Source organism: Ranitomeya variabilis, chromosome 7 (genome assembly GCF_051348905.1).
Source record: "Ranitomeya variabilis isolate aRanVar5 chromosome 7, aRanVar5.hap1, whole genome shotgun sequence".
Classification (NCBI taxonomy): Eukaryota; Metazoa; Chordata; class Amphibia; order Anura; family Dendrobatidae; genus Ranitomeya; species Ranitomeya variabilis.
Genome location: NC_135238.1, coordinates 202,165,449 through 202,237,537, shown reverse-complemented (window position 1 = coordinate 202,237,537; position 72,089 = coordinate 202,165,449). Strand labels below are relative to the sequence as shown.

The window sequence follows — 72,089 nt, the reverse complement described above, 5'->3', positions numbered from 1 at the left end:
CAGACCTTACAAAAAAGTAGGAAACCAATAACCAACGCCATCTATGGCAAGGTTTGGAAAAAAATTTCATCCTGGTGTTTCCTCAAACAATCCCGATCCATTCCATCCCAATATTGCACACATCTTAGAATTTCTCCAGAGGGGACTGGATCTAGGACTCTCACCTAGCACCCTGAAGGTTCAGGTGTCAGCACTTAGTTCCTTCTTTGATCAGGATTTAGTAAGCCACCGCTGGGTTAGACGTTTCATGACATCTGCAACTAGGATTCGCCCTAGGCTCCATTTCCAGACCCCTCCTTGGGATTATAACCTAGTCCTGAATAGTCTGACTGGGGACCCGTTTGAACCTTTATCAACCATCAGCTTAAAAATCCTGACCCTTAAAGACCGTCTTCCTAGTAGCAATCACTACCGCTAGGCGTATAGGAGAGCTGCAGGCCCCGTCAGTACAGGAACCATATTTAACCATCACCATGGATAGCATAATCCTTAAGCTAGACCCTTCCTTTATGCCTAAGGTGGTCTCGGATTTTGCACAGAAGTCAGGATATCGTTTTACCCTCATTCTGTCCAAATCCCTCTAATCCGAAGGAAGAAGCCTTTCACACCCTGGATGTCCGCAGGGTGGTTCTTTTCCACCTCCAACAGACTGAAAATTGGAGGATAGACCAAAACCTATTCGTCCAGTAGACAGGATGAAATAAAGGCAAAAAGGCAGCTAAAAGTACAATCGTTAACTGGATCAAACAGGCCATTTGTCTAGCGTATTTATCCCAGAAGCTTGCACCCCCGACATCGCCACTCCACCCGTTCAGTCTCGATTTCCTGGGCAGAGAGAGGGAACGCATCATCTGAGCTGATATGCAGAGCCGCCACCTGGTCATCAGTCCATACATTCACCAGGCACTACAGACTAAATTTCAATAGGGACCTATCGTTTGGCAGACGCGTTCTGCAGGCAGTTGTCCCTCCCTAAGAAATTAGTTGTTGGCATTACTCCGATACTGCTGTCGTGGAAGGTGACTGGAGATAATAGAATTAGCCTTACCGGTAATTGGATGATTCCTGCACTTAAGTGGTAACTATACATGCTACGGTGTCCAGAAAAAAAACACTGGTGGTTGCAGGAAGGGGAGGTATATTTAACCTCTGTTTCCTGTCCCCTATTAGGGAAGGGAGACATCCTCCGATACTGCTGTCGTGGAAGGATCGTAGAAACCAAAATTACCGGTAAGACTAATTCTATTTTTTGCCTAGTGGCATTAGATCATTGTATGATTTTTGGAGGTGCTGTCCATCCCCCTTTTTTCAGCATATTGCATGATCTGTCTTTTGTCTTTGGATGTGCACTCCTCCCATTTGTCACAGGTGATTTTAATCAGCAGGACACTGAAAAGGGGTCTAGCCCATCTTTGTTCTCCCTGAAGAGCTTGATGGAGGCGAGTTTCATTGCTCCTTACATTTGGTGTTGGTGCGGCGGCATTGTTGCTGTGGTTTTGTGCTGGTGGGGGGCAGCACGGTCTGGAGTCCTGGGGACTCTGTCTTGCAGCATGGGTGCTGAGACACAAGGCCGTCCGCCCTGCCGCTGTGGTCCGCGTGCGGCTCCGCTCCATGGGGAACTTCTTTCATTTGGTGTTGGTGCTGTGTGGCATCCATTGCTGTGGTTTTGTACTGGTGGGGTGGCACGGTCTGAAGACACCGGGCCGTCTGCCCTGCCTGTGCATTGCCGCTGTGGCAGTGTTCAGCGTGCGGCTCTGCTCCGTTAAAGACCCACTACAAGGGTTGCAGTGACGTGGTAGTGGGCTTCATACAGTCTGATCAGAATATTAAACTAAGAACCTCATGTTCAGTTATCTTTGCCTAGCAGCATTAGATCATTGTATGATTTTTGGAGGTGCTGTCAATCCCCTTTTTCCCAGCAAAAAAAATTAAAATGTTACGGGTCTCAGAAATTGACGACACAATCCAAATACTTTTTATTTTGCAAACTCCTGTTTTTTTTTTTTTTTTTTAGTGGTGGAAAAAACAAACAATCAACAACTTGACATGTTGGACATCACTGTAATCGTATTGAGGAGAATCATATTGCAAGATAATTTTTACTAAACATTGTGCATCATGAAAACAGATCCCAAAAAACAACGTCAGAACTGCAGGGCTTTTTTTTTTTTTTCCTTCACAAATTGTCCACACTTGCCTTTTTGTTTTTTCCATTTTTCCAGTACACAATGTGGTTAAACAAATGGTGCCATTCAAAAGTACAGTAATACTTATCTCGCAAAAAACAAGCTCTCATTAAGTGGACAGAAAAATAAAAGTTAGAACAAAAACCTAAAGAGATGCACTTGGAAAATAAATGGGCATGCATGCAACATGTAGGCACATGTTCAGACTGATCACTAAACAGACAAAGCACAAATGAAACATAAGGTAAAAATAAAATGAGCAAATACCCTGCATTAAATAAATAGCAACAGTGCATAAAAAAAAAACAACCAGTACTTAAAGCACCTTCACACTAAACAACTTTCCAACGAGAACGACAACGATCCGTGACGTTGCAGCGTCCTGGATAGCGATCTCGTTGTGTTTGACACGCAGCAGCGATCTGGATCCCGCTGTGATATCGCTGGTCAGAGCTAGAAGTCCAGAACTTTATTTGGTCGTCAGATCGGCGTGTATCGTCGTGTTTTGACAGCAAAAGCAACGATGCCTGCAATGTTTCTTCATGGAGCGAACAACCAGCGAGAACGATAAGTACGTCACTGGATCGCTCCTGCTTCGTTCTGCTGTTGCCGGTGTCTGACGTCTCCTAGCGACCTAAACAGCGACGCTGCAGCGATCGGCTCGTTGTCTATATCGCTGCAGCGTCGCTTAATGTGACGGTACCTTTAGTTAATATAATGTTGACCAAAAAAAAAAGCCATTCCACTGCTTGACGGTCACCCTTTTTGGGACAGTCCTAATCTCTAGTATTAAATCCTTACCATATGTCAAATGACGTAAATGTGAACAAGAGCCCCATGGTGGGTGTCTATTAGTCAGGGTCCCAGTCTTGATCGGCCTTTATTTTCATATATTCACCATTAGACATAAGGTAAGGTTTTAATACTAGAGGTTAGGACCATCCCAAATAGGGTCAACCATGACCAGGTGGGATGGCTTTTACTTTTTTTTTTTAATCAAAACTTCTTTTCATGCACTACTGCTATTTATTTACTGCACGGTATTTGCTCATTTTATTTTTATCTTCGGTTTTGAGAAGCTGGAACTGGAGAAGATTTGGACATGCTATACATGATTTCAGCTTCATTTTTATTTATAAAAGGGTTTAATTTATAAATTTCTGGCTTCCTGCGGCTTCCAATAAAAGGACCAAGGGATCTACAAAGTCAGGTTATGAAATTATTAGCACAAAACTTCTGACCTATTTAGAACATTCAATTTAAAGGGAGGTGGTCTCACGACAAAACTTTACCTTCATAACCTGTCAATTTGGGCAGCAGTTGGGGTTCCAGAGGTCAGATATCCACTGTTCTTACTTTTATAAACCAGTTTGATTGACAAGCTATGAAAGTACAGAACAGGTTGCTGCAGGACAACCCTTTTAAGTTTTATAGAAAACTGTACAACCTCTTCCTTTACTCTCCAACATTATCAAAAAGTGAGCAGATCAGAAGAGTCTTTTTGACAAATCCAGTGATGTGTTTAAAGAGTACCTGTCACCATAGACCACTCATATATTAGGGTATGCGGAGATGCGCAACTAAAGACAGTGCATAGATTAACCCTTTCACCGAAAAGCATAAGGGAGAAAAGCAGAAAAAAGTCCTACGTAATCCCTAAAAGTATGCAGTAAATCAACAAGATGTCAGAAGGCAAATGTTATGGACCATCTTGTTGAACATCTCAAAGACATGCATTTCATATCACAAATATTAATTTTCTTAAAGGACATGAGAGCTCCAGGTGCAATATTTGTATTTTTGGCTTAAAATGGAACAGTCATTCTAGTTTTCTTTTCATGGATAGTACACATAAAAATAAGCAACTTTGTAATATATCTTACCAGAGGAAACCACTTTTCTGCCAGGACTGATTATTATAAAAATTCACAGGAACAGCAACTGCCAACTCCCTCTCAGGGTATGTGCACACGTCCGGATTTCTTGCAGAAATTTCCTGAAGAAAACCGGAAATTTTCTGCAAGAAATCCGCATTTTTTTTTTGCGTTTTTTTTAGCATTCTGCAAGCGTAATTAGCTTGCAGAATGCTAAAGTTTTCCAAGCGATCTGGAGCATCGCTTGGAAAACTGACTGACAGGTTGGTCACACTTGTCAAACATAGCGTTTGACAAGTGTGACCAACTTTTTACTATAGATGCTGCTTTTGCAGCATCTATAGTAAAAGATAGAATGTTTAAAGAAAATAAAAAAAATAAAAAAAAATGCTTATACTCACCCGCAGACAGCTGATCTCCTCACCGGCGTCTGTTCCGCATAGATGGTGTGTGCGCGCAGGACCTTCCATGACGTCGCGGTCACATGACCGGTCTCGACCAATCACAAGACGGCGACGTCATCGGCAGGTCCTTCACCGCACACCAGCTACAGGAACCGAAGCGACAGAATGCAGTGGAGAGGCGGGAAGACATCGAAGGTGAGTATAGGACTATTTTTTATTTTAATTCTTTTTTTTTTGACCAATTATATGGTGCCCAGTGCATGGAGGAGAGCGAAAAAAACGCGAAAAATACTGAACGTGTGCACATGGCCTTAGTATCAAAAAAAAAAAAAAAATCCATTTGCACCAACTATAGATTTTATCCGTGAACTGAGAATTTTTTTTTTTTTTTTTAGAATAAATGATCAGTTCTGGTCAAGGAAAAACGCATATTTCTCTGATAAGATATATTACAATTTTGCTTATTTTCATGTGTACTACTACGGTAATTTAACAAAAAAGGTTTTAAAAATAAAATAGTTACCCTTGAAAATTACTTTTGCACTTTGGTTTCATAAAAAAAAATTCAGAATGATTTAACCAAGAAACTGTCAGTGAACTCGTTCTGTGAGGAGATCTTATGACTCTTATGGCCACATGAAAAATTATCAGAACTTTGTGGTCATGAGTCCAACATAAGACTTAAAATACCCCTTTGAAACAAGCTCCCCGACTGATTCTCCGTTTGTACCCTACAACAAACAGTACAATACACAGGGCCCGATTCTTCAAAGCTTTCACTCCAAAATTGTGGTGTAAAAACTTTGAAAAGTCACCAAATTTTGAAGCAACTTAAGTTGCACCAAAACTTTGCAACTTCTGGCGTTTTCAAAGCTAGTTTCTCCAAGGTCTGCCTAAATGGGCAGAGCGAGACGCTACAGCTCGTTTACTTCATGGTGAAGTGTGGTGTCCCATACGCCAGAAATCTCAACTCTAGTCTCTCTGACTGTTGTAAGATTTCTGACGTGGTGCACAACACTTGCCAGCTGCTCCTGATTCATGAAGAAGCCTGGACCCCATCAAGCATTGCGAGCATCTGACTCCAGCTGGCCCCCCCTCATCAAAACCAGCATGAATAATTCCAGTCTTGATGAATTGGGCCCTCAGTCTTTAGCAGGCAAATGGTGCAAAATTTAATTGAATATATTTTTAGTCAAACACATACGGAAAAACATACAAAAAATTACCCCCCCCCCCCCCAAAAAAATAAAAAAAAATAAATCGCACCTCTCCCCCCGCCAAAGGTCCATATTTTTTTAACCCCTTAGTGACGGAGCCAGTTTTTTGAAATCTGACCAGTGTCACTTTATGTGGTAATAACTCTGCAACGCTTCAACAAATCCCAGTGATTTTGAGACTGTTTTTTCATGACACATTATACTTTATGATAATAGTAAATCTAGGTCAATATGTTTTGTGTTTATTTATAAAAAGTATCAAAAATGTTAGTAAAATGTTAAAAAATTTGCACTTTTCTAAATTTGAATGATTATCTCTTTAATCCAGATGGTCACACCACAGCGAACCATTAATAAATAACATTTCCCAAGTGTCGGCTTTATATCAGCACCATTTGTAAAATGTTATTTTGTTTTGTTAGCATTTTATGAGGTTTAAAAATGTAGCATCAATTTTTCATATTTTCAAGGAAATTTACACAATTTCTTTTTTTAAGGACTTATCCATGTTTGAAGTGACTTTAGGGGTCCTATATATTAGAAAAACCCCCAAAGTGATACCATTTTAAAAACAGCACCCCCTGACATATTGAAAACTGCAGTCAGTTAGTTTGTTAACCATTCAGGTGCTTTACAGGAATTAATGCAGAGTGGCATGACAGAAATGAAAATGTGTATTTTTACCACCTAAATGCCTCTAACTTCTGAACAGATTACTACAGCTGTCAGACTGTAAGGCAGCTATTTGGTCATGAATTGCCATGGCAAACATCAGGACCACACAATCATGATCTGAGGGCACCAGTTTGGATAAAGAGGAAGCCCCCACACTCTGTTAACCATTTATAATGATGTAGTCACTACTGACAGCAGCATCTAAGGGGTTAAACAGATTTGGAAGGTGCAAACACTGATCATGGCTGATACAGCAAGTTGTCAGCTATAGTGCACAACCAACAGATGCTGAATTGTCACCTGTATGGGGAGGCTATTCTCTTATATCTCAGGTCAGTTAAAAGACGTATTGGCGGTCATTAAGGGGTTAAACTTTGTTCTATGTCAATCACTTTTGTGAACGCAACCATGTTGTGAGTTGAAGTTGTCAGTTGTTTTCATGGCAACCAGGGCTGTGCAGTTAGAGTCGTGGAGTCGGAGCCCATTTTGTCATGTCGGTGTCATGGACATTGAGGAGTTGAAGGTTTGGCTTACCGACTCCACAGCCCTGATGGCAACTACCTCGCTTAAGGATATATTAGCGAGTCATTTGGAGATAATTTTCGTGTTAATACATTTTCTTACCTTTCTTGGAGGATTTCAAATGTCTGTTGTCAAGTTGTGTAGACATATTTTAAAAGCACTAAGGAATTTATATATAATATATATATTTATATTGAAACCACTAAAAGCAGAGAAGTTACATTACTTCCGTATAATCTATACAAAATAAAATCGGACCTAAGAAACCAATATCACTCGTTCTTTGTTTTGTTTGAAAAGGCAGTCTTCCTGCTGACAATCATCTTGAAAGTCGCCATACACATTGGATGAACTTCCACAATTACGTGTTCCAGCCACCCCTCAAACACTTGTTGAACCTACATGACAGATCCATTTGTCTTAAGAGACGATAAGCCACTGTAAGGTGTCTGGCAGCAATATACTATCACCCTCTCATTTACTTTTTAATCTTCTGGTAGGCTTTTCTAGAATTAAAAGTACTAAAAAAAAAAAATTTGGTGCCCTGCTACCATTACTAAAAATTATTTTTTCTATGCAAATTAGCTCTCTCCTCCAAGAACAAAACTGGGTCTCTAGTGGTAGCTACTTAAGCTAGCCAGTGTGCATACTTATAACAACCCTTGCCCAAAAGACATTCATCTGTTTCAGGGTGCTTGCACATTAATGCTGGGTTTACATGGGCCAACTCCGTTGGGCTACTGCAGTGTTTAGACAGGCAACTACAAGTCTATGTGCACAGAATGATGGGCCTCAAGATACTGGGTGGGTTTGGGGCCTTTGAGGATGTTCTAGAAGGGTAAACTTTCTTTCTATGGAGACTGCCACATACATGACACTAGATGACTTCTTGGAGAAGAGAAAATGTGTTATACCCTTTGCTGGGAGCAAAAACTGGTTGATAAGTCTCCTTAAGACTGCAGACATTCTCCAAAAGGAAAAGACAGTATCTCCTAGAAAATAACTCTACTTGATTTGTTTATTGTAAAATAGTTACAGAAGTTTTGGCATATGCCAAATAACCTTACACAACCCTTACATTTGCAATACAAGTGAATGATGCACTTGAATACACAATTTTTCACTTTGTATAAGAGTGAACAAAGTGGAGAAGAAAACAGGAACATTTAAAGAAGCTGTCCACCACTTGGACAACTTCTCATACCCCTCGCTGGGCCCTCATAAAATAATAAAGATTATATTCACCTCCTGTGCTGGCGCCGATCGGGGGTGTCAGCACTTGGTCACCTGTGCAGTTGTGACACGTGACCCCAGCACCCAATCAGCACTGGTGTCACTAACCCCACCTATATTCAAATTGAGCAGAAAGGAAGTCAGATCATCTGCAGCCCAGACTTCCTCTTCATGTTTGATTTGTCAAAAGGAGGAAACAGTGACACCAGCACTGATTGGGCACCGACGTCACGTGTCATAACCGCACGAGAGCCCAGGGACCGCGAGTGCCAACACGGGAGGAGAGTACAGGCTTTATTATTTTATGGGGGGTAAACATTTTGATCAAGAAGGTTGTCCTAGTAGTGGACAACCCCTTTAACGAAGATTTTGTCTGAGCTGTGGAAGGTATATATTCCATGGATTAAGTGACTTTTCAAACCGAAAACACGCAACGCTAAAAATCAGAAAAGACACCATAAATTTAATGAAAACTCAAAGGCTGATGTAAAGTAAAACGTTTACAGATTTACAGATTTGTACTTTATTTTTTTTTCTTTAAATCTACCTATGCAGCAAAATTCCACCTACATGCATATTACAGAAATATACCATAACGAAACACATAGGAGCAAGTATAAAAATGCATTATGTTTTAAACAAAGACATAAATCTTAAACTATTTAATGGCAGAAGACAAAAAAAAATAATGAGTATAATTTTAAAACAAGAAAGAAACACATGGAAATAAAAAAAAGGAAAAAGAAAAAAAAAACTTTAGAGGGGAAAAAAAAAGTCGCCAGATTCTGAGTGTACAAGACACAATTTAACATCATATACAACTTTATAAAAAGGTTGTTACAGCTTAATTGGGTGAGCATTTCTGATTGCAAAAAAGTGCTGACAAAAAAAAATTTATGACAGTTCACAGTTCAATATTAAAGTGTATATATAATCAAATTAATGAAAAAAACTGTATAAAGGTTGGGCTTCATCTGGGGCTTGCAGTAGAATTTAATTAAAACATTAACGTAAAGAAATACTAATATTAAGCTATATTATATTGGAGCGGGAAGGACACTGGGGGAATGTTTAGTTTCAGAAGCAGGACACAAACAGCTACAACAGATCACAGGCCATCATCTCGACATACTGAAAAGGCTTTTGGTTTTCTTCTTATTTTAACCAAACAAATTTTGCGTCAATTTATTTTTCACGAGTTTGAATGTACATTTTTTGGATTATATGTACATGCCCACAATAAAAACAAGCCACGACTTCTATCCACCAGGCAGAACAACTCAATTCATTAGGATGATTGGGCCTATCATAAGATCACAATCATGCAGTACTTTAAAAAGGGAACTTGACTGAAGATTCATGCTGCCAGATCCAAACGCAGCATGACTCAGACACTGGCTGTTGTATTGGAGCAATTTATGTTTAAAGCTGGAGTTACCCTGGTTACCAATGTAAAAGTTAAAAAAAAAAACCAAACAGTACATACCCACATTCTGGTGTCTGTCACGTCCTCCGGCGTCCACAGGGTTAAAACGGCTTTCGCCAGGAGCGCTGTTAATGCACGCGCTGCTGCCGAGAGCTTCCTGCACTGAATGTGTCAGCGCCGGCAGTAACAGCGGTGACGTCACCCCTGTGCTCTGCTTTACGGCCGGTGCTGACACAGTCAGTGCAGGGAAGCTCTCGGCAGCAGCACGTGCATTAACAGCGCTCCTGCCGAAAGCAGTTTTAACCCTGTAGACGCCGGAGGACGTGACAGACATCAGAATGTGAGTATGTACTGTTATTTTTTTTAAAAAACTTTACAATGGTAACCAGGGTAAATATCGGGTTACCAAGCGCGGCCCTGCGCTTAGTAACCCGATATTTACCCTGGTTACAAGTGAACACATCGCTGGATCGGCGTCACACATGACAGCGGGTGATCAGCGACCAAAGAATGGTCCTGATCATTCCCATCGACCAACGATCTCCCAGCAGGGGCCTGATCGTTGGTCGCTGCCACACATAACGAGATCGTTAGCTGGATCGTTGCTACGTCACCAAAAGCGTGACGTTGCAACGATATCGTTAACGATATCGTTATGTGTGACTCAGCCTTAAGGCTATGGTTACAGAGTGACAAGTGTTGCAAGACACTGAAATTGCAGTGCCGTATTGCAACATTGCATCTAATGACTTCCTATGGCGTCACGTTGCGACCTACTGCAACAAGTCGCATAGATTTCCAAATGTGTTGGATATTCTGCTGTGGGTCGCAAAACGCATGCGACTCACTTACCGTAGGCTTCACTGCAAGTCGCATGTGATTGTGACTTTCTTGCAGTTTGGACATTTTAGTGTTTCTTTACAGCAACATCACAGCTCTAAAATAGTCGCAGACAAGTTTTTTGGTCACACGCCTTGTGTGAGAATTGCCGTTGTGTCAGCCTTGCTCCACATCATTTAAGAGAAAGCATACTTTGAGGAATCAGGGCTATTGCCTCTGGTCGGTTTTTCTACGTGTTTACGCCAATCTGGTATAAAGCATTTTGTAAAATTGCATTTTTTTTAGTGGCTTTTGGTATTTCAAGGCCAGTTACATCTAGCTCCTCCAAAATGGGCAAAGTTGGTGTGGGACCAGAGCATGGCGATGCCTACTCATAGAAAACAAAATAAGTTGTGGTGTACCTTATTCCACAAATATTATGCATCCTGATTGGCATAAACAAATCCAGTCTTGACGAATTGGGGCGAACATACTTTAGTTTACTAATCAGAAGCTAGTCCCTTGTGGTCTATGTTGCACCACAACCCATGACTGAGTGGTCTTACACGCACACATACAGTGAGATCCATAGAGTCTCGCAAAGCAAGGCGGACCAGTCGGAATCAGTCTCTTGGACAAGTCCGAGTCCCATTGTTTCCAGCCACCTTTTCTCTACCACCATTTCAGAGTAAAACATGCAATACGAAATTCCACAGCCACTGTCTGAAACATGTTACCTTGGGTTGGGCACCATAAATCTTCTTGTCAGGTTCCCTTAAACGTGAAGTTATATAATAAATATAAATCGAGTTGCTTAGCAGTTTACCAAATGATTACCCTTAATTTGAGATGTGAACAATTATGGGGATTTCTAGCAGGTTATCTGACATATTGAGGAGATCTTGAATAAAGTCAGGCAAGTCGCTACGACAGATCAATGGAGGCTCCTTATGCCCTATCTGTACTCATCTGACTTACAAAAGTAAATCCTTTATAACTAAAAATTGAATTTAGGAATTCTGAACTGTCTACTTAAAAAAAATAAAATAAAAAAAAATACATTTTGTAAAGGGCCGAAGGGGTTGGAAAGTTTGAGCATACTTCAGTTAAGGGGTGTGGGGATATATATATATATATATATATATAGAAAAAAAAAAACACCTTACCATAAAATGTAAAGCAAATCTAAACGTGTGATCTGTTATTTGTTCTTATTATACATACATTCAGTGATTTAAAGGCAGTTTAACTTCGCCAACTGTGCTGAAGCCAACGTGAGAATAGGATATAACGCTAGATGACTATATATTTGGAACGGACAAATATATTCCATGAGTATGAAAACAGCAAAGTCAAAAGAAAGAAAATAGTGTTTTATTAAACTACCACACTGATATAATACACTTTTAAACATACACTTTTTTTTGTTTTTTTAAGGGTAGCTTTTTTTTTTTTTTCTTCTTCTTTTAAATGTGAAGGTGGTCAGAACAATAAGAAATAGACCCAAAATGAAGCCGGGAAATAGGTGAACTGTTGTAGGTGCTGCAGTTTTTATTCTTTTCTTTTTTTTGTCTTTTCATTACACCAAGTCTTTAGAAAAAAATGGTATAGACCATACATACCTGCAATGTAACTTTGTATTTGTACACGTTCTATTGTTGGAAATATAAACAATTATTAAAAAAGAAAACGAAAATACAGCAACAAAAAAAAAAAACATATACATATTTATCAGGTACATGTATTAGATACATACAATTTTAATGGGTAGAAGCAAATAGGTTGTTTAAATGCTGATTCACCAACTAAGTAAAAAAAAAATATATATATATAATAAAAAAAAAAAAACCCCACCCTTATATTTCCCCTTTAACCCATGACTAGTATTTGTATGCCTCATATTGTCACTATGGAAAAGGACTCCAATCATGTTTGCATATGCTAGACTACTTCATTTACAATGTTTTGATGTCCGAGTACTCAAAATTGATAGATGTGCTGTTGAATGACAGTTCGCTATTTTTTGGTCCAACGGTATATTCGATAACATGGGTGCTTAATAAAAAAAAAAAATTGCGTCAGCCTGCAAACTCTTTCTACATTGGTTATATTGCCTCCATGACTTCAACAAGATTTGGTTTGGCAAATTAACGCGTGCACATGGCTTTTTCTTTCTTTTTTAGACAGACAATCCAGACAGTGGCGGCTGTCAGGTTAAAAACCTTTTTGTACATTTTTATTTTTTTTTTACAAGAGAAACTTTAATTTTATTTTTTTAAAACTGTGTACATTGGTTCACCTAGTTAAAACAAATTGGTTGTTAATTTGGTAAGTTGGTGAGCCGTGGTGAAACCCAAGCTAAGTTATCATATGTGCTGGGAAACGTGATTTGTCAGTTATGCATAATAAAAATTCCAGTTGAGAAAATTACAAAATTTCATACCATAACATAATTTCTATTACCCATCAACTTTGTTATCTTACAATAGATAAATACCAACATGTTCTCAATTTTTTCTTGTTTTTGATTTTTTTTTCTTTTTTACACTAAACCACACAGGACTGATGCATTTGGTAAGACTACCATATCCATCAATATTATTTATACTTGTGTCATGGTAAAATTTCGTCAATTCTAGATTCCAAAAGTACCTACAAAAGCCATGCAATTTTACCAATTCTTCATACTTATGGAATAGCATACAAAGTAAGGCATTTCAGTGTCATGTATAACCAAGTTACTGTCAATCCAAAAAAGTTTGCACATCAATAAAAAGATATCTAAGAACTCAAGAACAAGGTTTCTGTTTTTTTTTCCCCTCACTACTGTATAAAAATAACCACAATTAATAGGTGTCGTGATATTTACTCAATTGTCTCATTTCCAGAAACTGTGACAAGCTGTAGGGGAATCTCTGAATTGGAGAGGAGATCTTGACCGCCGGTGCCTGTAGTTACAGTCCCTATGCCGGATACAGACCCCTGTTGAATGTTTGCAAGGATAAGGGTGGTACCTTCGGCAGTTATCAATGTATCCTCAGGCTTAGCTTCTATGGATGCCAACACAGCGCTGCTGGCGTGAATGCCTTTCTTGTTTTGATGGGTTTTAATGTGTTTGGCAAGGTGATCACTTCTCATAAATCGTTTGGAGCACTCTGGACAGACAAACTTCTTTTCACCTGTTGATGGAAAGAGAAAATTATTTCAAATACAATTGTTACATGATAAAAAAGGGGGTCTGATGCCGTAATCTCCAATTGATCGCTAGAATGAAGGAGAGGCTATAGCGTTGTTTCAATTTCCATGTACTTTCAATTCCGAACATTTAACTTCTATTCAGTGACCTGAAAGCATTGCTTCTGAGCATGGTCACAGACTACGATAGATCATACATGACTAACCTACATTTCGAACAAAATTCTCATTAACTGTTTGCAGGGTGATAAATTCTTAAAACGTGTGGCTAAGGTACATGCTTCTGCAATGACATTTTAAGATCATAAAGTCAAGCAGCTTCAGAGCTTGTGCAGCTGCAGGAGTGAGGAACCTGCTGTCACATAGTTGGACTTCCCCAGAGAGAAGACAGCAATGGTTTGTTACCTTCTCTGCCTTCCTAATTGTTTAAATAAGCACTGCGGGTACAGTTTATGAAGAACAAACAGTGCTCCTACTTAAAATCCTAGTGATTCCCAGACCTAAAGGTACCTTCACATTAAGCGACGCTGCAGCGATACAGACAACGATGCCGATCGCTGCAGCGTCGCTGTGTGGTCGCTGGAGAGCTGTCACACAGACCGCTCTCCAGCGACCAACTATGCGAAGTCCCCTGGTAACCAGGGTAAACATCGGGTTACTAAGCGCAGGGCCGCGCTTAGTAACCCGATGTTTACCCTGGTTACCAGCGTGAACGTATGAAAAAAACCCAAACACTACATACTTACATTCCGGTGTCTGTCCCCCGGCGCTGTGCTTCTCTGCACTGTGTAAGCGCCAGCCGGAAAGCACAGCGGTGACGTCACCGCTGTGCTCTGCTTTCCGGCCGGCCGGCGCTTACACAGTGCAGAGAAGCACAGCGCCGGGGGACAGACACCGGAATGTAAGTATGTAGTGTTTGGGGGTTTTTTTACGTTTACGCTGGCAACCACGGTAAACATCGGGTTACTAAGCGCGGCCCTGCGCTTAGTAACCCGATGTTTACCCTGGTTACCAGTGAAGACATCGCTGAATCGGCGTCACACACGCCAATTCAGCGATGTCTACGGGAGATCCAGCGACGAAATAAAGTTCCGGCCTTTCTGCTCCGACCAACAATGGTACAGCAGGATCCTGATCGCTGCTGCCTGTCAAACTCAACGATATCGCTATTCAGGACGCTGCAACGTCACGGATCGCTAGCGATATCGTTCAGTGTGAAGGTACCTTTAGCAGACCTATGCAAAATGCATAAAAAATAATTGTTACAGAAAAGGGATGAGGGGGCCCATGCAGACCAGGAAAGGGAAGAGGGGGGCCCATGCAGACCAGGAAAGGAATGAGGGGGGGGGGGGGGGGGAGACATGCAGACCAGGATAGGAATGAGGGGGGGCCCATGCAGACCAGGATAGGAATGAGGGGGGGCCCCATGCAGACCAGGATAGGGATGATGAGCCACGCACACAAGAATAGGGATAAGGGGGCCCATGCAGACAAGGATAGGGATGAGGGGGCCCATACAGACCAGGATAGGGATGATGAGCCATGCAAAACAGGATAGGAATGAGGGGACAATGCATACCTGGCTTATACACGAGTCAGTAAGTTTTCACAGTTTTTTTGTGGTAATGTAGGGGTGCACGCATGTGGGGGTACACGCAAGCATCCCAGAAGCAAAGCGTCACGAAGATAAGCGTCGTGATACAGAAGTTATTCCATGGCAGTTAGTCAGGGCAGGAGTCAGGTAACTCACACTCTGCTTTCCCTTCTATCCATGTGCTTTATTCCTATCCTCCTGTGTTCGCTTGCAATCCACTTTCACCGCCCAATCCCCTCTCCATCAAGACTTCTATACATCAGCTCCTCACTCCTTCCCTCTCCCATGTACAGCTTCCATGCACTTCTCACCTTCTTGAAAAACCTCAGTCCATCTTGCCCAAACACACTGCACAAAAAATACTTCATACAATTCCAAAAACTACTGCTCTTTATCTTCTTACTCCTACTGATTTCAGGGGAGATCTCCCTCAACCCCGGTCCACCATCCACCAACCTCAACTCCTTCCCTACCTCACATCGAAACCTTAATAATCTTACAAATATTAATTGCACTCCTTCATCTCCTTTTAATTGTGCCCTTTGGAATCCACAGTCTGTATGCAACAAGCTTCCTTTCCTACACAATTACTTTCTGAAAAACTCTGAATCTGTTGGCCCTCACGGAAACCTGGATTCAGGATTCTGACACCGTCTCTCCTGCTGCCATTTCCCATGGTGGCGTAGGCTAGGTTCCCATTGCGTTAATGGGTGAGCGCTAACGGATAGCGTTGCACGGCGAAATTAACGCCGTGCACCGCGTCCGTTAGCGCTCCCATTGCCCGCAATGTTAAAGCGCATTGCTAGCGCGTGTCATTTTCGGCACGCGCTAGCGATGTGCCGGTCTTTTGTAGCGCACCTCGGACGCTGCTTGCTGCGTCCGCGGCACGCCCGAGGTCCGTTCCCCGCTCTCACAGATCGGGGATCTGCGCTAGCGGGGATGTTTAACGCGACCCCTTAAAAAACATTGCGTTAGCGCAATCCACTAGCGCTTAGCGCTAAACGGATTGCTCTAACGCAATCTGAACCTAGCCTTAGGCTACTTTCACACTTGGACCAGTACCGACGCGTCGCTATGCGTCGGGCCGACGTACGTTGTGAAATTTGTGCCCGACGTGGGCAGCGGATGCTCATTCTGAAGTCCGGGGAGGAGGAGGCGGAGATTCGGCCGCACATGACGGTCCGCCAAAACATGACGGATCCGTTGCACGACGGATGCGACGTGTGGCCATCCGTCGCTAATACAAGTCTATGGGCAAGAAAACGGATCCTGCGGGCACATTTGCAGGATCCTTTTTTTCCCAAAACGACGGATTGCGATGGATGCCAAACGACGCAAGTGTGAAAGAGGCCTTACAGTTCTCCCATTCCCCAAGACCCACAAACATACCTGGTGGTGGAGTCGGCATACTCCTGTCCCCACAATGCACTTTCCAGGTCATCCCCCCAGTTCCATCACTCTCATTCCCTTCTTTTGAAGTCCACACCATCAGGCTCTTTCGTCCCCTCTCCCTCAGAGTAGCGGTCATATACCGGCCCCCAGGCTCACCCACTCACTTCCTGGACCATTTCTCAGCCTCGCTGCCGCACTTCATGTCCTCAGAACTACCAACCGTTATCCTGGGAGACTTCAACATCCCCATTAACAGCCCCACTTCCTCATCTGCATTCGAGCTTCTATCACTAACCACTTCTCTAGGCCTCTTACAGCTGTGACCAGCTGACCTCTGAAACACACAGAAGGTAACACCCTGGACCAGGTTTTCGCCCGGCTCTGCTCAATCTCATACCTAGATAACTCACGGCTTCCACTCTCTGACCAAAACATTCTCTCCTTCACACACACAAATCCTAGCTCACCCCAGCACCCTTCTACCTACCATTCAGTCAGAAGTCTACAAGCCATTAACCTTCATACACTTTCAGACTCCCTACACATCATTGTCCCCAATCTCTTTTTCCTGTCCTGATCTGGCGGTACATCACTACAATGACACTCTTAGAAGCACCCTTGACCAAGTAACTCACTCCACCCTCAGAACCTCCAAAACACAGAGTGAAACAGCCCTGGCTCACATCGCAAACCCGATTTCTCCAGCGATGCTCTAGGTGTGCTGAACGCTTATGGAGAAAAACACGCACACCAGAAGACTTCATACACTTCAAATTTATGTTAAGGACCTATAACTCTGCCCTTCACCTCGCCAAAAAGACCTACTTCACCACCCTGATCTCCTCACTATCCAACAACCCGAAGAAACTTTTTGACACCTTTCACTCCCTCAGGCCAAAAGCACAAGCCCCTATCACAGACATGCTGATCACCTGGCCTCCCACTTTATAGAGAAAATAGAAAATATCCGTCAGGAAATCCGCTCCCAATCACCAAGTTCAGAGACTCCCATCCCTCCCTTCATTTCCCCTGGCTCACTCTCCACATTCGATCCGATCACAGAGGAAGAAGTCTCCAGGCTCCTCTCCTCGTCCGACTACATGCACTACTGATCCCATTCCCTCACACCTCCTCCAGTCTCTCTCTCCAGTCGTCATAACTCACCTAACTACAATCTTTAATCTCTCCCTCTCCTCTAGCATTTTCCCCTCTTCCTTCAAACACTATCATTACTCCATTACTAAAGAAACCCACCCTCGACCCATCCTGCACAAACAACTACAGACCGGTCTCCAATCTCCCCTTCATCTCTAAACTCTTGGAGCGCCTGATATACTCCCGCCTTACCCATTACCTCTCCACTCACTCCCTCCTAGACCCTTCACAGTCCGGTTTCCGCCCCCTACACTCGACAGAAACTGCACTCAAAGTGACCAATGACCTTCTGACAGCAAAACGTAACGGTGACCACTCTCTGCTCATTCTTCTCGACCTTTCTGCAGCTTTCGACACTGTTGACCACCCTCTCCTACTCTCTCGGCTCCAGTCACTAGGCATTAAGGACACTGCTCTCTCCTGGTTCTCCTCCTATCTTTCTGACCGCTCCTTCAGTGTTCTGTTCTCTGGCTCCACTTAATCTCCTCTTCCTCTCACTGTCAGGGTACCTCAGGGCTCAGTCCTTGGCCCCCTTTCTCTTCTCTCTACACGGCCCCAATTGTACAGACAATCAGCAGATTTGGCTTTCAGTACCATCTTTATGCTGATGACAAACAACTATACACATCATCCCCTGACCTTACCCCCCGTTGTACTACAGAACGCCACTGACTGTCTGCATTCTCCAACATCATGTCCGCTCTCAATCTGAAGCTCAACCTCTCCAAAACTGAACTTCTTCTGCTCCCGCAATCTTCTAACCTCCCTAAATCTGACATTTCCCTCTCCGTGGGTGGCACCATAATAACACCCCAGCAGCAGGCACGCTGTCTGGGTGTTATATTTGACTCCGATCTCTCCTTCACCTCCCATATACAATCTCTTGCCCGCTCATGCCGCTTACACCTAAAGAACATACCTCAATCCGCCCTTTTCTCACCATGGAAACAGAAACCCTCACTGTCGCCCTGATCCACTCCTGCCTGGACTACTGTAACGCTCTATTAATTGGCCTCCCCCTCACTCGACTTTCCCCTCTCCAGTCTATCCTTAATGCAGCAGCCAGGGTCGTCCATCTGGCTAATCGTTACTCGGACACGTCCGCTCTTCGCCAGTCGTTGCACTGGCTGCCCATTCATTACAGGATACAATTCAAAGTACTTGTTCTCACCCACAAAGCTCTCCACAGTGCGGCACCCCTTACATCTCCTCCCTCATTTCGGTCTATCGGCCTAACCGACCTCTGCACTCTGCAAATGACTTTCGACTAACCTCTGCACTAATCCGTACCTCCCACTCCCGACTCCAAGACTTCTCCCATGCTGCGCCAATCCTCTGGAATGCTCTACCCCAAGATATTAGGACCATCCACAATTTGCATAGTTTTAGGCGCTCGCTCAAAACACATTTGTTCAGAGCGGCCTACCACATTCATTAATCAAAGTCAGTGTGTGTGGTGTGTGTGTGTGTGTGTGTGTGTGTGTGTGTGTGTGTGTGTGTGCGCGTATGTGTGTGTAGCCCATTCACTATCTCCATCTATCCCCCACCCCCTGAAGATGGCTGGACCATCATTGTAAATACATCATTGTAAATACACACCTGTACTTTGTATCTCCCCCACCTCATTGTAGATCAGAGGTGTCAAACTGCATTCCTCGAGGGCCGCAAACCATAAGGCTACGTTCACACGGTGCGGTTTTTGGTGCGGATCCGCAGCGGAATTGCAGCTGCGGATCCGCATCCTTTTTCCATGTAGGTTACAGTACAATGTAACCCAATGGAAAACAAAACCCGCTGTGCCGACGATCCTTTTTGCCCCAGGAAAATCCGCGCGGATTTGCCTGCGGAAATAGCCGGATTACTTACGGTAATGCTCTTTTAATGAGTCCATGACAGCACCCACTGGAGAGATAGGGATCCGCCCCAAGGAACAGGAAACCTACAGAGACATGGGGCGGTCCCCCTCTCCTCCTCAGTTTAATTTCAGAGTACCCGGAGGACCGCCAGTGTTAGTCAACCATCACAATGTATCATCAGAATATAAACTTCATAGAAGTAATTACATTGGCTTTTATTAGGGAGGGATGTGACTGGGTGCTGTCATGGACTCATTAAAAAAGCATTACCGTAAGTAATCCGGCTATTTACCCTTCGCCATGACAGCACCCACTGGAGAGATTTCCAGAGACCAACACCTAGGGGGGGACCACCGTGCTGAGGATAGTCCTGCCAAAGTGTAGGTCAGAGTCGGAAGACAGGTCAAGCCTGTAGTGATTATAAAGTGGAAGGAGCCAACCAAGTTGCAGCCTTACATATATCCTCGATTGGCACGTTCCCTTTTTCGGCCCAGGAAGAAGCCATGGCTCTGGTGGAATGTGCTTTGATACCCTCCGGAGGTTCTTCATTTTTCATGGAATAGGCCAACCGGATAGCGTCTCTTATCCACCTGGATAATGTTGCTCTTGTGACTCCATATCCTTTCTTTTTGCCCTGGAAGGATATGAACAGAGCCCTACTCTGCCTCCAACTACTAGTTTTCTCAATATATTGCAAAACTACTCTCCTGACGTCTAGAGTATGAAATTTTTGTTCTTCAGTAGAGGGGTCTTTAACCCCTTAATCCCGTTTGACGTACTATCCCGTCAAGGTGACCTGGGACTTAATTCCGGGTGACGGGATAGTACGTCATACGCGATCGGCCGCGCTCACGGGGGGAGCGCGGCCGATCGCGGCCGGGTGTCAGCTGCCTATCGCAGCTGACATCCGGCACTATGTGCCAGGAGCGGTCACGGACCGCCCCCGGCACATTAACCCCCGGCACACCGCGATCAAACATGATCGCGATGTGCCGGCGGTGCAGGGAAGCATCGCGCAGGGAGGGGGCTCCCTGCGGGCTTCCCTGAGACCCCCGGAGCAACGCGATGTGATCGCGTTGCTGCGAGGGTCTCCTACCTCCTTCCTGGCTGCAGGTCCCGGATCCAAGATGGCCGCGGCATCCGGGTCCTGCAGGGAAGGAGGTGGCTTACCGAGTGTCTGCTCAGTGCAGACACTTGGTAAGCCTGCAGCCCTGCACAGCAGATCGCAGATCTGGCAGAGTGCTGTGCACACTGCCAGATCAATGATCTGTGATGTCCCCCCCTGGGACAAAGTAAAAAAGTAAAAAAAAACATTTTCCACATGTGTAAAAAAAAAAGAAAAAAATTCCTAAATAAATAATAAAAAAAAAATATATATTATTCCCATAAATACATTTCTTTATCTAAATAAAAAAAACAAAACAATAAAAGTACACATATTTAGTATCGCCGCGTCCGTAACGACCCAACCTATAAAACTGCCCCACTAGTTAACCCCTTCAGTAAACACCGTAAGAAAAAAAAAAAAAAAAACGAGGCAAAAAACAACGCTTTATTACCATACCGGCGAACAAAAAGTGGAATAACACGCGATCAAAAAGACTGATATAAATATCCATGGTACCGCTGAAAACGTCATCTTGTCCCGCAAAAAACAAGCCGCCATACAGCATCATCAGCAAAAAAATAAAAAAGTTATAGTCCTGAGAATAAAGCGATACCAAAATAATTATTTTTTCTATAAAATAGTTTTTATCATATAAAAGCGCCAAAACATAAAAAAATGATATAAATGAGGTATCGCTGTAATCGTACTGACCCGTCGAATAAAACCGCTTTATCAATTTTACCAAACGCGGAACGGTATAAACGCCTCTCCCAAAAGAAATTCATGAATAGCAGGTTTTTGGTAATTCTGCCTCACAAAAATCGGAATAAAAAGCGATCAAAAGCTGTCACATGTCCGAAAATGTTACCAATAAAAACGTCAACTCGTCCCGCAAAAAACAAGACCTCACATGACTCTGTGGAGCAAAATGTGGAAAAATTATAGGTCTCAAAATGTGGAGACGCAAAAACTTTTTTGCTATAAAAAGCGTCGCTGGTTTCACACTTGCGTTTGTCTGCAGCGTTTTTTGCACAAAAAAACGCATGCGTTTTTTCCCTATATTTAACATTGAAAACGCATGCGTTTTTTGTACGCGTTTGGTCGCGTTTTCAAACGCATGCGTTTTTTTTCTGCATGCGTTCATTTTCAGAAATACAACCTGCAGTATTTTCTTGCGTTTTTAAGCACATGCGTTTGCGTTAAAAACGCATGCGTTTTTATTGGAAAAAAACAGAAAACACACTGAAAAGCCACCCACCACCATCATTGTGATAAAGGGATCCAAACCCTAACCCTAACTCTACCCCTAACCGTTTAATGAACATTTTCTGACAGTCATAGTGCCACGTATTTAAGTGCCACGTATTTAAGTGCCACGTATTTCAGTACCACGTATTTCAGTGCCACGTATTTCAGTGCCACGTATTTCAGTGCCACGTATCACGTATTTCAGTGCCACGTGTTTCAGTGCCACGTATTTAAGTGCCACGTATCACGTATTTCAGTGCCACGTATCACGTATTTCAGTGCCACGTATCACGTATTTCAGTGTCACATATTTTAGTACCACGTATTTCAGTGCCACGTATTTCAGTGCCACGTATTTCAGTGCCACGTATTTCAGTGCCACGTATCACGTATTTCAGTGCCACGTGTTTCAGTGCCACGTATTTAAGTGCCACGTATCACGTATTTAAGTGCCACGTATTTAAGTGCCACGTATTTCAGTGCCACGTATTTCAGTGCCACGTATCACGTATTTCAGTGCCACGTGTTTCAGTGCCACGTATTTAAGTGCCACGTATTTCAGTGCCACGTATTTCAGTGCCACATATTTCAGTCACGTTTAGGGTTAGGGTTAGGGTTAGGGCTAGGGTTGGAGGTAAAGTTAGGGTTGGGGCTAAAGTTAGGGTTAGGGTTTGGATTACATTTACGGTTTGGATTAGGGTTGGGACTAGAATTATGGGTGTGTCAGGGCTAGGGGTGTGGTTAGGGTTACCGTTGGGATTAGGGTTAGGGGTGTGTTTGGGTTAGGGTTTCAGGTAGAATTGGGGAGTTTCCACTGTCCAGGCACATCAGGGGCTCTCCAAGCGCGACATGGCGTCCAATCTCAATTCCAGCCAATTCTGCGTTGAAAAAGTAAAACAGTGCTCCTTCCCTTCCGAGCTCTCCCGTGCGCCCAAAAAGGGGTTTACCCCAACATATGTGTTATCAGCGTACTCGGGACAAATTGAACAACAACTTCTGGGGTCCAAGTTCTCTTGTTATCCTTAGGAAAATAAAAATTTGGGGGGCTAAAAATCATTTTTGTGGGAAAAAAAAGATGTTTTATTTTCACGGCTCTGCGTTATAAACTGTAGTGAAACACTTGGGGGTTCAAAGTTCTCACAACACATCTAGATAAGTTCCTTGGGAGGTCTAGTTTCCAATATGGGGTCACTTGTGGGGGGTTTGTACTGTTTGGGTACATCAGGGGCTCTGCAAATGCAACGTGACGGCTGCTGACCAATCCATTTAAGTCTGCATTCCAAATGGCGCTCCTTCCCTTCCGAGCTCTGTCATGCGCCCAAACAGTGGTTCCCCCCCACATATGGGGTATCAGCGTACTCAGGACAAATTGAAAAACAAATTTTGGGGTCCAATTTATTCTGTTACCCTTGTAAAAATACAAAGCTGGGGGCTAAAAAATCATTTTTGAGAAAAAAAAAAAAATTATTTTCACGGCTCTGCGTTATAATCTGTAGTGAAACACTTGGGGGTTCAAAGCTCTCAAAACACATCTAGATAAGTTCCTTAGGGGGTCTACTTTCCAAAATGATGTCAATTGTGGGGGGTTTCAATGTTTAGGCACATCAGGGGCTCTCCAAACGCAACATGGCGTCCCATCTCAATTCCAGTCAATTTTGCATTGAAAAGTCAAATGGCGCTCCTTCCCTTCCAAGCTCTGCCATGCGCCCAAACAATGGTTTACACCCACATATGGGGTATCAGCGTACTCAGGACAAATTGCACAACATTTTTTGATGTCCAATTTCTTCTCTTACCCTTGGGAAAATAAAAAATTGGGGGCAAAAAGATCATTTTTGTGAAAAAATATGATTTTTTTATTTTTACGGCTCTGCATTATAAACTTCTGTGAAGCACTTGGTGGGTCAAAGTGCTCACCACACATCTAGATAAGTTCCTTAGGGGGTCTACTTTCCAAAATGGTGTCACTTGTAGGGAGTTTCAATGTTTAGGCACATCAGGGGCTCTCCAAACGCAACATGGCGTCCCATCTCAATTCCAGTCAATTTTGCATTGAAAAGTCAAATGGCGCTCCTTCCCTTCCAAGCTCTGCCATGCGCCCAAACAATGGTTTACACCCATATATGGGGTATCAGCGTACTCAGGACAAATTGCACAACATTTTTTGGGGTCCAATTTCTTCTCTTACCCTTGGGAAAATAAAAAATTGGGGGCGAAAAGATCATTTTTGTGAAAAAATATGATTTTTTATTTTTACGGCTCTGCATTATAAACTTCTGTGAAGCACTTGGTGGGTCAAAGTGCTCACCACACATCAAGATAAGTTCCTTAGGGGGTCTACTTTCCAAAATGGTGTCACTTGTAGGGGGTTTCAGTGTTTAGGCACATCAGGGGCTCTCCAAACGCAACATGGCGTCCCATCTCAATTCCAGTCAATTTTGCATTGAAAAGTCAAATGGCGCTCCTTTCCTTCCGAGCTCTGCCATACGCCTAAACAGTGGTTTACCCCCACATATGGGGTATCAGCGTACTCAGGACAAATTGCACAACATTTTTTGCGGTCCAATTTCTTCTCTTACCCTTGGGAAAATAAAAAATTGGGGGCGAAAAGATCATTTTTGTGAAAAAATATGATTTTTTATTTTTACGGCTCTGCATTATAAACTTCTGTGAAGCACTTGGTGGGTCAAAGTGCTCACCACACATCAAGATAAGTTCCTTAGGGGGTCTACTTTCCAAAATGGTGTCACTTGTAGGGGGTTTCAGTGTTTAGGCACATCAGGGGCTCTCCAAACGCAACATGGCGTCCCATCTCAATTCCAGTCAATTTTGCATTGAAAAGTCAAATGGCGCTCCTTTCCTTCCGAGCTCTGCCATACGCCCAAACAGTGGTTTACCCCCACATATGGGGTATCAGCGTACTCAGGACAAATTGTACAACAACTTTGGGGGTCCATTTTCTCCTGTTACCCTTGGTAAAATAAAACAAATTGGAGCTGAAATAAATTTTGTGTGAAAAAAAGTTAAATGTTCATTTTTATTTAAACATTCCAAAAATTCCTGTGAAACACCTGAAGGGTTAATAAACTTCTTGAATGTGGTTTTGAGCACCTTGAGGGGTGCAGTTTTTAGAATGGTGTCACACTTGGGTATTTTCTATCATATAGACCCCTCAAAATGACTTCAAATAAGATGTGGTCCCTAAAAAAAAATGGTGTTGTAAAAATGAGAAATTGCTGGTCAACTTTTAACCCTTATAACTCCGTCACAAAAAAAAATTTTGGTTCCAAAATTGTACTGATGTAAAGTAGACATGTGGGAAATGTTACTTATTAAGTATTTTGCATGACATATGTCTGTGATTTAAGGGCATAAAAATTCAAAGTTGGAAAATTGCAAAATTTTCAAAATTTTCGCCAAATTTCCATTTTTTTCACAAATAAACGCAAGTTATATCGAATAAATTTTACGACTAACATGAAGTACAATATGTCACGAGAAAACAATGTCAGAATCGCCAAGATCCGTCAAAGCGTTCCAGAGTTATAGCCTCATAAAGGGACAGTGGTCAGAATTGTAAAAATTGGCCCGGTCATTAACGTGCAAACCACCCTCGGGGCTTAAGGGGTTAAAGAAAGTAGGAAGATGTATCTCTTGTGACCTGTGGAACTTCCCTGCTACCTTAGGAAGGTATAAGGGGTCCGGTTTTAAGATTAGTCTGTCATGAAATGTGAGAAGGTAAGGTTGATCTATCGACAAGGCCTGAATGTCGCTGACTCTTCTAGCCGATGTTAAGGCTACTAAGAAGGCTGTTTTTACCGACAAGTGTTTCAAAGATGCTGTGTCTATAGGCTCAAACGGAGATTCTGTTAGAGAGTCTAAGACTAGATTTAGATCCCAAGGAGCTACCCTAGGTATGTGGACAGGAGTAACTCGTTCACAGGCCGTGATGAAGCGGGATACCCATTTATTACCAGCAATATTATGGCCATAGAGGGCACCCAGAGCGGACACCTGGACCTTTAGTGTGTTAACTGACAGACCTAACTCTTTCCCTTTCTGTAGAAATTCTAGTATAGATTTTATTGGGACTTCAGAGGGGTTTGAACTAGTATGGAACTGAAGAAACTTCTTCCATACTTTGGTGTAAATTTTTGTTGTAGATGGTTTCCTGCTAAGCAGGAGTGTATCAATTAGGCTTTTTGAAAACCCCCTGGAATTTAATATCTGCCTTTCAAATTCCAGGCCGTCAGGTGGAGGCTGTCCACCTGAGGGTGAAAGAAAGGTCCCTGAGAGAGAAGGTTTGGGATTGAGGGAAGGATCCGTCACCGACATTGACCGCAGGCACGAGAACCATGGTCTCTTGGGCCAGAATGGTGCTATCAGTATTATCCTGGCCTGCTCTTCCCTGATCTTCCGTATTACTTGTGGAAGCAGAATTATCGGAGGGAAAGCATACGCTAGCTTGAATTGCCAGGGTGTTTGAAGAGCATCTAGAATGTCCGGGTGATCTGCACGGGACCGAGATGCGAATTTCTGGACTTGTTTGTTTTGTTTTGTAGCGAACAGGTCTATTTGGGGCTTGCCCCATAACAATGTTATTTTGTGGAAAATGTGAGGATTGAGACACCATTCTCCTTGATGAAGAGTGTGTCGACTTAGAAAGTCCGCTTGTTGATTGTCCTCTCCTTTGATGTGGACTGCCGAGAGGGACAACAGATGCTTTTCGGCCAGGATTAAGGTACTGTTTGCGGAAGACATTAGAGCGTCTGATCTTGTGCCGCCTTGTTTGTTTAAATACGCCACTGTCGTAGTGTTGTCTGAACAGATTCTGATGTGGCTTCCTCGTAGCTGTGGGAGAAATTGACGCAGTGCATAGTTTACCGCATTCAATTCTTTCAGGTTTGATGAATATAAATCCTCATTCTTATCCCAGGTTCCCTGGCAGAATCTATCTCCCATGTGTGCGCCCCACCCGTGGGGACTAGCGTCCGTAGTTATCGTGTGGGATGGTGATATTACCCAAGGGACACCCCCCGCTAGGTTGTCTTTATCTAGCCACCACTCTAAGGAAGATAAGACTTTCTCGGATAAAGTTATTTTTGATTTAAGGTGCCCCAGAAATTTTCTCTGTTCCCGAAGTATCTGATGTTGTAATGTTCGGGTATGAAGTTGTGCCCACTGAACGGCTGGAGTACAGGAGGAGAGGGATCCTAGCAAGGACATTCCTGCTCTAAGGGACATTTGAGGTTTGTGAATGGCCGCCACTACTTTACCCTCTATAAGAGATATTTTTTCTTGGGGAAGTAGACATTTTTGCTTTATGGAATCTAGATTGAACCCCAAAAATGTCTGAAGAGAGAGTGGGATGAGTCTGGATTTTTTATAGTTGACGATCCAGCCCAGGCTTTCTAAGGACGAGACAGTGTCAGCTAATCGTTCCGCACACTGAAGGGACGAATTTCCTACAACTAAAAAATCATCTAAGTAGGGAATGATTAATGTGTCTCTCTGGCGAAGGTAGGCCATTACTTCTAACATTACCTTCGTGAAGATCCTGGGTGCCGTGGAGAGACCGAAGGGCATGGCTGTATACTGGAAATGATGAATCTCCCCCTCAAGAGTTACTGCCACTCTTAAGTATTTTTGATACCTACTATGGATAGGGAGATGGTAGTAGGCATCTTTTAAATCAATGCCGCCCATTCTACAATTTGGGAAAAGGAGCTTAATGGCCGATCTAATAGACTCCATTTTAAACGTATAATTTTTAATAAACGTATTGAGTTTTTTAAGATTTATAATTGTTCGAAATGAACCATCGGGTTTAGGGATTAAAAATAACGGAGAGTAGAACCCTTTACCCTCTTGTCCCTTTGGCACCCTAACTAAAACATTTTTAACTATAAGACTTCTAATTTCCAGTTCAAGGGCCTTCTGTTGCACTGGTGAGGAAAGGGCTGTTAAAATAAAAGAATCATGGGGAATTTGGAGGAATTCTATTTTCATTCCTTCCTTAATAATATTTAGCACCCAGGAACTTGACGTGATTTTTCGCCATTGGGGAAAGAACAATTTTAACCTACCCCCTACTGGGGTGTCTGGTGTTTCAGAATTTATTGTCTCTACGGAAGGGGGGGCCTTTAAACATAGTGCCACCCTGTTTTCCCTCTCTTGTGGCCCATCGTGACGATCTTTCATTTTGTGTTCTTTTCCCGAACGGCCTCTTCCTAAAGGTCTTCCTATAGAAAGGAATTGAGGGGTCAGGGAAGGCTTTTTTCCTCTCTTTTGCTTTTTTGAGGATCTCGTCTAATGCTTTCCCAAACAAAAACTCACCCTCACACGGAATAGCACAGATCTTAGCCTTTGACTGCGTAGCCCCCTTCCAGCTCTTCATCCATAACGCACGTCTGGCATTATTAATCAGACCGGCTGATCTTGCTGCAAGGCGAAGAGAGTCAGCTGAAGCATCGGCCATGAATGCTGCTGCACCTCTAATTAGTGGTATCGCATCCCGCAATTTTTGTCTGGAGACCCCCTGTTCGATCTGTTGATCCAGCTGATCAATCCAAACAAGCATGGATCTAGCAGTGCATGTGCTGGCAATTGATGGTTTAAATATGCCCGTGGAAGCCTCCCATGATCGTTTTAGTGACGATTCTGCCTTCCGATCTAGAGGATCAGAAAGTAGGCCCGCATCCTCGACTGGTAGAGCTGACTGTTTTGAGGTGGGAGGCGACTGCAGCGTCCACCTTAGGGATTTTAGTCCATGAAATTAACTCCTCATCATTAAAGGGGTACTTCCTTTTGGAGGCTGACGGGAGAAAACCTCTCTGGTCCTGTTTCTCCCACTCCCTCTTTATCAGTGCCTTAACCGCAGGAATTACTGGGAATGCTCTTCTCTTCCTCTCTGCCAACCCTGCAAACATGATGTCTTGTGCAGTTTGGTCGTCTTTTGCATCCTCACAACCTATAGTATTCCTGATGGACTTTACTAGGTTGTCTACCCCATCAAGGGGAAAACAAGCTCGACCCTCAATGTCGGATTGTGTTGAGGAAGAGGATGATGCCTGCGAGGAGTCTGAGTGGATAACGCCTTCCTCCTCGGACTCAGAGCTGGATATAGCCTTTTCTTTCCCGGATTTTTTAGGGGGGGTACTGGCTTGTGAGATGGCCTGTAATTCCTCTCTAATTATGGCCCGTATATCTGTGACCGACGTAGATGGACTCTGCATTGTTTCCGCCATACATTGATTGCAGAGTTTTTTGGGGTGGGAATCTGGGAGAGGCTCGTCACATAACGCACACTGTTTGTGCTTAGATTTCTGTCTCCTTTTGGCCTGGGAGAAGAAGACATTTGTGGAAAAGGGTGTCAGCTTTATAGGCAGAGGGGAAATTACACTCACCCAGTGAAGCTGTACGGTACCGAAATAGGAGGCTGCGACTTTCTGGATCTTGAATCCTTGGTCTCGCTCCTGTGGCTGGCATCTGAGGACCTTCTGCTGGCTGGCTCACCTGCTGGGTCCACTGTTTTGCCTGGGGACGACATGTTGCATCGCCTGTGCGTTTGCAACTTCCCCCTTTTTATAGGCCAAGATCCGGTCAGTTTCCCTTTTTTTTTTTTTCCTCTCCACAGCGGTGTACTGCGCATGTGCGAAACCGCGCTTTCCCTCACCGCTGTGTGAGTGACCCGGAAGTGTTCCCATACCTCCGGGTCAGTATGGGGATTCTTACACCGCTCCACGCATGTGCGGCCGCCATCTTATCCCGGCCTGCGCTATGGAGCGGTGTACCGGCTGCCGCTGCAGCTGTGCCGCAGATCCCGGACCGTTTTACCTGCTGGCCCGCATCTGGAGCCTCTTCAAGGCCGCACCTCTGCAGCGTTGCTCTGTGGAATCGGGCGGCGTCTTCCCGGACCCAGCCATCCCACATGCCGGACAGACGAGGGGGGAGCCGTCTAACGGAGTCTCCCCCGACGCTGCTTCTGGACTGCATCCCCTGCCGTTCCCACAGAAACCGCACAGGCGGATGCTCCTAGCCCAGGTATGATCTTCTGTAGTTTTCTCAGAGATCCTGTCCCCTGGGAACAGGAAACCTAAACTGAGGAGGAGAGGGGGACCGCCCCCTTTTATGTCTCTGTAGGTTTCCTGTTCCTTGGGGCGGATCCCTATCTCTCCAGTGGGTGCTGTCATGGCGAAGGGTAAAAAAAGAAGTACCATGTCTATTCTTTCTGCGGATTCCGCTGCGGGTTTCTAGCAGCACCAATAGGAAACTGCAGTTGGAAACCCGCAGTGGAATCCGCAGTAGAAAAAGGATCAAAAACCGCAGTGAAAAGCACTGCGGTTTTCACTGCGGATTTTCCAAAAAAAAGGACCTGAAAAATCCGCAGTGAAAACAGGATCGTGTGAACGTAGCCTGAGTGTTTTCAAGATTTCCTTAGCACTCCACAAAGTGCTAGAATCATTCTGTGCAGGTGATTATATTATCACCTGTGCAATACAAGGAAATCCTGAAAACATGACCTGTTTGCGGCTCTCGAGGAATGCAGTTTGACACCTCTGTTGTAGATTGTAAGCTCTCACGAGCAGGGTCGTCTTATTTTGCTTTAATTATTGTATTGTTAACGTTGTTACTTATGACTGTTGTGTTTGAAACTGTTAAACTGTAAAGCGCTGCGGAATATGTTGGCGCTAGATAAAGATTATTATTATTATGGTAAAATTAGGTGCATCTGCTTATACGCGAGTATATACAGGTAATAAAGAAATATTACATAACATTCCTATTTATTTATTAAGCCTCACTTATTTTGGGGGTGGGGAGGGGGATAATTAGATGACTAACTAAATGAGGAAGTTTAAGAGCTCTTGAATCCCTATGGCCGAAAATTATAAATAAATAAAAAAAAATGAATAAAAAAGGGGTCCAATCATGAACAGAGGGGAAAAAAATTATAGACTAGTTAAAGTGAATCGGTCATGTAAAAAACGCTATTAACCAGAAGATAAATAGAATTTTTTACGTGACAGGTTTCGTTTAAAAAGAGGAAAAACTCAGCATCTTACGCAGGCAACCTAAAGAAATAAGGGTGCAGGTTATTCCAAGAATCGCTTACTATTTTCCATTCATTCAGGAATATTGAATGATAATACATAAAGGATTCACATAAACAATGCAATTTCGGGTAACTAAATAAGTAACAACATCCTAGGACTCCATCATTCCCATAGTTCCACAATTATCAAACATTTGATTGGGAAACAATTTAAAAAAAAAAAAAAAAAAAAAGATCCCCAAGCCTTACCAGTATGTGTCCTCCTGTGTCGTTGTAGTTCATCACTTCGTGTAAACCTTTTACCACAGAACATCCAAGTACAGACAAAGGGACGTTCTCCAGAATGCCAGCGCAAATGAGCTCTCAGATGTGACGTTTTACCATACACTTTACCACACCCTGGGATATGACAGATGTGTTGCTTTTTCTTTCCCAGGTTGGTACCCCTGAAATAGTTTAAAAAGAAATTAGGGACATTATACATTCTGCTATGGATATACTATAATTTTCACATTCTCTTGGCAGGATAAAATAAGTGCTAGTTCATTTACTGTAAAAAAAAAAAAAAAAAGATTCTGGTACAAACCTTCCGGCTCCATCTTTACAGTTGGGACAAGTACAGGCCACTCTTCTGAGTCTCTTTCCTTCTTGATTTGGTTGGTCCATTTCATCAACAACCTGGACCCTCAGGTGGGTTAAATCATTGGTGTTGACAGTCGAATCTCCAGTAAGTTGCCACTCCTCAGGATCAGGTTCCTCTTCCTTAATTCGTATACCTATGGAGAATTAAAAAGGATTAATAAAAAGATCAAAAACATGAAGGTTTGTACGCAAATACCGAGATAATAAAAGCACTTAATAGAAGTAGAAGCTTCCTAAAATACTACAGAACACACTGAGACACAACAGTTTATTAATTTCCTAAAAGGTGACTTTTTGCAGTGTAAGCAACTGATGAGTCTCCAAGAGTGCACCACGCAAAAGTCTGGTTGTAATCTTCAGTACGTATTCTCCATACCAGAGAAGCATTACTTGGAGGGGAGCATACCTCAGTAGTGTGGCATAAGGTGAAGCATGCTTAAATATATGTGTGAATTCTTACAGAATTTGTGAGGAGAAACCACCATGTGAATCTGCATAAATCAGATTCACACAGAGGTCAAGTATATGATTCATAGCAAGAAAAAGGTGACTGATTACAGATCTGTGCTACACAGGGTCCTCTATAGTAATTCAGCCCTTAGGCTATATGCACACGTTGCAGATTTGACTGTGGAATTTTCTGTGCAGATTCTGCATTTCTTGGCTGAAAACGCAGGTCATAATCTGCACCTTTTTTTGGTATGTGCACACATTGCAGATTTTTGTGCGGATTTCTTTTTTTCACCCCTGCAGATTTCTATTATGGAATGGGTGCAGAAACGCAGTAGATCTGCACAAAGAATTGATATGGTCCTTTTTTTTTTTAATCTGCTGCGTTTTCCGTGCAGAATTTTCCGCACCATTTGCACAGCATTTTTTTTTTTTTTGCCATTGATTTACATTGTACTGTAAATCACTTGCAGATCTGCAGCGTTTCTGCACGGAAAAAAAAGCTGCAGTTCTGCAGGAAATCTGCAACGTGTGCACACACCCAATAGTGTTTGGCTGTAGACAGATAGTGCACTAAGTACAAGGATACAAGAAAAATCTGCAACAAAGGACAGCACAAAATACTCCAAACATATGAGAAGAGGGGGAAAAAAATAATCTGCATGGATTTTAGGGGTTGATACAAATCTTCACATTTTCATGATCTTTCTGTCATCGGTCTTAACTGCAGCAATACAAAAGATGACAATCACGTGCATTTTCAGTTTTACGGCAGCTTGCAGAGGGGAGACCTTATTGGGTTTCAATATCTACTACTTGCTTCATTGCTGGAAATGGAAACTGGGTAAAATCCAAATTTCCGGTGTATTCCCATCTGACTTACAGCATATTATATAGGAAAGCAGGCTTACTCAGCTATTTTCCAACCTCCTATATGAATAGAGATAGCCACTCTATTCAGTGGTGATAGATTGGGCCCTGTTCTGGAGACAGAAGGGAATCCCACAGGCGAGACCCGCATCTAACAGACACTAACAGCCACGTGATGAATAACTTACTAGTATATTGGCTTCAACCACTGTACTAAACAAGTTAGATATTTTGTCATTGGCATAAACAATGCTAAAAGATCCATCTTGTATTGGTGTTTGCAGTTTTATGGTTCCGAATAGAAAAAGCACTTTACAATTTTTTTTTTTACTAAAAATATCTCGTTTTGTGTACACAGCTCCTTTGCAGTTTTAGGTCTCTATGGCAACAGTGTAGACAAATGTATTCTGATCCTGCAGTGAACTGACACACCCTTCTGTCGGACCGTGCTTGGCAAGAGAGGACTCAGACGGAAAGGAGTAGCACAGGCTTGTCTGATTTGGGTAACCATAAAGACAAACATCTGCGTAATAGCTGTATACACATACCATGTAATGTCGAAATTCTGCTGCCTGCAGAGCAATAGCTGGGAAGGAGATTTCCCCCCTGCTCGCTAATTATAACAGCTTCTAGTTGTAAATGCAGCAATTTTGATAGCATTTAGCACAGAAAGGTATACCATGTGTTTTGGAAAGCATGTCCTGATGTATCCATCAGCTGCCAGGTACACCACATTGTTTTTATGTTACATAACAGACTATGGTGAAGTGGAAAAACTATCTTCAAGTACAACATACCAGATGTTATGAAGGCTGTTTTGCTTAGGTTCATACCAATTTTATACATATGCAAGGGACACTCAGCGCTGAGATCTCCCACATGGATTATAAGAAGCACCACCATTTTAATAAAAAAGTTTTTTTTCTCCTCAAAATTTGGGGTATGTCTTATAATCCTGTGCTTCTTATAATCCGCAAAATATGGTATTTGTTAATTCCTGGCCAAGTGTTTTAATGCGAGTCACCAAATCTTAAAGAGTCTTCTAAATGATTTTATGGTGTACGCGATTAACAATTCACATCTCAGCTGCTGCAGAACCACTTTTTAAAAGAAAAAGTAATGTAAAAAAAAAAAAAAAAAGAGTACAAAAAGGGAAAGTGACATCTCCAGTAGCTTTAGTGTTTATTAGTGCTGGCCATAATGTGTCCTCAACATAGAGAGCCTGAGATAGTGAGACTGCACTCATGTGAGAAACAAATGGCCTCTCACCAATGTCAGACAGAATGCATCTGTTCGCAAAGCTTCCTTCACCTCTGGTTGTGCCATTTGGTACAGGTTACTATACTGCCATCCCTCACAGTTATAATGTGAATACATTTAATGTATACCCACAGCATGTGCTGTAAAATGTCAGATGCGGGTCTCCCTCTCAGATACACACTGGATCAATCTCCAATATAGTGATTCCCTGATCTCCATCCTGTCAGGTTAGGTAGCCATTGCTTGTATACAGGGAATGAAAGGAAAGGTAGCCGCAGCATACAAGAACAGCTCTCTCCATTCATTTCTGTGGGTGGTAAGGAGACAACAAAGCACGCTTGTGGACAGGTCTTAAACATCCAAAGATGAGAATATCACTTTCTTTGCGAAACTCTAGCAAAAATAAGCATAATTTGCAGGATCCTGGTTGAAAGACAAAATCGGTAGTCCATGGCAGCCAGACTGGAGCCCTGAAAACCTCCTATTACTGCAGCATCCCCAGTGACTTTTCTTTATAGACTGCTGTGACCAAAGCTGAGGAGTCGGTAGACTCAGACTATGTACATAATGTGCAGCACAGATTAATCTCAACTAAAAGCCTAGATCCTTAGATCAGGAACAGAACAGACATTTATAAGACATCTCATAACTTTCTCAAATGCTTATGAAAACATTTACAGCACATCCTGCACTTAACTACTGAACCCAACTTATTATATATTTTAGGAGTCGGAGCCAGTCTATTTTATACCGATTCCACCAAAATGGACACCAACTCCACAGCCCTGGTTGTGACAATTTGCCACGCACGCATGACATCACACTGGCCTAGTAATCAGGGGAGGCGCCAAGGATGCCACATTTAGGAGGTTTGCACAGCTTGTCTGGCACTCACAAACTACCGATTAGTCCAGCAGCTACGGGTGTTGAAATTATTTTTTTTGCTCTACTCTAGAAAGTACCTATTAATGCATGTTATACTACATATTACTCATTCCTAGATAGCAAAAGAAAATTATAAAAAGAGAAGAAAAAAAAATACGACTCAGGTAAGACATTTTCAGGCTTGTTGACTAGCTGGTTCAGATTTGTCTTTTATTTCCTCAATTAAGATAGGAAGAAAAACAAACATACCTGTAGTGCCATCAGTGTGCTCTCCATGCTGCAAATGGATACCTGCAGCATCCACAGAGTTTACTGTAACAGTCTGGAGATTTGGCAACTGACCCGCACTTAGCGCACCTCCGCCAACCTGGCCAAGCGTGAGTGTCTGCACAGGTGTCAATGTTATCTGTTGAGGAGACGAATTCTGAATCTGCAAGTTTTGCAAGTTCTGCACGCCTTGAACTTGAAATGTTTGCCAGGCAATTTGGCCAGAAGGAGTCACCGTTTGGGCTTGAATCAAGAATGTTCCAGGGTTCAGCTGCAACTGAAGGTTTTGCAAAGCTTGCGACGATATGCCTTGTCCTCCAGCCTGAACAGCCTGGATTGCCTGCTGTGCAATGCTTTGCACAAGTTGGGCTTGACAGGTTTGCTGCTGACTATCATGAAGCTGTATTTGCTGTACCATTGGTTGTGATGTGGTGACCTGAATGTTGTGTGACTCATCAGAAATTGAAGCCTGGATGTAGTTTCCCTGAAGATCTGTTTGCACATGCCCAGATGGACTGTCGGCCAAACTGTTTCCACCCTGCTGAAGCATTCCTGTACTGTCTATAGTAACAGGAAGCTGAGATGAAGAGGAGGTTGGCACAAACAAATCTGTTTCCGAGTTTGTTTCACCGACTTCAGGAGAAACATGCTCTTGCTCTGCAGTCCTTTCAGAAGTATCAGAGCCATCTATGGCTTGCCCTGCACTTATCAAGTGTCCATCTGCAGTAATGCCCGTCATGGCTTCTGTGCTACCAGACAGACCCAGCGAATCTAGGTCAACACTATTTATAGGGACAAAAGTGATGTTACCGGGAAGACCAAGCGGGACGTTAGCAACAACTTGGGTCTGTCCTCCATATGTCACTCCTTGAATTTGCTGAAGTTGACCAGCTTGTGTTAATATATTTGGATTGGATGACAAGAGACTAGAATTTCCAGGAATAATCTGAATCTGACCAGATTCTTGATCTAAACCCCCATTATCAGATGTGGCAAAGCCAAGCTGGACCTGTTGACCATCGGATGTCTGAAGCTGTGGTATAACTTGATACTGCACATTGGAAAGCGTGCCATTAGCAGTGTCTGTTCCTTGCGCTACAGAAAAGAGATGCTGATTCTGAAGAGTCTGAATAGGCAGCACATACTGTCCACTGGATGTTACTGTAGCACCACCCGGAAGCTGAACTATGTTTCCAGCTTCATCTTTCAATGCAGCTTGGGCCGGAGTCAAGACTTCCCATCTGTTAGGGCCTCCTGTCAGTTGCACAGTTGTCAAATCCTCGGTCTGTACGGAAAAAGGATAACAATGTCAGACATCAGTAATCTGCAACAGAGATTGTTACAGGAAATTTCAACCTAAATTTAAACACACTACTTCTAGTCACAAGGTTATTTTCCCCCCTTTCATTCCAATTAGAATCTGTGGAATGGAATGTATACCTGACAATCAGTTAAATGATAATTTTAGCTGATAAAGCAAAAAAAGTGGTGACAGGTTCCCTTTCATTCCTCGTTTTTTATGAACATTGAGGTGATGCTGGGTAGTATAGCATTGTCCCATCACAGTATGCAAGTAAACGGAGTGATGTAAACAAAATGATGTAACGCTGCTCCTCAAATAGCTGATGAGTGGGAGTGCATGCGGTGAATATTTTTGCCAAGTAGACCTTTGGTTCGTGTGGGAAATCATTTATTTGCACTGGCTAGGTTTGCATGTGCTGTGCGTGGAGCATACATAGCACACGTCTGTAGAATACACTTGTCTGAGCAAGCCCTAAAACGTTTTTTTTTTTTTATGGACTAGAGAAATTTCTGCTGACTGCATCAGGATTTCCCTCTCTCTAAAGCAAGTGGATAATTGTAACCACGTGCAGACTAGTCTCATCTGCTTCACTCACGCATCTATCTGCAATCACAGAACAACTGCACAACTTCCTCTTGCGCTCAGAAAACATATTTAAAAGGGGTTCATAAACAATTTGCATTTTTGTGCTTTCGATTTCTGGTCTTCCTCCAAGATCCATAACCATCCCACGCAGGGCACACTAACCTGTTATATACCACGTCAATCGCGACAGTGGTTGCAAGGGGGGGGTCACAGTAACCATCGGACCCACGTGATAAGAATCACTAGTCCCGATGGTCACCATGGTACCCTGAAGTCATGTGCTGACCCCAGGGTACGGTGGTCTGAGACACGGACTGCTCTCATGCACTGCTGTACATGACTACCGCAGTGTTTGAGACAAGTGATCAAACTGAAAATTATACAAGTAAAACAAAGTAAAACAAAACATGTAAAAACACAAATAGCGCACACAAATCACTAAGAGCTTGGATAAAACAAAATACACATAATTGATATCGCCGCGTCCATAAAACTGGCACATTATTCCATTTGGCTAGCTCCGTAAAATAAAAAATGAAAAAAATAAAAATGTCGCTTTTTCATCACACTGACTCACAAAAAAAGTGAATAAAAAAGCAGTCAAAAACCATATGTAAAAAAATAAATAAATAAATGAAAACGCCAAACCGTCCGGCAAAAAAAAAAAAAAAAGCAGCTCTAATTTGGCAAAAAAATAAAAAGTTAAAGCCTCAAAATATGATTATGCAAAAACAAAATCATTTTGTAAAATGTTGTTTTTAGTCTGTAAAAAGATCAAAGCTTAAAAAAAACAAAACACAAATCTGGTACCGCTGCAATTGTACTGACCCAACGAACAAATTTGTCTTATGACTTAACGCACGGTGAGCGGCACAAAAAAAAGTGTAAAATAACTGAATTGCTGTTTTTTTCCCCCCATTTTGTGTCTGAAAAAAAAAGAAGGATCACAAAATATTAACCACAAAATATTAACCCCAAAATGGTACGAAAAAAATCTGTAACTAGTCACGCAAAAAATAAGTTAGAGCTCTCAGAATATGGCAGCAAACAAAAAAAAAAAAACAAAAATTAAAAACATTTTTACTGCGTGATGGCATTTTACCTGCGGATTTTTGAGAATCCACGTGGAAAAATCCACAATGGAATCCGCAACGTGTGCACATACCCTAATTGCACCAACCCGAAGAATAAATCTGCCTCATCACTTAGGCCGGGGGCTCTGCACTTCCTCCATTAAGCCCTGCCTACTTCCACATGCGTCCTGCATACCTATCTTTCACATTGGGTGCGCAGGACATGCAGATGCGTCGTTTTGACGCGCCCGCCGTCCGCACAAAACGCAACTTGTTGCATTCCCGTGCGGTCGGCAGGAGCGTCAAAATAACGCATCCGCATGTCCTGTGTACCCAATGTTAAAGATAGGTATGCAGGACGCATGCAGAAGTAGGCAGACCTAAACAGAAGTGCAGAAGTAGGCGGACCTAAGCGGAAGAAGTGAAGTGGGCGGAGCTTCAGGGAGGAAGTATGCAGCCGTCCGCAAAGCCCCGGTACGCAAGTGTCCGCTGCACCCTGCCAGTGCATTTGTTTTGGAGGCCTGAGCAGGTAATCATCTCGGCTTTTTTCTCTGTGACTTTTGTGAACCTAACCTTATACCGCATAGTGAACCGCGCAAAAATAAAAATAAGAACTACTCTTACTGCTGTCTATTTTTTCATTCTACATCCCAAAAATCGGAATAAGGTTCTGCTCACATTTATCCTGTGCTCTCCCACTGAGAAATTACGTCAGGGTTTCAGTGTAAATTCCCCAAAAGTGCAATTCAGACAAAACCCCGACAAAACCACTAACTTTATGAAGCAGATGGAGTCATTTTGGACTGGTCTATGTTCCGGCAGTGTCCCATCAATTCTGAGCATCTTTTAGCGCACAGGTGTGGGCGACAACAGATCTCCGCATGCCTAAAAGATGGATACCACCAGAGCAGATGTCAAACGGAGTATGAAGTGTCTCCATCTGCCTCATTATGGTGGGTGGTTCTGTTGGAGTTACGTCTGAATCGCATTTTTGTGGGATTTACACGGAAACTCCGACGTAAGTGCTCAGCGTAGAACACATGAATGTGATCCCAGCCTTATACTGGAGGCGATCAAAAAAATGTTATGTACCCCAAAATGGTACCAATAAAAACCCTAATTTATCCCGCACAAAACTAGTCCCCCACTCAGGTCCGTCATCTGTTTCTGGAACTATAGGGTTTCCCAAGTTATTGGTAGCGACATGGCTCCCACCCCCATAAACTAAATCCAGTGAATTCTGCCCTCCTAAATCCAAATGCCCCCCTCTTTCTGAGCCCCACTGTAAACCACAGTAAGCGGCCACATGTTTGGAATTATTATAATGGAGAGAGGGCACTTAATGTGCGAGTGCATATAGCCAGAAGCACAAGCTGGTCACAATGTATGAGGGCACTACAAAATATAGGGGCTCTACACTGTATGGGGACACAATGTATGGGCACTAGACTGGCAGATATGCAATTCTCCAGAAAAAAAAGCCTGGAATGGATGTTACAAAATAGTCACTGCAGCTGTAGATGAATTCATTGAGGGGTGCCGTTTCTACAATAGGGTCACTTTTGGGGTTTTCTGCTGTTCTGACATCTTCAGAGTTCCGCAAATGTCGCCTGCAAAGTGCAAACTATTCTAGCAAAATCTGTGCTCCAAAAGTCAAACAACGCTGCAATTGGTGGTTTTGTGCTGTGATTTTCATTGATAACATTTTGAGTTACATGCAGTGTTTTGATCGCTGTGCAGTGCATTTTTGAAGGAGGTGCAATGACCAAAAAGAAAACAAAATTTTGATTGTGGTGTCAAACTTCAGAAAACCCCTTTCAGGTGAGCTGAACAAAATTCCTTTCAAACCTTTAGGATATGTGCACTCTATGCGGAAAACGCTGCGGTTCCGCAGCAGTTTCCCATGAGTTTACATTATAATGTAAACCTATGGGAAACAAAAAACGCTGTGCACATGCTGCGGAAAAAAAATGTGCGGAAACGCAGCGGTTTACATTCCGCAGCATGTCAATTCTTTCTGCGGATTCCGCAGCGGTTTTACAGCTGCTCCTATAGAAAACAACAGTTGTAAAACCGCAGTAAAATCTGCAGAAAAACCGCGGTAAATCTGCAGCAAAAATGCAGCGTTTTTGCCCTGCAGATTTATCAAATCCGCAGTGGAAAAATCCACAGTGGACCATTATACGTGTGCACATAGCCTTAGATATATTAGGGAAGAGTTGGCATTTTTCAGTAAACGGTACATTAAACACAGGGACGAGCTGAGCAGAGCCACCTTGGGACATGTAGTTTTTATTGCTGTAGTACCAACATAGGGCATGTATGAGCCGTTTCTTGTTGCTTTTAGAATCAACATTATTGTATCGCTCTGTACAAAGAGGGTCACTGCTTACATCAGTCTTTGCTCCTATGTTGGCCCACAATCTAATTTCTCAACCTTAAACACATGTAAATGTTACCTATCATTTCATCAACCCAATGATCCAATATTACTGTGTGCTTGCCTAATACTATAAATCCGTCCGTATCACATATCGCTAGCCCATCGATGGAGGGAGCACTAGTAAACATAAAATAGGTTACTTTAGAGAATATTTTATAGGTACGTCTTTAAACAAAGATATCACTGGCAACTAAGCACTAGGTACAGTTATTCTGTTTATTTTTAATTTATTAAAGTATTCGGGTGCAGATCTGTGGAGCCTTTGCCTTGATAGTGCGCGCTGCTTCGGGTTCTCCTGGCCATAGACTCTGATCTCCTCGGCCGTTTAGGACAGCTGACAGACACGTGAGCCGTTACCATGGCGGCGTCTGTTTACCTGTACGTAGACCGAGGGTGATTAGTCACTTCCGGATGGCGGGGGAACGATGCGGCGCGCCGAATATTCTTGGTAAATAAGGATCACATGATCAGTAACTCTGGCAGACGATTGGCTGTAGGGCAGCTTAAGAGACCGGCTTTCCCTCCTCCCCGACACACCCCCTAAAGAAGGTTGTGACGAAACGCGCGTCGGGGTAGAGGGACTGGTGGACTCATCTCACACGGTGTAAGTATAATGCCTTATTTACTGTCCCTGTTTAGGCAACATAGGATGGGGTGCTTTGGATGGCAGGCTATTATGTAAGCCTGAAAGCATTCATGTTGCGGGAATGGTAGTTTTTTCTGAAGCAGATTTAGGTAGCGGCTAACCTGGCTTGATTCTTATATAGTGTGGATTTTGATACCACGTGTATGCTTATACGGTTATGCACATCCTAGTGCTCTGCTTCTGGTAATATCATCGGGTTATAAAATACATTTTGTGTATAATGAGATCAGTACCAAAGCAGTCCCTTACATTTTAGGTATGAGGTTGTATATTTATTATTGTTAAATGTGTATTTTTTAAAAATTTATTCTAAATAAAAAATGATTTACTAGAGAAAAAAAAGTTCTGTGCTTTTTCTGATTCACGGCTATGGGCTAGCAATATGTGATACGGACGGATTTAAAATGTTACCTATCAGTATGTTTTTAGGAATGTGGAAGGAAACGGGAGCACCCAGAGAAAATCCACAGAAACACAAGGAGTGAAAACAAACGCCATGTACACCTTGTACTTAATCAGTAAGCGTTACACAGTAATTTTGTTTGACTGACAGGGAGATCACAATGTCACAAAGCGACTTCGCATAATGAAACAAGGATTCTGACCAAAAATTAGAGTACGTCACAAGCGATTGTGATTTTCTTGCATGCTGTTGGCAAAATATTTTTGCTAATGTAGCACTGTGCCTTTCTGTCTCTGGATTAATGAAAATCCAGAAGGTCAAACCACCACGATCATAAAATGTTGGCATGCTCTAAAGATAGACAGCATTTTAAAGGTTAATAAAAGCAATCTGACATCAGTCCCGATCACTCCTGATATAGGCAGACGCAGGCTGGGTAACACGGCCAAAGGCTGCTGGGCACAGTGCAAGCTAAACTCCTGAGCCTGCACCTGACTTGTGAATACTGCAAAAGGGTTTAGCCCAGAGACATCAAGGAAACAAGGGGGAAAAAAAACAAACAAACAAACAAAAAAAAAAAACAAAAACAGGACAATCTCCTACCGCACCGGCGATGCTCCTCTGTACTCACCGCAGTGCAAGAGAGTTTCTTCCACTCAGATGCAATTGTTAATGTGAGAGCTGCAACATGGCGGCCTTGTAGGATGTCAGTCCCAGGGGATGGATGGAGAATAGGGCTGTGGAGTCTGTAAACCAAACTTCTGACTCCTCAATTTTCCTGACTTTCCATTCCACAGCACTGCCTCACTACTGAGAATGTGCATAAAGTGCAGCACAGACTCATCTCAACTAAAGCCAAGATCCTCAGATCAGGAATAGAACAGACATTTATAGGACATTTTATAGCTTTCCCAAATTATGAAAACATTTACAGCACATCCTGCAGTGTACCACTGAACCCAATTTATTATGGAGTATATTTTACGAGTTACAGCCCTGGTGGAGAACACAATGCTGAGTACAGAGAACCATAGCTCGTTTGGTAGCGGAATTATTTTTTTCCCCACCTCCTAGAGCGCATTAGTAGGAGGTTGTCAAGTAGTGGAGAACACTTAATATACAGTATATTTCAAAAATGATACTGAAATGTATCCGAACATTACTGTAAAGGCAACTAAAATCTTTCTTCCACTAGATCGTGCTGTAGTCTATTTAGCTCTGTTATAATCATGCACCACGGCATCAGGCAACTTATACAATTTATAAGAACTATGTCTTACGTTGCAAAAAAATATTTTTTTATTTCCCTATTTACATTCATCCAACCACATGCTCTATTCTGAAAATCGGACTCTGGATAACCAACTTGTCACCTACAAAGGTAGCAGATCTTCCAGTATTTAACAACATACGGCAGTGATTATTATATAAATAGACGTAAAATATTTATCAACCAAATTGGATCGATCATAGATTATGTTGTTGCAAGTTCCATTTCACTGTTTTGGCAACACCTTCCCATTTAGCCTAAACAGCTGTTCACCCATTCACCTCTATTCCTACATAATCCTCTTCCATTGCTTAGATGCATAAATCAGCCAGTATTACACATGCACACAGATGACTACATTCACATGCCCTTTCTCCACAATTAACATTCAGCAGGTGACTCCTATGAACATCTGGCTCCTGCAGCTCAAGGTTTCCAGCATAAACTACAGAGTACCAGAAATCATACTTTATTTTCTTTTCAATACAATCCTTTACATGGATAATTGAAATATCAAAACTGAGGAAAAACAACAGGAGGATACATGTTGCCATTGATTATTCCTCAATAATAGGGTTAATGGTAAAAGCATGGCAGAAGGAAGACTTCTTCCTGAATCTCATTATTTACTTTTGGAAAAATAATTGGCAAGTCACTGCAGATGATCACATAAACTTTGACATAGCCTGATGACTTTGGTTGGAGTGGCTTGCATTGTTACACTAGTGCTAATTTACTGCCACATTTGCAGGATACTGCAAAACTAATCACCTGCAGCTATCAGGCAAGGTGGAGAAAGGGCCCACACCAAGTATATTTTTGAAAACAATACTCTGCTGTACTCACCATCAGGAGTGTTCATTTAATTGCACAGAGCTGCAAAAGTAATCTCTAGCTTGCACTACAAGTACACAACCTAACGATATATCATTCATACCACAGTGACCCCATATTAATCAAGTGATTCTGTACAGATATTTTACAATTTACCACAATTTAGCCACCCTAAAATGATTTGGGGTATGTGCACACATTCAGTGTTTGCAGCAGATTTGTCTGCTGTAAATACTGGAGTGTTAGCAGGAAAAACCACTGTGTAAAATGCAAGCTTTTTCTCCCCATTCATGTGAATGCGTGAAAAATCAGATTTGTGTGTTACATACAGTATATTTTTTTTCTTTTGTTTTTTTTAAGCTTACTTTTTTCATATCACAATCTTCAATATAGCACCAGTCAGCGGTGAAATAGTTAAAAAAAAAGAAAGAAAAGAAAATTAACATTGACTAATGCACGGTCCCTGTCTATAGTAAAACACTTACCAGCCGCCATATTCTACTGTTTTCAGTAGCGTCCGGACATTTTCTGCTGTTTGTAACCTGCTGGATCACTCCAGTGTTTGCTGGTCTATGAAAGCCAGAAGGAGGCTTTCAGACTTAGGCCGGCGTCACACTAGCGAGTTTTACGGACGTATGAGAGGTGCAGAAAATACGGATTGCATAAGGTACAATGATTCTCTATGTCCCAGCTCCTATCTGCCGTATTTTACTGATCCGTATTATACGGTCTTGTACGGCCGTAGAAAATCGCAGCATGCTGCGTTTGTCACCGTATTGCCCCCCCCCCAAAAAAATCGCCAATGAAAGTCTATGGGGGCGAGAAAAATTCGGATTACACACGGACCAGCAGTGTGACTTGCGAGAAATACGCAGCGGTGTTCTATAGAAAAGCCGGTAATTCAATTGCCGGCTTTTTCTTTCTCCTTCACAAACCCGACATGATATGAGACATGGTTTACATACAGTAAACCATCTCATATTCCTTTTTTTTGCATATTCCACACTACTGTTAGTGTGTATGTGCAAAATTTGGGCGCTGTAGCTTGTAAAATAAAGGGTTAAATCGCAGAAAAAATTTGCCTTGGCTCCCGCGCAATTTTCTCCGCCACAGTGTTAAAGCCAGTGACTGAGGGCAGATACTAATAGCCTACAGAGGGACCATGGTTATTGGCCCCCCCTGGCTAAAAACATCTGCCCCCAGCCACCCCAGAAAAGGCACATCTGGAAGATGCGCCTATTCTGGCACTTGGCCACTCTCTTCCCACTCCCTTGTAGCGGTGGGATATGGGTTAATGAAGGGTTAATGTCACCTTGCTACTGCAAGGTGACATTAAGCCAGATTAATAATGGAGAAGCGTCAATTCTGACACCTATCCATTATTAATCCAATAGTACGAAATGGTTAATAAAACACACACACACACACATTATTTAAAAGTATTTTAATGAAATAAAGACACAGGGTGATGTAATATTTTATTATACTGGTAATCCACCTGAAGACCCTCATCCTGTAAAATAAAAAATCAACAATATCCCATACCTTCCGTCGTTCTGTCAGTCCCACGATGTAAATCCATCTGAAGGGGTTAAATCATTTTACAGCCAGGAGCTGTGCTAATGCAGTCGCTCCTGTCTGTAAAATGTTGTGAATGAATGTAATGCAGGGGAATGTCCTGTAGTTACCTTGAGTCGCGGTGATGCGCCCCCTGCTGGATGTCCTCATATGAACTCGAGCCTGGGAAAACGAAGGCAGGTATGGGATATTGTTGATTTTTGATACTGTTTTATTAACCATTTCGTACTATTGGATTAATAATGGATAGGTGTCAGAATTGACGCCTCTCCATTATTAATCTGGCTTAATGTCACCTTACAATAGCAAGGTGACATTAACCCTTCATTAACCCATATCCCACCGCTACAAGGGAGTGGGAAGAGAGTGGCCAAGTGCCAGAATAGGCGCATCTTCCAGATGTGCCTTTTCTGGGGTGGCTGGGGGCAGATGTTTTTAGCCAGGGGGGGGGGCAATAACGATGGACCCTCTCTAGGCTATTAATATCTGCCCTCAGTCACTGGCTTTACCACTCTGGCGGAGAAAATTGCACGGGAGGCCATGCCAATTATTTCTGCGATTTAACCCTTTATTTTACAAGCTACAGCACCAAAATTTTGCACATACACAGTACTAACATTGGTAAGTGTGGAATATGCAAAAAAAAAAAAAAAAAAAAAGGGATATGAGATGTTTTACTGTATGTAAACCTTGTCTCATATCCTGTCGGGCTTGTGAAGGAGAAAGAAAAAGATGAAAAAATAAAATAAATATAATATATATATATATACACATATACATACACATATACACATACACACACACACACACACACACACACACACACACACACACACACACACACACACACATATATATACACATATATATATATACACACACACACATACAGTGCCTACAAGTAGTATTCAACCCCCTGCAGGTTTAGCAGGTTTACACAATTGGAATTAACTTGGCATTGTGACATTTGGACTGTAGATCAGCCTGGAAGTGTGAAATGCACTGCAGCAAAAAAGAATGTTATTTCTTTGTTTGTTTGTTTTTTAAATTGTGAAAAGTCTTTTCAGAGGGTCATTTATTATTCAACCCCTCAACCCACCAGAATTCTGTTTGGTTCCCCTAAAGTATTAAGAAGTAGTTCAGGCACAAAGAACAATGAGCTTCACATGTTTAGATTAATTATCTCTTTTTCCAGCCTTTTCTGACTATTTAAGACCCTCCCCAAACTTGTGAACAGCACTCATACATGGTAAACATGGGAAAGACAAAGGAGCATTCCAAGGCCATCAGAGACAAGATCGTGGAGGGTCACAAGGCTGGCAAGGGGTACAAAACCCTTTCCAAGGGTTGGGCCTACCTGTCTCCACTGTTGGGAGCATCATCCGGAAGTGGAAGGCTTATGGAACTACTGTTAGCCTTCCATGGCCTGGACAGCCTTTGAAAGTTTCCTCCCGTGCCGAGGCCAGGCTTGTCCGAAGAGTCAAGGCTAACCCAAGGACAACAAGGAAGGAGCTCCGGGAAGATCTCATGGCAGTGGGGACATTGGTTTCAGTCAACACCATAAGTAACGTACTCCACCGCAATGGTCTCCGTTCCAGACGAGCCCGTAAGGTACCTTTACTTTCAAAGCGTCATGTCAAGGCTCGTCTACAGTTTGCTCATGATCACTTGGAGGACTCTGAGACTGACTGGTTCAAGGTTCTCTGGTCTGATGAGACCAAGATCTTTGGTGCCAACCACACACGTGACGTTTGGAGACTGGATGGCACTGCATACGACCCCAAGGATACCATCCCTACAGTCAAGCATGGTGGTGGCAGCATCATGCTGTGGGGCTGTTTCTCAGCCAAGGGGCCTGGCCATCTGGTCCGCATCCATGGGAAGATGGATAGCACGGCCTACCTGGAGATTTTGGCCAAGAACCTCCGCTCCTCCATCAAGGATCTTAAGATGGGTCGTCATTCCATCTTCCAAAAAGACAACGACCCAAAGCACACAGCCAAGAAAACCAAGGCCTGGTTCAAGAGGCAAAAAATCAAGGTGTTGCAGTGGCCTAGTCAATCTCCTGACCTTAACCCAATTGAAAACTTGTGGAAGGAGCTCAAGATTAAAGTCCACATGAGACACCCAAAGAACCTAGATAACTTGGAGAAGATCTGCATGGAGGAGTGGGCCAAGATAACTCCAGAGACCTGTGCCAGCCTGATCAGGTCTTATAAAAGACGATTATTAGCTGTAATTGCAAACAAAGGTTATTCCACAAAATATTAAACCTAGGGGTTGAATAATAATTGACCCACACTTTTATGTTTAAAATTTATAAAAATTTAACTGAGCAACAAAACTTTTTGGTTTGTAAGATTTATGCATCTGTTAATAAATCCTGCTCTTGTTTGAAGGCTCTAACTTATTTGCATCTTATTAAACCTGCTAAATCTGCAGGGGGTTGAATACTACTTTTAGGCACTGTACATACATACATACTGTATATATGTTTTAACGAACACTTGAGCACATAAATCCATTAGATGTCGGTTTTGCAAGCCAGCGAGAAAATATCGCAGTACGGATGCCATACGGATTACATACGGAGGATGCCATGCGCAAAATACGCTGCCACACCATGCCTACGGATGACATATGGATCACTATTTTGGGAACATTGCTGCGTATTACGGCCGTAAAAAACGGACCGTATTTTCACATGCTGAGTGACGCTGGCCTTACACAGAGCTTGTGACCGTTACCCCTGACTTCCTGCCAGTCAGGAATGGAGGTCACAAGGTGGCGGATTGGGACGGGAGTGGCACCGGGAAGAGCAGAAGACTGTGACTGGCAAGTATTATACTAGGGGGAAAGAACATGATTAACCCCTTTACCCCCAAGGGTTGTTTGCACGATAATGACCGTTTTCACAATTTTCACAATTCTGACCACTGTCCTTTTATGAGGTTATAACTCTGGAACGCTTCAACGGATCCCGGTGATTCTGACATTGTTTTCTCGTGACATATTGTACTTCATTATAGTGGTAACATTTCTTTGATATTACCTGCGTTTATTTGTGAAAAAAACGGAAATTTGGCGAAAATTTTGAAAATTTCGCAATTTTCCAACTTTGAATTTTTATGCAATTAAATCACAGAGATATGTCACACAAAATACTTAATAAGTAACATTTCCCACATGTCTACTTTACATCAGCAAAATTTAGGAACCCAAATTTTTTTTTGTTAGGGAGTTATAAGGGTTAAAAGTTGACCAGCAATTTCTCATTTTTACAACACCATTTTTTTTTTTTAGGGACCACATGTCATTTGAAGTCATTTTGAGGGGTCTATATGATGGAAAATACCCAAGTGTGACACCATTCTAAAAACTGCACCCCTCAAGGTGCTCAAAACCATATTCAAGAAGTTTATTGACCCTTCAGGTGTTTCACAGGAATTTTTGGAATGTTTAAATAAAAATGAACATTTAACTTTTTTACACAAAAAATTTAGTTCAGCTCCAATTTTTTTCTATTTTACAAAGGGTAACAGGAGAAAATGGACCCCAAAAGTTGTACAATTTGTCCTGAGTACGCCGATACCCCATATGTGGGGGTAAACCACTGTTTGGGCGCATGGCAGAGCTCGGAAGCGAAGGAGCGCCATTTGACTTTTCAATGCAAAATTGACTGGAATTCAGATGGGACGCCATGTTGCGTTTGGAGAGCCCCTGATGTGACTAAACATTGAAACCCCCCACAAGTGACACCATTTTGGAAAGTAGACCCCCTAAGGAACTTATCTAGCTGTGTGATGAGCACTTTGACCCATTAAGTGATTCACAGAAGTTTATAATGCAGAGCCGTAAAAATAAAAAATCATATTTTTTCACAAAAATGATCTTTTCGCCCCCAATTTTTTATTTTTCCAAGGGTAAGAGAAGAAATTGGACTCCAAAAGTTGTTGTACAATTTGTCCTGAGTACGCCGATACCCCATATGTGGGGGTAAACCACTGTTTGAGCGCAAGGGAGAGCTCGGAAGGGAAGGAGCGCCGTTTGACTTTTCAATGCAAAATTGACTGGAATTGAGATGGGACGCCATGTTGTGTTTGGAGAGCCCCTGATGTGCATAAACATTGAAACACCCCACAAGTGACACCATTTTGGAAAGTAGACCCCCTAAGGAACTTATCTAGATGTGTGGTGAGCACTTTGACCCACCAAGTGCTTCACAGAAGTTTATAATGATCGCATGTTATTCCACTTTTTGTTCGGCGGTATGATAATAAAGCGTTGTTTCTTGCCTCGTTTTTTTTTATTTTTTTACGGTGATCACTGAAGGGGTTAACTACAGTTTTATAGGTCGGGTCGTTACAGACGCGGCGATACTAAATATGTGTACTTTTATTTTTTTTTTTTTTTTTATTTAGCTAAAGGAATGCATTTATTGGAATAATATTTTTTTATTATTATTTAGGAATTTTTTTTTTCTTTTTACACATGTAATTTTTTTTTTTTTTCTTAACATTTTTACTTTGCCCCGGGGGGGGGGGGGGGGGACACATCACAGTAAAGTGACAGATCGCCGATCTGACACTTTGCTGTGCACTGTGTCAGATCAGCGATCACAGCACAGCAGGGAGGCTTCACGGCGCCTGCTCTGAGCAGGCGCTGTGATGACACCTCCCAGCAGGACCCGGATGCAGCCCCGCAGCCATTTTGGATCCGGGGACTGCAGGGAGGAGATGCTCGGTACAAGGTGAGCACATCGCCTTGTACCGATAGTCTCAGGGAAGCACGCAGGGAGCCCCCTCCCTGCGCGATGCTTCCCTATATCGCCGGCACACTGTGATCATGTGTGATCGCAGTGTACCGGGGGTTAATGTGCCGGGGGCGGTCCGTGACCACTCCTGGCACATAGTGCCGGATGTCAGCTGCGATGGTCAGCTGACACCCGGCCGCGCAACACACACACACGTAAACACTACAAAAACACATGTGATCTGCACCTATGAATGTCAATACCAGTTTAAAAAAAAAAAAAAAAAAAAAGCTTTATTTAAAGCATGACACCAAAACTAAAAAATGCAAAGTAAAAAACGCAAGTACTCTAATAGTCTAGTCAAAATACAAAAAAAAACAAAAAACACACTTTACCCTGAACAAATTCCAAGAAAGCGTTTTGTTTTTTTTGTAGTATTACATGTAGGGAAAAACATACTAAAAGTTTACCAAGATAGGGTTACCACAAAGGGTCCAAATGTGACGTCAAAGAATATGGCCGCCAAAGCTGTAAAATGCTAAATGCGACTCGCCTTTCAGTGTCTATCATATTTCTTTTACAATTACTATTATTATATTTATTATTTAACGATTTATTTATCTTCTTTTACAGAGCTGATAATGATGGAAAGTCAAGAAACTTGCCCCTTATGCAGCCATGAAGTAGAAGATGACTGCGAAAGAGTGGTGATTGGTGCGAAAGGAGCTGAAGGGATCAATATAGACAGTATTGAGTGGCGCGTTAGCACTGTGGTAGCTGCTGGAGCAGTGGTGCAATAGAGATGTCGTATGAACTACATAAACAAGAAGCAAATAGACTTGCATAAAAAAGCTACTTCCGTTCATCGTTCACCTGCCAAGAGAGGTACACGGGTGTCTACTGGATCCTATGATAGCACGACGCAGTGTTTGTTCTGTGGACATGAAGTGGTGAAGACAAGATCTAGTAGTGATTTCGATGACTATAGCTTTGTTAAAACTGATGGATTTGTAAGGTCCATCATGTCACATTGCAAACAGCGTAATGATGACTGGGCAATCACTATTCAAGGGAGAATCGCGTACTTTGGGAAGGACTTACATGCTGCAGACTGTATCATCGTTCATGTGACATTAACTTTCGGACAAATTATGGAATTCCTATGCGTCATGGTGGTGGATCTACTACAAAGAAACCGCGGAAGGTAGGGAGGCCGATGAACATGGACCAAGAGCAAGCGTTCTTGAGAATGTGTGCATTTCTCGAGGAGAACGATGAAGAGCAACTGACTGTCACAGATCTTGCAAAGAAAATGACGGAGTATCTTGTAGAAGGAGACAGTGCTGCCTATAGTAATAAATGGCTGAGGTATAGGCTGGAGGAGAGGTATGGCGATTCGCTATTCATAGCAGAGTGTGAAGGGTTGCCTAACATTGTAACGTTCCGTTGAAAGACCAGAATAATCCTGAGGGACTATTTCCGTAGTCAGGAAACGGATGAAGAAGCCAAGAAGAGAGCCATCATAGAGACTGCGGCCAAACTAATCAAGAGCGATATCAAGTCTAAGATCCCATCCTCAACCGATGAATATCCGAAGACTTCTTCGCTTGAATGTCAGTCTGCCTTAGATTATCTCCCCCTGAGTTTGCTTTGCTTGCTTAAAACCCTCTTCGTTGGAAAGGACATTCACAGGAAGGTCGCAAGCATTGGACAATCAGTTGTTCAGGCTGTACGTCCCAGGGCTGTAGTAGCTCCATTGCAGCTTGGGTTAGCAGTCCAGCTCCATCATTTCAGGTCTCGATTTCTTGTAGACAGTTCACAGCGATGGGATATTGTTCATCATTCGGAAGTTCAGCGATTTGAGGAAAAAACTGCCGCTTCTGTTGGCCAGGATGTACTCGGTGGTACCATAGACAGACTGGATACGGCACTGCTGTTCGCTGTGGACAACGTCGATCATAATATCACGTTAGATGGGAAGGGGACTTTCCACGGCATGGGGATGGTAGCTACTGTGACTCCAGGAAGTCAGTCGCACTGTTCTCAGACGGAAGACTGCGAACTTGGAGAGTTGAACAAAGCAGAGTTGATGTAAGGGCATCCAGTGAGGCTATTGACGTTGCTAAGGACAAAACAATAGACCCTGCTCTTTAGTTCCAAAGGTTTCTTGTGTCTCAAACTGCTGATCATTCCCTTGATGAAGTGATGGCCTAGGAACTTCCACCATACCCACTATCCCTCTTTGAGGCAAAGCATCTCTTACGCAAACCAAACAAAGCACAACTGATGGCTGCTATAAAAGAACAGAGTTCAGATGACGCAGTACTCAAGGATGTACCAGAAGTGGAACATTATGTTCTTGACGGAGGTTCTCTTCTCTATTGACTGAAGTGGTCAGAAGGAAAGACATATTGTTCAATCGCTGAAGACTATGCATCTTTCACACTAAAGCACTATGGTAAGGCTAGGACAGTATTTGATGGTTACATTGGAGGACCAAACACTAAGGACATTACCCATCAGCGACGGCGCAAAAAACGAACAGTAACAAAGTGAACATTGCTGAAGAAACGAAATTTGTCGGGAAAAAGGAGGACTTCCTTTTGAATGTGGAGAACAAACAGTCTCTTATCAATCTCGTTTCACAGCGCATGAATGACAGAGGTTGCCACGTAATACAATCAGAGGGGGGATGCAGATGTGGAGATTGTTAAGGCAGCAGTGTCAATGTCATCCAACAAAAGTACTAGTCTCATTGGCGAAGATACAGATCTTTTGGTGTTGTTACTTCATCACGCGTCAACCAGCGATGGCGATAAGCTTTATTTCTACTCGGATAAAGGGAGTCCTGCAACAGTATACGACATTAAGGTTATGAAGAAGTTCCTGGGAAACCATGTCTGCAGCAGTCTTCTGTTCCTTCATACATTCACGGGTTGCTATACCACTTCCGCGGTTTTTGGAATCGGAAAAAAAACTCAGTCTACACAAGGTTTTGAAGGGAGACTCGGTCTTAAATAGCTGTGCTAAAATCTTTTCCACACCTAAGAAAAACAGAGCTGAGATTGAAGACGCTGGGTGTAAAGCGATGGTGGCATTGTTCGGGGGCAAACCTGGAGACAATCTGTCTGCAATGAGGTATTCTACTCTCTGCAAAAAAGTTGGTTCAGCCAAAATCTTTGTTACACCTGAACGACTGCCACCAACCTCCTCTGCAACGAAGTATCATGCCCTTCGGAGTTACCTTCAAGTGATGCGTTGGATGGACAATGGTGAGGCCATGGACACTACTGAATGGGGATGGGAATTGCAGAACAACAGTCTAGTTCCAGTGATGATGGATACTTCACCCGCGCCAGAATAGTGACTATTGACCTGACACGCTTATTCAGTGATGAAGTAGGTCTTAAAAAGCACTGTGTATTAACCCCTTCCCGACCTTTGACGCATATGCTGCGTCATGAAAGTCGGTGCCAATCCGACCTGTGACGCAGTGTATGCGTCATGGAGGGATCGCGCTCCTGCAGATCGGGTGAAAGGGTTAACTCCAATTTCACCCGATCTGCAGGAACAGGGGGAGTGGTGCTTCAGCCCAGGGGGGGTGGCTTCACCTCCTCGTGGCTACGATCGCTCTGATTGGCTGTTGAAAGTGAAACTGCCAATCAGAGCGATTTGTAATATTTCACCCCAAAAAACGGTGAAATATTACAATCCAGCCATGGCCGATGCTGCAATATCATCGGCCATGGCTGGAAAACCTAATCTGCCCCCACCCCACCGATCGCCCCCCCAGTGCTCCGTTACGTGGTCCGCCCCCCTAAGTCGTCCTGTCCGCTCCTCCGTCCTCCTGTCCGCTCCCCCCGTGCTCCGGTGCCCCCTCCCTGTGCTCCGGTCCCTCCCCCCCCCGTGATCCGATCACCCCCCTACATACTTACCAGGCCTCCCGGTGTCCGTCCGGCTTCTCCATGGGCGCCGCCATCTTCCAATATGGCGGGCGCATGCGCACTGCGCCCGCCGAATCTGCCAGCTGGCAGATTCGTTTCAGATGTATTTTGATCACTGCGATATAGCCTATCACAGTGATCAAAATAAAAAAAAATAGTAAATGACCCCCCTTTATCACCCCCATAGGGACAATAATAAAAATAAATAATTTTTTTTTTTTTTCCTGCTAGGGTTAGGGTTAGAACTAGGGTTAGAATTAGGGTTAGAATTAGGGGTAGGGTTAGGGCATGTGCACAGTGCGGATTTGGCTGCGAATCCGCAGCGGATTGCCGCGGATCCGCAGCGGATTGGCCGCGGATCGGCCGCGGATCCGCAGCGGATCGGCCGCGGATCGGCCGCGGATCCGCAGCGGATTGGCCGCAGCGGATCGGCCGCGGATCGGCCGCGGATCCGCAGCGGATCCGCAGCGGATCGGCCGCGGATCCGCAGCGGATCGGCCGCGGATCCGCAGCGGATCGGCCGCGGATCCGCAGCGGATCGGCCGCGGATCCGCAGCGGATCGGCCGCGGATCCGCAGCGGATCGGCCGCGGATCCGCAGCGGATCGGCCGCGGATCCGCAGCGGATTGGCCGCTGCGAATTCGTAGCAGTTTTCCATCAGGTTTACAGTACCATGTACACCTATGGAAAACCAAATCCGCTGTGCCCATGGTGCGGAAAATACCGTGCGGAAACGCTGTGTTGTATTTTCCGCAGCATGTCAATTTTGTGCGGATTCCGCAGCGTTTTACACCTGTTCCTCAATAGGAATCCGCAGGTGAAATCCGCACAAAAAAACACTGGAAATCCGCTGTAAATCCGTAGGTAAAACGCAGTGCCTTTTACCTGCGGATTTTTCAAAAATGGTGCGGAAAAATCTCACACGAATCCGCAAAGTGGGCACATAGCCTTAGGGTTGGAATTAGAGTTAGGGTACCGCCTCACAGTGGCACTTTGATCGCTACGACGGTATGATCCGTGACGTTCCAGCGATATCCATACGATATCGCTGTGTCTGACACGCAGCAGCGATCAGGGACCCTGCTGAGAATCGTACGTCGTAGCAGATCGTTTGGAACTTTCTTTCGTCGCTGGATCTCCCGCTGTCATCGCTGGATCGTTGTGTGTGACAGCTATCCAGCGATGCGTTCACTTGTAACCAGGGTAAACATCGGGTTACTAAGCGCAGGGCCGCGCTTAGTAACCCGATGTTTACCGTGGTTACCAGCGTAAAAGTAAAAAAACAAACAAACCGTACATACTCACATTTCGGTGTCCTTCAGGTCCCTTGCCGTCTGCTTCCCGCTCTGACTGTCTGCCGGCCGGAAAGTGAGAGCACAGCACAGCAGTCACGTCACCGCTGCGCTCTGCTCTCACTGTACGGCGGCACTCAGTCAGAGCGGGAAGCAGACGGCAAGGGACCTGAAGGACACCGAAATGTGAGTATGTACGTTTTTTTTTTATTACTTTTACGCTGGTAACCACGGTAAACATCGGGTTACTAAGCGCGGCCCTGCGCTTAGTAACCCGATGTTTACCCTGGTTACCCGGGACCTTGGCATCGTTGGTCGCTGGAGAGCAGTCTGTGTGACAGCTCCCCAGAGACCACACAACGACTTTCCAACGATCACGGCCAGGTCGTATCGCTGGTCGTGATCGTTGGTAAATCGTTATGTGAGACGGTACCCTTAGGGTTGGAATTAGGGCTAGGGTTGGAAATAGGGTTAAGATTAGGCTTGTGGTTAGGGTTAAGGATAGGGTTAGGGTTGTGTTGGGGTTACAGTTGTGGGTAGGGTTGGGATTAGGGTTAGGATTAGGGTTGGATTTAGGGTTACGGGTGTGTTGGGGTTAGGGTTGTGGTTAGGGGTGTGTTGGGGTTAGGGTTGTGATTAGGGTTATGGCTACAGTTGGGATTAGGGTTAGGGGTGTGTTGGGGTTAGTGTTGAAGTTAGAATTGAGGGGTTTCCACTGTTTAGGCACATCAGGGGTCTCCAAACGCAACATGGCGCCACCATTGATTCCAGCCAATCTTGCGTTCAAAAAGTCAAATGGTGCGCCCTCCCTTCCAAGCCCCGACGTGCGCCCAAACAGTGGTTTACCCCCACATATGGGATACCAGCGTACTCAGGACAAACTGGGCAACAACTATTGGGGTCCAATTTCTCCTGTTACCCTTGCAAAAATAAAAAATTACTTGCTAAAAATTAATTTTGAGGAAAGAACAATTATTTTTTATTTTCACGGCTCTACGTTATAAACTTATGTGAAACACTTGGGGGTTGAAAGTGCTCCCCACACATCTAGATAAGATCCTTTTGGGGTCTAGTTTCCAAAATGGGGTCACTTGTGGGGTGTTTCTACTGTTTAGGCACATCAGGGGCTCTGCAAATGCAATGTGACGCCCGCAGACCATTCCATCAAAGTCTGCATTTCAAATGTCACTACTTCCCTTCCGAGCCCTGACGTGCGCCCAAACAGTGGTTTACCCCCACATATGAGGTATCAGCGTACTCACAACAAACTGGGCAACAAATATTGGGGTCCAATTTCTCCTGTTACCCTTGTGAAAATAAACAATTGCTTGCTAAAACATCTTTTTTGAGGAAAGAAAAATTATTTTTTATTTTCACGGCTCTGCGTTGTAAACTTCTGTGAAGCACTTGGGGGTTGAACGTGCTCACCACACATCTAGATAAGTTCCTTGGGTGGTCTAGTTTCCAAAATGGGGTCACTTGTGGGGGGTTTCTACTGTTTAGGCACATCAGGGGCTCTGCAAACGTAACATGATTCCCGCAGACCATTCCATCAAAGTCTGCATTCCAAATCGTCACTACTTCCCTTCCGAGCCCCGCCATGTGCCCAAACAGTGGTTTACCCCCACATATGGGGTATCAGCGTACGCAGGAGAAACTGGACAACAACTTTTGGGGTCAAATTTTTCCTGTTACCCTTGGGAAAATTAAAAAATTCTGGGCTAAAAAAATATTTTTGAGGAAAGAAAACATTTTTTATTTTCACGGCTCTGCGTTATAAACTTCTGTGAAGCACTTGGGGGTTCAAAGTGCTCACCACACATCTAGATAAGTTCCCTTGGGGGTCTAGTTTCCAAAGTGGGGTCAATTGTGGGGAGTTCCTACTGTTTAGGCACATCAGGGGCTCTGCAAACGCAACGTGACGCCCGCAGAGCATTCCATTAAAGTCTGCATTTCAAAACGTCACTACTTCCCTTCCGCTCCCCGACGTGTGCCAAAACAGTGGTTTACCCCCACATATGGGGTATCAGCGTACTCAGGAGAAACTGCACAACAACTTTTGGGGTCCAATTTCTCCTGTTACCCTTGGGAAAATAAAAAATTGTGGGTTAAAAAATCATTTTTGAGGAAAGAAAAATAATTTTTTATTTTCATGGCTCTGCGTTATAAACTTCTGTGAAGCACTTGAGGGTTCAAAGTGCTCACCACACATCTAGATTAGTTCCTTGGGAGGTCTAGTTTCCAAAATGGGGTCACTTGTGCGGGAGCTCCAATGTTTAGGCACACAGGGGCTCTCCAAACGCGACATGGTGTCCGCTAATGATTGAAGCTAATTTTCCATTCAAAAAGCCAAATGGCGTGCCTTCCCTTCCGAGCCCTGCCGTGCGCCCAAACAGTGGTTTACCCCCACATATGGGGTATCATCGTACTCAGGACAAACTGGACAACAACATTTGGGGTCCAATTTCTCCTATTATCCTTGGGAAAATAAAAAACTCCGGGCTAAAAATCATTTTTGAGGAAAGAAAAATATTTTTTTATTTTCATGGCTCTGCGTTATAAACTTCTGTGAAGCACCCGGGGGTTTTAAGTGCTCACTATACATCTAGATTAGTTCCTTGGGGGGTCTAGTTTCCAAAATGGGGTCACTTGTAGGGGAGCTCCAATGTTTAGGCACACAGGGGCTCTCCGAACGCAACATGGTGTCCACTAACGATTGGAGCTAATTTTCCATTCAAAAAGTCAAATGGCGCGCCTTCCCTTCCAAGCCTTGCCGTGCACCCAAACAGTGGTTTACCCCCACATATGAGGTATCGGCGTACTCAGGAGAAATTGCCCAACAAATTTTAGGATCCATTTTTTATTCTGTTGCCCATGTGAAAATGAAAAAATTGAGGCTAAAAGAAAATTTGTGTGAAAAAAAAAGTACTTTTTCATTTTTACGGATCAATTTGTGAAGCACCTGGGGGTTTAAAGTGCTCACTATGCATCTAGATAAGTTCATTGGGGCGTCTAGTTTCCAAATTGGGGTCACTTGTGGGGGAGCACCAATGTTTAGGCACACGGGGGCTCTCCAAACGTGACATGCTATCCGCTGAAGATTGGAGCCAAATTTTCATTCAAAAAGTCAAATGGCGCCCCTTCCCTTCCGAGCCCTGCCGTGCGCCCAACCAGTGGTTTACCCCCACATATGAGGTATCAGCGTACCCAGGACAAATTGGACAACAACGTTCATGGTCCAGTTTCTCCTTTTACCCTTGGGAAAATAAAAAAATTGTTGCTAAAAGATCATTTTTGTGAATAAAAAGTTAAATGTTCATATTTTCCTTCCATGTTGCTTCTGCTGCTGTGAAACACCTGAAGGGTTAACAAACTTCTTGAATGTGGTTTTAAGCACCTTGAGGGGTGTAGTTTTTAGAATGGTGTCACTTGGGTATTTTCAGCCATATAGACCCCTCAAACTGACTTCAAATGTGAGGTGGTCCCTAAAAAAAATGATTTTGTAAATTTTGTTGTAAAAATGAGAAATCACTGGTCAAATTTTAACCTTTACAACTTCCTAGCAAAAAAAAATTTTGGTTCCAAAATTGTGCTGATGTAAAGTAGACATGTGGGAAATGTTATTTATTAACTATTTTGTGTCACATAACTCTCTGATTTAACAGAATAAAAATTCAAAATTTGAAAATTGCGAAATTTTCAAAATTTTCGCCAAATTTCCATTTTTTTCACAAATAAACGCAGAAATTATTGACCTAAATTTACCACTAACATGAAGCCCAATATGTCACGAAAAAACAATCTCAGAACTGCTAGGATCCGTTGAAGTGTTCCTGAGTTATTACCTCAAAGGGACACTGGTCAGAATTGCAAAAAACGGCAAGGTCATTGGTCATTAAGGCCAAAATAGGCTGGGTCACGAAGGGGTTAATAAAAAAATAAAATAAAATGTGGAATTGCACTTTTTTTGCAATTTCACTGAACTTGTAATTTCCCCCCCCCCCCCATTTTCCTGTACACTATATGGTACAATAAATGGTGTTGTTCAAAAGTACAACTTGTCCCACAAAAAAAAATTGACAAACAATAATTTAAAAAAAACAACAACAAAAAAAACACACACAACAAAAGTTGTGGCTCTGGGAAGGAGGGGAGCAAAAAAAAACAAACAAAAAAAAACAAACAAAAAAAACACGCAATAATGGAAAATCCCAAGGTCGTGAAAGCATTAAACTTTTGCACAAATGTACAGGTGCCTCTCATAAAATTAGAATATCATCAAAAAGTTTATTTCAGTTCTTCAATACAAAAAGAGAAAATCTATAACATGAGTCATTACAAACAGTGATCTATTTCAAGCGTTTTTGTCTGTTAATGTTGATTATTATGGCTTACAGCCAATGAAAACCCAAAAGTCATTATCTCAGTAAATTAGAATAGAAAACACCTGCAAAGGCTTCATAAGCGTTTAAAAGGTCCCTTAGTCTGTTTCAATAGGCTCTACAATCATGGGGAAGACTGCTGACTTGACAGATGTCCAGAAGGCAGTCACTGACACTCCACAAGGAGGGTAAGCCACAAAAGGTCATTGCTAAGGCTACGTTCACATTTGCGGCCAGCGCCGCAGCGTCGGGCGCCGCAGCGGCGCCGCATGCGTCATGCGCCCCTATATTTAACATGGGGGCGCATGGACATGCGGCGCACTTGCGTTTTGCGCCGCATGCGTCGCTGCGGCGCCCGCGTCGGGGCGCAGAGGACGCAGCAAGTTGCATTTTTGCTGCGTCCAAATTCAATGAAAAAAACGACGCATGCGGCGCAAAACGCAGCGTTGTGCATGCGTTTTGCTGCGTTTTTGTTTGCGTTGTGCGCTGCGGCGCCGACGCTGCGGCGCACAACGCAAATGTGAACGTAGCCTAAAGAAGCTGGCTGTTCACAGAGTGCTGAATCCACGCATATTATTGGAAAGTTGGATGGAAGGAAAAAGTGTGGTAGAAAAAGGTGCACAAGCAAAGGGGATAAAAGCAGCCTTGAAAGGATTGTTAAGAAAAGGCCAATTAAAAATTTGAGAGAGATTCACAACCAGTGGACGCTGCTGGAGTCATTGGTTCAAGAGCCACCACACACAGACATATCCAGGACATGGGCTACAAGTGTCACATTCCTTGTGTCAGGCCACTCACGACCAATAGACCATGTCAGAAGTGTCATACCTGGGCCAAGGAGAAAAAGAACTGGACTGTTGCTCAGCGGTCCAAGGTGTATTCATATGAAAGCAAGTTTTCCATTTCATTTGGAAATCAAGGTCCCAGAGTATGGAGGAAGAGTGGAGAGGCCACAATCCAAGCTGCTGTAGGTCTGGTGTGAGGTTTCCACAATCAGTGATGGTTTGGGGAGCCATGTCATCTGCTGGTGTAGGTACACTGTTTTATCAAGACCAAAGTCAGCGCGCAGCCATCTACCAGGAAATTTTAGAGCACTTCATGCTTCTTTCTGCCAACAAGCTTTTTGGAGATGGAAATGTCATTTTCCAGCAGGACACGGCACCTGTCCACACTGCCAAAAGTGCAAATACCTGGTTTAAAAACCAACAGTATCACTGTGCTTGATTGGCCAGCAAACTCACCTGACCTTAACCTCATAGAGAATCTATGGGGTATTGTCAAGAAGATTAGAGACACCAGACCCAACAATGCAGATGAGCTGAAGGCTGCTATCAAAGCAACCTGGGCTTCCATAACACCTCAGCAGTGCCACAGGCTGATCGCCTCCATGCCACGCTGCACTGATGCAGTAATTGATGCAAAAGGAGCCCCGACCAAGCTTGAGATTCAGTAGGCCAATATTTCAGATTTCAAAATCATTTTTTCAAGCTGGTGTTATAAAGTATTCTAACTTACAGAGATAATGACTTTTAGGTTTTTAATAACTAAGCCATAATCGTCATCATTAACAGAAATAAACACTTGAAATAGACCACTAATTGCAATAACTATATGAGTTCCACTTTTTGTATTGAAGAACTGAAATCAACTTTCTGATAATATTCTAATTTTGTGAGAAGCACCTGTATATTCAACAGAGTTAAGTAATGATATTTGCTGCATCCTAGACCAAAAGCGGGAGAGGTCAGTAGGGCAGGAGGTTCACAATGGTTTGGGGTCCAATGGTCACAGACAACCAATGTAGCTCCTGAACTGGGGTAAAGAGATTTTTTTTTTTGCTTAATTTTAGTCATGACCTGTATGTTGAATCCTGCCACACAGCCACAAGCACAGAAGGGCTGATGGAAGGATTTTGAGCTCAGGACTAGACATTGCAAAAGATGACTTCAGGTGAACGGTGACCCTTATTGATCATGGGAACAAGGGTCCTTAAGTCACCTGTATAAATGAAGCTGTAGAGCACATACATGATCACTCCATTCACTGTATTGCGCTCAGCGACACACACACACACACACACACACACACACACACACACACACACACACACACACACACACACACACACTATTCAAGGGACAACCTTTCTCCTGACCAAAAATGTATCCCAGAGGTCAAACCCCAGCAATCAAATATTCTGTAGGCCTGTTTCAGAAGACAGTGTGTCTGGTACGTGTGGTGACAGTTTTCACACATTCGGAGACACACATGCAGACACATTCAAGTGAATGGGTCTGTAAACATGTCAGTGTTTGCAAGGACAATGTGTCCGTTGGCAAAATATGCCGACATGTTCATTTTGTTGAACAGCAGCACAGGCCGCAAAATGTTCCACACATGACACACGGATGTCATCAGTGTGCACACACGCACCGGCGCATGGGATGCAGCGGTACTGTTCACGCTGTTCCCGGCAACAGATGCTGAAGACAGCTTATTCTTCCCTGCTGGCGCTGAGATCACCGCTGGCAGAGGAGAATGTTGATGGTTATATTCAACTGATAATCGTGAGAGCAAGTGGAGGCTGATGGGACTACTACTCCCATCAGCCTACACTTGCTGCTGCTAATAACAGTGAGAGCAGGAGGCGGCTGATGGCAGTATTGATCAGCCGCAGCCTGCGCTATAGATAAAAAAAAAAAGTTGCGGTTTCCCCTGTATTTTTGATAACCAGCCAGGCAAAACTGACAGTTGCATCCCTCAGCAAGGCGGATTATCAAGAAAAAAAAAAAAAAAAGGGTCCCCAAGCTATTTTATTAAATTATTTAAATATATAATTTAGGGATATTTGTCCCCCCATCCCCCCAGCCTAAAAATAGCAACCCGCAGCCACCCAGAAAAGGCACATTTATTAGATGCGCCAATTCTGGTGCTTTGTCCAGCTCTTCCCATGCCGTAATCCACGTCTGGGGATAAATAGTTTTCAACCTGGGAGGTGCCAATATGTGATCATCCAGGCTGAGAACAACTGGTGACAGAACTGCTGTGAGCTCAACATCCGTCAGCAGCGATGACATTGAGGTTACCACTGGTCACTGAGGCTGCGTTCCCAGCCGACCACCAAGCGGTGCTCATAGCAATCCGGCAGTGACAACCGTAGAAGCCTCCAGGAGACCTCTGGTTGTCATGTCGACCCATCGGCGACACGCGGTCATGTGACACGGGCACCGATGAGAGAAGGTAATGACGCGCTTCCTGTGCGTGCATGTTAAATGCTGCTGTCAGAGTTTGACAGTGGTATTTAACATGTTAACAGCCGCAGGTGGATCGTGATTCTACCCGTTGCTGTTAGGAGCACATGTCAGCTGATCAGATGTCATGTGCCGGAGAAGGTGAGGGCTCATCTCCAGAGCCCGCAACAAAGCAGGGGGAGGCATCCAATGATGGACTATGTCCGTCACTGGACGTTAAGGGGTTAAGCAAATCCCCAACTAACATGTCAACCTGTTGATAACCCTCGATTGCATTGTGAAAACATAGGTGGGCCAAGGTCCCTCAGAATAGCACACTCCTCGAACCTAGTACCTTAAATGCCGCTTACAGATATTGACAGCAGCATTTAACGGGGGCAATCTGAGCACGGCTACAATCGCTCCTGTTACAGGCAGATGCCAGCTGTGTAACACATTCAGGTACGGTGGAGGCTCAGCTCCTGACCCCGTCTCATACATGACATGGAGACCTGACATGGAGTGTATAATCTTTGGCGAATGTTGGGAAGGGGTTAATCTTTCCTCACTGCTTAAGATTCTACATCCCCCAAGTCCATTTAGCTGCCTTTCTTTTGCATTCTTCCATCTCCAGGGCATTCTTTGTAGGATTCGAAGTCCAGAACTGAACTGCATAAACCAGATGAGACCTCGCTAATGATTTGTAAACTGATATTTTATCCCTGTGCTGTAACTTCATGCTTCAATTCATGACAATACTCCGCTGGCCACAGAAGCAGCTGAATGACACTGCATACTGTTTTTAAGCCTATGATCTACTAGTAGAACTTGATCTTTGTCTATACGTGACATTTGCCAAGTGGATACCCAAACATTCAGCGTTTCCAAGTTGGTTACAAATGGCTTGAAAGCTAGCCATGTAGGTTTACAGTCCTACATTCTGCTGAAAGACTTATTAAACGGAGGAAAATTAGATTTTTTTTTATTGACGTCACTGCTACTTCTTGTAGACTTCTGAAGAATTAAATATTTCGTAGCATAAGCCTGGTTCATTGCATAACAACAAACATGCTTTGGGTGACCACTTCAAGTCTGTTTATCCCAATGTATTCTGCTGCCGTAAATTAATCCAGGTCATTTCCTGTAGATGATGTAATGCTATTACCGACCAATCACCTCTTCACTGCAGAGGGCCGGAGAGGGCACTGTCTGACAAGACTGCTGCTACATAGGGATGAGAATACTACTTATAATTTGGAATGATCTATGTAACCTAAAGCTTCTGATAATTGTGATTACTGGGCTAAACATCATGGCACATGGTCATCAGGTATCCACAACACAGGAGAGGGTTTCCAATAGGCATGACAGAACAGGAGGCTACATTAGCCAATTCTATGAATCCGGTCAGCTAAACCCCAGGAGTCAATGTAGCACATTAGTTTATGATTAAAACTCTTGGCACTTAGGACTATATATTATTAAGTTACTTTATAAAGCTCACTTGTGTATATTTTTGGGTCTGGACAAACCCTAACTTATTTCAGTAAGCACCACATTGGGCCTGCTAATCAGAAGACGACCTGGGGATTCTGGAAGATCATAGGCGATTAGAAGGACTCCAGTCTGTTGGCCATAGGTCCCTCTAATCAATTCGCTCATCTCTATTGTATATTCTTAAAATTGGATGGAGGTCTGGAGTTAAAGGGAACCTGTCACCCCCAAAATCGAAGGTGAGCTAAGCCCACCAGCATCAGGGGCTTATCTACAGCATTCTGTAATGCTGTAGATAAGCCCCCGATGTGTCCTGAAAGATGACAAAAAGAGGTTAGATTATACTCACCCAGTGGCGGTCCCGCTGCGGTCTGGTCCGATGGGTGTCGTGGTCCGGGGCCTCCCATCTTCTTACGACGACATCCTCTTCTTGTCTTCACGCTGCGGCTCCGGCATACTTTGTCTGCCATGTTGAGGGCAGAGCGAAGTACTGCAGTGCGCAGGCGCCGGGAAAGGTCAGAGAGGCCCAGCGCCTGCGCACTGCAGTACTTTGCTCAGCCCTCAACAGGACAGAAAGTACGCCGGAGCCGCAGCGTGAAGACAAGAAGAGGATGTCATCCTATGAAGATGGGAGGCCCCGGATTCCAGAATGCTGTAGATAAGCCCCAGATGCCGGTGGGCTTAGCTCACCTTCGATTTTGGGGGTGACAGGTTCCCTTTAACAATATAGTTTTACAGTATAAGAGGCAGGACTCTTTTGGATACAACCTGAGCTTGCAGGACAATCACTCAGCACAGCTGGCCACTATTGATAACTTTGCCAGTACATATTATTATTATTATTATTTATTGTTATAGCGCCATTTATTCCATGGCGCTTTACAAGTGAGGAGGGGTATACATAATAAAAACAAGTACAATAATCTTGAACAATACAAGTCATAACTGGTACAGTAGGAGAGAGGACCCTGCCCGCGAAGGCTCACAATCTACAAGGGATGGGTGAGAATACAGTAGGTGAGGGTAGAGCTGGTCATGCAGCGGTTTGGTCGATCGGTGGTTACTGCAGGTTGTAGGCTTGTCGGAAGAGGTGGGTCTTCAGATTCTTTTTGAAGGTTTCGATGGTGGGCGAGTGTCTGATGTGTTGTGGTAGAGGGTTCCAGAGTAGGGGTGATACGTGATACATACATGCATACTGTAAAATAGGGGTGGGAAACCTTAGCCCTTGACCTTTTATCCGGCCCCTGGGAAGATTCTCGGGGACCGCAGTGCTTGGGCCAGCAGCTGTATTTTGCCAGCCGCCAGCCCATTACTTTCTTCCTGCTCTGTGAGCAGGACCACGCAATGTTCACTACTTCACACTGAGGTGCGTGCAATGAAAGATTACATACTGGCAACAGTGCCAGCATCAGGATGTACTTTGTGGGCAGAATTAGTGCACCATTTGTACGGCCCCCGAAGGATGGTATAAATATCCAAATGGTCCTAGCCAGAAATATTCCCCACCCCAGTTGTAAGATGTTGATTATTAGTCAAAGTATGGCTGGTTTCACATGTCCACAAAACATCCTCAGACTAGAATACCGAGCCTGTCGGGTCACACCACCCAAACTAACTGCCTCTTGTATGTCAATGAGGCCACTCTGTGTCTCATTTACCAAAGTATAGTCCAATGACAACAAGCCCTATTCAAGTGGAAAAAGGATTGTCACCTCTGCAACTAGATTGGCTGCAGTGGTCAAATGACAATTCAGTAGAGGAAACCTATTTACAGAATCTTTCACTTTTACATTTCCCAACACTTGTGAAAAAAATATATATTTCAAGCATCTTAGAAAGATACCACCGATGTGTATATTGCATTTTTAAATGAAAATTCTGACCCCAAAAATATCAAAACAAAAACACTAATATTTTCAATGCAGATTTTTAAGTAACATTTAGATGAAGCCTGATAAAAAAAAAAAAAAATACATAAAAAGGTGAAAGCCACCAGCGATAAAAACCACAAAATTGCACCAAATTGCTGCTTGTAATAACAGCCTTAGGCTATGTGCACACATAGGGAGGGTCCTCTGCGGGTTCACCCGCAGCAGATTTGATAAATCTGCAGGGCAAAACCGCTGCGGTTACCCCTGCAGATTTATCGCGGTTTGTCTTGTAGTTTCCGCTGCGGGTTTACTCCTACTATTGATGCTGCATATGCAGCATCCATAGTAATGTTAAAAAAAAAAGGGTTATATACTCACCCTCTGAAGTCCCGATCTCCTCGGCGGTCCGGTTCCAAAGATGCTACGCGAGAAGGACCTTCGTGACGTCATGGTCATGTGACGTCATCGCAGGTCCTGCTCGCACAGCAACCCTGCGACCAGACGGCCGCGTGCAGCGCTGAGAGGTGAGTATATAATTTATTTTTTTTTACACACAAATATGGTTCCCAGGGCCTGGAGGAGAGTCTCCTCTCCTCCACCCCGGGTACCATCCACACATGATCCGCTTACTTCCCGCATCGTGGGCATAGCCCCATGCGGGAAGTAAGCGGATCAATGCATTCCTACGTGTGCAGAATCGCCGCGATTCTGCACAAAAGTGACATGCTGCGGATTGTAAACCGCTGCGTTTCTGCGCGGTTTTTCCCGCAGCATGTGCACAGCGGATTGCGGTTTCCATAGGTTTACATGTAACTGTAAACGCAATGGAAACTGCTGCGGACCCGCAGCTGCAGAAACGCTGCAGTTCCGCGGTAAAAACCGCAACATGTGCACATAGCCTAAAGCAGTTTTTCAATATGATGCAAAGATGTCAAAAATGGATGACCTGTGGCTTTCAAGGCAGGCTAGGAGTTGTAGTTTGACAACAGCTGGAGTGCAGGTTGCAGACACTTGTGATGATTACTGTCAGCAGTCATGTTCCAGGTAGGTCAATTGTCCTTTTGTCAGAGCAACCTGTGGCGTGGCCAGTGATAGCAACAGTAAGGTACTGCAACAAGTCGAAAAAACAATCCAACCAGTTTCAGACTTGCTAGTCCCTTGTGGGCAGCAATGCTTAATAGCTTGCATTACACTGCAATGTAGCACCACCACAGACCAATCATTGAGCTGGGTGACCTGTGACTTGGAGACACTCTTGGTTTTGTCATACAAATACTGATGAATGAATAAAGCCTTAAAGATACTTAAAATGTTCATCTAAGCAGCAAGCTGAAAAGACACATGTGCATAAGAAGTTAGATTAAAAAAAAAAAGCAAAACACAACAATAAGTCTGTACTGGTAGTCAACAAGAATGATTCCATTCAATGACAGCAATAAAAACAGTCAACAAATCAGAAAATGGCAAACACTGGTCTAAAGGACTGCTGCACTATAAGTCTCAGAATGATTTCTGCAGGACCGTAGTAGGCAAACACCATAACTAAGGGCATCAACAAATCCCTGAGACCAGTACAGACAACCTGGGCTGATACCAGAGAACACAAAACAGTTGCCAGCAAACAAAGGTTAGTTGCGACAAAGCCCGTATTAGAAAGTTTCATTATTTTATGCTATTGACAATACTGCTCTGAGGGTCTTTGACACTACAAGTCTCAGCCTGACTTCTGCAGAATGATAATAAGCAGATGCATAACTATAGATGAAATCCTAGTGCAATACATGCAGCCTGGGCTGATACCAGGGAACAAGACAGTCGCCAGGGGCGACAATATCCATATTAGAAGATCACAAGTTTACACTATTGGCACAACATTGCTCTTAAGGACTGTGACATTACAAGTCTCAGCATGATTTCTGCAGGATGATAGCAATTGTAAATACTGGAAGGAAAGGGGGCGATAAAGCCCATGACCTCTAGGCAGCCTGGCTGATACCAGGGAACAGTAGACAGAGGTGAGTGGCACCAGTGCCTATATTAGAAAATTATCGATGCAACGTTGCTATTACAGACTGACACTACAAGTCTCAGTATGACTTCTGTAGGATCATAGCTAGCAGACACTTGAAGGAAGCACCCAAGACCCGGCAGCCTGGCTGACACCAGGGAGCAGTAGTCAATCTGGAGCAGCAGCAGTGGTGACATTGTGCCCTAATGACAAGGTCACCAGCCCCTCTGTGCAGGGGTCACACATCCTGGCCATGGAACAAGCCGGTGTCAGCCATCCCCACCATGTGCAGCCAGCACACAAGGTGCAGCCCTCCCCTCCCCCATCGTGCAGACAGGTGCTCTCCCCATCACCCCGATTACCGGGCGGGGGTCGGCGGCGATGGCTGGGGGACCCCCTCCGGAGCCGGCCACCAGGGAGGAGGAGCGGTGGGAGGCTGAGCCGGGGAGGTAGAGGGGTGGGGGGTTCAGGAGGACATCTGCCCTGCCTCCCTCCCCCTCGGGGGGTTGTCTATGCTCCAGCCGCGGCTCATTACTTACCGCTCCGGCGCCGTCCTCCAGCACCGAGCCTGCAGCCAGGCGGCACGACGAGCTGACGGCGGAGCGTCCTACCCACAATGGGCGGCACCTGCACAGAGAAGTGGGTGGCCGTTCCTCCGGAGCAGACACAGGAAGTAACGCTTCTTGTGCCCTTTATTTTGGTGCCTTTTAGTGTCCTGTGCCCCCGGCCTGTGCCCGGGTACCGTGCCCGCGGGTGGGGGAGACGCACGGCGAGGCCGGGGGCCGCCGCCGCGCTGTGAGGCCTACCGGGGCCTAGTCCTTACCTGGCCGCCACCGCCGCCTTGGTCGCTCTCGTCACTGCTGTTGCCGTGCTGCAGATACTCGCTCTGCCCGTCCACCTCCATGGCGGCCATTTCTTCCCTCTTAACGGGCTGTTCCGGAGCTGAGGAGACACAAAACGACCGACTCAAGCGCCATGACTGCAGCCCGCGGGGTTCCCCTCCTCCTCCCTCTGTCTCCGTCGCTTCCCTCCCTCACACTCCCTCCCCACTGCGCGCTACAGAATCTTCGCGCTCTTTTTTTTTTCCCTGTCGCTTCTTAAAAAAAACAAAAACAGAAAGACGTGCGGGCGGCTGATTTTTTTGGTTACGTACCGGTCATTGTGTTTGTGGCAGGATATTAGAGGAGGAAAAAACTGTACAATCCACAGGACGAAAGCCAGCAGGCCCGGGCGGGCAGGGCTGCGCAGGCCGCGGTCGCTTTATTAGACGCGTAACATGATTAGAGTATATAATCACAGGCGCGCTGCGGACCGAGAGAACCAGGCGCGTTTTTTTTTTTTCCTATTTTGATTGACGGTGCGGGAAACACAAAAGGTGGGGCTTGCAGCCAGTACGGGGGACGTGTGACGTCAGACGTACGGAAGACCCGCCTATCTTCCTGCACGTCATTGGTGGAGGAGAGGTGGGTGCACGACGCCTATTGGTGGAAGTGATTGTCAGTTATTTCAGGGGAATTTTTTTTTCTCTCCTCTTTCCTTGAGACGACGCCGGCTTCCTGTGAGGCTTGCGTGACGTGCGCGCCCCCTGTGTTTACTATGGCAGACAATGAGAGCGGCGCGCGTGCTCGCGCCTGCATTCTGTAGACGGCTCTCCGGGGCCTGCGCTCGCTGTGAGCTGGGCCGGGGCCGCCGGCGTGCGCTCTCCCGCCTGTCCGCCCGCTCTCAGGGCCTAGGCCTGCGGGAGGCGCCTCACCGGCTCCTCGCTTTCTATTTTCTGTGAATTAACATAGTTTTATCAGCCAGTATGACCTTTCTTCACAAAATGGACGCCACGTACTCGCCTCGTCACCGAGGACAGTTATTAAATATTTAACCGCTTCATGACCAGACCATTTTTGGGGGAAAGTTTTTGTTTCTTATATAAACAAGTTTTTGCCACTTTTTTCATAGCTGAGGCTTAATTTTTGCCATTTTAAATAAATATATATAAACATCTGGATGGAAAAATGTCTATATTTATTTATGGCCATGTGTTTATATATCGGGAGGAAGAGGCCGCTAAACATTTTTAAGTCTTCAGATTTAAGATCTCTTAAAGGGGTTGTCCAGTCTAAAACGATGAGTCTGCAATCACTTTGTGTTCTGACCGCCGGCGCTGCTCACTGTGAGGATTCTCCACTGCCTGGAACGGCGGTCACCTGACCACAAGCATGCGATGTGCACACTCCTGGCCACAGTCCAACTAGTCTGTTTCTGGCATTGTGCAATACACTTGTAAAGTAAGCTGTGGAGACACCATCACGTGTTTCTCAACGCAAGCAATGAATAGCCAGGTCTTTCTCCGGGAAGGAACAACCACGGGAAGGGCAGCATCCAGTAAAGGAGAATATCCAATAAAGGAAGACCACCTATGCCAAGCATGGTATCCATCCACAGACAGCTGTTTCGGGGTTTTTGCCCCTCATCAGTGTGGAGTAGGAAACTGGCTATTAGGAGCAGTGCCTAGTGAAAGGCTATGAAGGAACAGATGAATGACCTCAGGGAGACCAAAACATCCAACACTGCGGAGACACCATCACGTGTTTCTCAACGCAGTGCAATACATTACCACTGAGTGAGGCCAGAAACAGTCTAGTTGGATTGTGGCCGGGAGCGTGCACATCGCATATTTGTGGTCACGTGACCTTCCATTCCCGACACTCTGAGAATCCTCACAGCTCACAGTTGTGATTCCACAGATGATAGAAACTAATTTACAAGCGTTTCAGGCACTCTTGGGCTTAGCAGTGTATCATTTACACATAATTAGGCGTGAGCAAGAACCACTCACTCGATTAAAGGCAACCTGTCACCCCAAAATTTGAGTATGAGCTGCGGCCACCATAATCAGATGCTTATCTACAGCATTCTGTAATGCTGTAGATAAGCCCCCCATGTATCCTGAAAGATAAGAAAAACTAGTTAGATTATACTCACCCAGGGGCGGTCCAGGTCCCGGTCATCTTTTCTGCAATGACGTCCTCTTCTTCCTGCCAGAGCTGCTGAGCAGGCCTACTTATCTGTCCTGTTGAGGGCAGAGCAAAGTACTGCAGTGCGCAGGCGCCGGGAAAGGTCAGAGAAGCTGGGCGCCTGCGCACTGCAGTACTTTGCTCTGCCCTCAACAGGATAGATAAGTAGGCCTGCTCAGCAGCTCAGGCAGGAAGAAGAGGACGTCATTGCATAAAGATGGGAGGCCCCCGGACCACGATGCCCATCGGACTGGACTGCACCAGGACCGCCCCTGGGTGAGTATAATATAACTCGTTTCTTTCAGGATACATCGGGGGCTTATCTACAGCATGCTGTAGATAAGCCCCTGATGCCGGTGGCTGCAGCTCGTTTTCGAATTTTGGGGGTGACAGGTTCCCTTTAAAGAAGTCCACTACTAGGACAACCACTTCTCATACTGCACACTTGGCCCCTATAAAATAAAGCCTATACTCCTCTACTGTGTTGGATGTCAGCGCTCGCTCTCCCCGGGGCTCCAGTTCCGTGTTGTGACAAATAGCGCTGTCACCCAATCAGCACTGGCGTCTCTGCCGTCAGACGAATTGAACATGAAGAGGAAGTTCAGGCCGCAGGTGATCTTGGACTTCCTCTCCATGTTC

The 72,089-nt window shown here is 44.0% G+C and overlaps 1 protein-coding gene across 2 annotated transcripts; it reads right to left on the bottom strand.

Moving 5' to 3' along the window:
- Window positions 1-11,933: 11,933 nt before the first annotated feature.
- On the bottom strand, window positions 11,934-69,922 carry SP3 (Sp3 transcription factor). 2 transcript variants are annotated; one of them, XM_077272671.1, is made up of 6 exons: window positions 69,596-69,922; window positions 69,266-69,384; window positions 35,316-36,618; window positions 31,546-31,735; window positions 31,209-31,405; window positions 11,934-13,535 (listed from the first exon to the last, which is right to left on the bottom strand). In XM_077272671.1, exons 1-6 carry the CDS (start codon window positions 69,600-69,602, stop codon window positions 13,222-13,224), a joined length of 2,130 nt encoding a protein of 709 aa, XP_077128786.1. In that variant the 5' UTR covers window positions 69,603-69,922; the 3' UTR covers window positions 11,934-13,221. The 2 variants fall into 2 exon arrangements, with proteins under 2 accessions (XP_077128786.1, XP_077128787.1); XM_077272672.1 differs by having other exon boundaries at window positions 35,325-36,618; window positions 69,596-69,734.
- Window positions 69,923-72,089: the final 2,167 nt, after the last annotated feature.

Excerpts from the sequence above, each read along its gene's own strand:
- SP3 (XM_077272671.1), bottom strand. Across the intron at positions 31,736-35,315 it reads GCACACTGATGGCACTACAG|GTATACGAATTAAGGAAGAG; the intron begins GTATGTTTGTTT and ends AATTCTCCATAG. Across the intron at positions 13,536-31,208 it reads ACACAGGAGGACACATACTG|GTGAAAAGAAGTTTGTCTGT; the intron begins GTAAGGCTTGGG and ends TTCCATCAACAG.